At 35.8% G+C, this 69697-nt stretch overlaps 9 protein-coding genes across 12 annotated transcripts in view; 4 read left to right on the forward strand and 5 right to left on the reverse strand.

Annotated features, from left to right (window-relative positions):
- Positions 1 to 1133: 1133 nt before the first annotated feature.
- Positions 1134 to 3366, reverse strand: LOC132063994 (uncharacterized). Its single transcript, XM_059456828.1, has 3 exons — positions 2608 to 3366; positions 2201 to 2327; positions 1134 to 1862 (listed from the first exon to the last, which is right to left on the reverse strand). The coding sequence occupies exons 1-3, from the start codon at positions 3268 to 3270 to the stop codon at positions 1393 to 1395; spliced, it is 1260 nt and encodes a 419-aa protein (XP_059312811.1). The 5' UTR covers positions 3271 to 3366; the 3' UTR covers positions 1134 to 1392.
- A 5972-nt stretch (positions 3367 to 9338) lies between these two features.
- Positions 9339 to 11775, reverse strand: LOC132062049 (uncharacterized). Its single transcript, XM_059454700.1, has 8 exons — positions 11514 to 11775; positions 11231 to 11253; positions 10826 to 11116; positions 10515 to 10583; positions 10229 to 10354; positions 9878 to 10152; positions 9557 to 9712; positions 9339 to 9474 (listed from the first exon to the last, which is right to left on the reverse strand). The coding sequence occupies exons 1-8, from the start codon at positions 11773 to 11775 to the stop codon at positions 9339 to 9341; spliced, it is 1338 nt and encodes a 445-aa protein (XP_059310683.1).
- An 8843-nt stretch (positions 11776 to 20618) lies between these two features.
- Positions 20619 to 26495, forward strand: LOC132063995 (flap endonuclease GEN-like 1). The gene is made up of 8 exons (XM_059456829.1): positions 20619 to 20932; positions 21799 to 21975; positions 22740 to 22910; positions 23808 to 23989; positions 24117 to 24363; positions 24492 to 24621; positions 25452 to 25918; positions 26023 to 26495. The coding sequence occupies exons 1-8, from the start codon at positions 20738 to 20740 to the stop codon at positions 26266 to 26268; spliced, it is 1815 nt and encodes a 604-aa protein (XP_059312812.1). The 5' UTR covers positions 20619 to 20737; the 3' UTR covers positions 26269 to 26495.
- A 2982-nt stretch (positions 26496 to 29477) lies between these two features.
- LOC132062050 (putative two-component response regulator ARR13) lies at positions 29478 to 31556 on the forward strand. Its single transcript, XM_059454701.1, has 3 exons — positions 29478 to 29862; positions 29984 to 30060; positions 30537 to 31556. The coding sequence occupies exons 1-3, from the start codon at positions 29478 to 29480 to the stop codon at positions 31554 to 31556; spliced, it is 1482 nt and encodes a 493-aa protein (XP_059310684.1).
- An 841-nt stretch (positions 31557 to 32397) lies between these two features.
- On the forward strand, positions 32398 to 34644 carry LOC132063998 (ribosomal RNA small subunit methyltransferase, chloroplastic-like). The gene is made up of 4 exons (XM_059456834.1): positions 32398 to 32651; positions 33204 to 33353; positions 34007 to 34108; positions 34277 to 34644. Exons 1-4 carry the CDS (start codon positions 32409 to 32411, stop codon positions 34406 to 34408), a joined length of 627 nt encoding a protein of 208 aa, XP_059312817.1. The 5' UTR covers positions 32398 to 32408; the 3' UTR covers positions 34409 to 34644.
- A 1218-nt stretch (positions 34645 to 35862) lies between these two features.
- Positions 35863 to 41607, reverse strand: LOC132063996 (putative F-box protein At1g49610). 2 transcript variants are annotated; one of them, XM_059456830.1, is made up of 4 exons: positions 41511 to 41607; positions 39650 to 40628; positions 37269 to 37487; positions 35863 to 36322 (listed from the first exon to the last, which is right to left on the reverse strand). In XM_059456830.1, exons 2-4 carry the CDS (start codon positions 40508 to 40510, stop codon positions 36020 to 36022), a joined length of 1383 nt encoding a protein of 460 aa, XP_059312813.1. In that variant the 5' UTR covers positions 40511 to 40628; positions 41511 to 41607; the 3' UTR covers positions 35863 to 36019. The 2 variants fall into 2 exon arrangements, with proteins under 2 accessions (XP_059312813.1, XP_059312814.1); XM_059456831.1 differs by lacking the exon at positions 41511 to 41607 and having other exon boundaries at positions 36243 to 36379; positions 39650 to 40954.
- A 10633-nt stretch (positions 41608 to 52240) lies between these two features.
- LOC132063997 (ribosomal RNA small subunit methyltransferase, chloroplastic-like) lies at positions 52241 to 58644 on the forward strand. Of its 2 annotated transcripts, XM_059456832.1 has the most exons (10): positions 52242 to 52477; positions 52989 to 53138; positions 53554 to 53610; positions 53782 to 53883; positions 54053 to 54148; positions 56537 to 56621; positions 57101 to 57153; positions 57645 to 57728; positions 57949 to 58059; positions 58172 to 58644. In XM_059456832.1, the coding sequence occupies exons 1-10, from the start codon at positions 52268 to 52270 to the stop codon at positions 58235 to 58237; spliced, it is 1014 nt and encodes a 337-aa protein (XP_059312815.1). In that variant the 5' UTR covers positions 52242 to 52267; the 3' UTR covers positions 58238 to 58644. The 2 variants fall into 2 exon arrangements, with proteins under 2 accessions (XP_059312816.1, XP_059312815.1); XM_059456833.1 differs by lacking the exon at positions 54053 to 54148 and having other exon boundaries at positions 52241 to 52477.
- Positions 58645 to 58752: 108 nt separating this feature from the next.
- On the reverse strand, positions 58753 to 59516 carry LOC132063999 (uncharacterized). The gene has a single exon (XM_059456835.1). The coding sequence runs from the start codon at positions 59410 to 59412 to the stop codon at positions 58891 to 58893; it is 522 nt and encodes a 173-aa protein (XP_059312818.1). The 5' UTR covers positions 59413 to 59516; the 3' UTR covers positions 58753 to 58890.
- Positions 59517 to 67774: 8258 nt separating this feature from the next.
- The window catches only part of LOC132064000 (protein-ribulosamine 3-kinase, chloroplastic), a 5320-nt gene continuing 3397 nt past the window's right edge, over positions 67775 to 69697 (reverse strand). Inside the window, exons 7-9 of one of the 2 annotated variants that reach the window (XM_059456837.1) lie at positions 69488 to 69628; positions 68340 to 68416; positions 67775 to 68079 (exon numbers count right to left, since the gene is read on the reverse strand). In XM_059456837.1, coding sequence (XP_059312820.1) covers positions 67933 to 68079; positions 68340 to 68416; positions 69488 to 69628 — 365 coding nt within the window. In that variant the 3' untranslated portion in view covers positions 67775 to 67932. Of the gene's footprint in view, positions 68080 to 68339; positions 68420 to 69487; positions 69629 to 69697 lie in introns of both variants that reach the window. The other variant, XM_059456836.1, reaches the window with a different exon arrangement.

Below are 69697 nucleotides of genomic sequence, written 5' to 3' on the forward strand. Positions count from 1 at the left end.
TAAATTTTGCCCCTCATATTTGTGGTCTTTAAGTTGTGCCCTTCGCTTGGAAAGGTGAGCGAATACATGAAGTTCGGGTTCGAACCCCGCTCAAGCATAAAATAAAATAAAAATTTCGCAAGGCAGGGGGGGAGTGTATGTCGGATCCGCATACAATCTTTAAGGAAAAGCTAAAGTTATGCCGGATCGTGCATAACTAAAAGTCCGCCCCCATAAGGCAGTAATTTTTCCTAAGACATAGTTTAGTTATGCCTTGTAGGCGTAATTTTAGTTAAGGCATAAAAAAATTATGCCCCATAAGGCAAGAACTTTTCCATAAGGCATAGACTTTGCCTTATAAGGCAAAGTTTAAGTTTATGCCTTAAGGAAAAGTTTCCGCCTTATGGGCATAATTTTAGTTATGTCTTTGGGCATACTTTTTAGTTAAGGCATAACTAAAAGTTTACCTTGAAAAGTAAAATATATATATATATATATATAAGGCAAAGTGCCCGTCCTCCGCTAGACTTTTAGTTAAACATAACTAAAAGTCCGTCGAGAGGGGCATAGCAAAATTTAAACTTTGCCTTATAAGACAAACTTTTAGTTATGCTTAAGGAAAACTTATGCCTTATGGGGCATACTTTTAGTTATGTTTTATGGGGCACACTTTTAGTTAAGGCATTACTAAAAGTTTACCTTGAAAAGTTAAAAAAATATATGTATATATGCTTCAAGGCAAAGTCTGCCCCCTCCGGCAGACTTTTAGTTAAACATAACTAAAAGTCTGCCGGAGGGGGCATAGCGAAATTTAAACTCTGCTTTGCAAATTTTTTTAAAATTTTTGACTGAGCGGGGGTTCGAACCCGGAACCTATGGGTTTTAGCCGAAGGGCAAAATTTAAAGACCACAAATATGAGGGGCAAAATTTAAATACCACCCCAAAGAAGGGCAATTCTCAGTGAATCGCCCAATGACTTTAAGTTTTACGGCAGCCCAAACACTCAAAAAATCAAAACAAATTTTATAAGCAACTTATAAGCCAATCCAAACGAGCTCTTAGCCCCCTTTTGCAACTCTTCTTTTTAGTGTCAATAAAATCGTGACTCTGTTTGATTGAAAAAAAAAAAACTGAAACTTTGATTATGTACAAATTAAAAGCAACCAAAACAAGAAAACAAGAAGTTCCATTACTGTTATACTTACTCCTCTTTCGTTGATCGGAAGGGAAACATAATTTGTTGTCTACGAATTTTGAAAAATACTGGGCTTTATAACTAGTACTATACATAAGTCGTAGAAAATAGTGTCTAACCGGTCTATAATTCACTTGTATATATATCATGTTCTAAACATGTTAATATACATGGAATTCTTTCGAAATTCTTTGTTCGAATTCTATTAAAATATGATCTAACAATTACGAGAAAAAACATCTTCCAAGACTTCACGGATCAAATCATTAAACACTTCAAACTCCAAGTCCAAGGTTAACTCTTGTTTTTCCTCTTCAAACTTGTTCCACTTTGCCACTCTTTCCATGTCCTTTATGTAGGCGTCTCTTTTATCCTCAATCTCCCATTCAAATTCTCCATTGTAATCACCATTGATCCGAGATTTTACTTCTTTCATTAGCTTTTCATCATGAACATTGTTTTGGACCTTTCTACTTGTAATCAATTCATTCCAAAAGAAATCAAAGAGAAGCTGATCATCATCCATATGGTTAGCTTCATAATCTTCCATCTCTTTAAAATTGATCAACAATTGCTTTGCCTTTTCTTCAATTTCTTGAATTTCTTCATCTTCTTCTTTAAAGCTGGTTTTTTCTTCTGCAAGACTCTCAAATTGTTGAATTCTTTCCATGAGCATGCTTTTCCTTTCTGTAATGTAATGAGAAAAAATTATTGTTAGATTCATGTGATAGTCAATTATTCCGTCAATTAGAAAGCAAAGTCATATACACACAACTGGTAATAACAAGTTATTACTTTATTTTTACCTTATTAGGCTTGTTAAAAGTTACCTTTAATGTGCAGAGCTTATAGCACTCAAGTAAAATAAAAACTTTCCAAATTAACAATACGTGATATTTATTACTCGCAGACTAATTGTAAACTATTATATGTGGTAATGTTGTTGCCCAATCTTTCTATACCATATAACAAAATAAAGGTAATTAATTAGAGGTAAATTAAGGTAATTGGAGATTGAGACTTACTGTCTAAATTAGCAAGGTTTCGGTGGAAAGAGAAGGCCATAATTCCTTCTTCATCATCTTGTTGAAATGGAGATTCAAGAACTGAAACTGGGCTGTGCTGCTCATTCTCATCAAAGCATAACTCTTCCTGTTAAAAAAGAAATACAATCGTTAAAATCTTTTCTAAGTTAAAAAACAAATAAACATGCAAATTTAACTTTATTTTATTGGGTTATGATATTATTGTTAACCTAATTATATTAAAGTAATTAATAATTCAAGTTTAGTCAAAGTTCATTATTGAGACCATGTCAGCCTGGCCTCTAGACAAGGCTATACCAAAAAACGACAAAATTAGAGTACTAAATTTAAATATTTCTATAGGTATCCAAAGTTTCATGCAAGATTATGATAATAAAATAATTTACCTTATTGATTGATTTTGTGGTTCCCATGCAATACCCACCGACAGTGCTACTTTCCTCGAGTATATCCTTTCTACCAACCTTGTTCATCCCATCTTCTAATTCACCCAAAAATTCACCATTTTCACCCCACCATGACGGTAAATCCTCCGCAGTAAAATCACTATCACACCAACTTGTTCTCTTGCTACTTGTAGTGCTGGTGCTGGTGGTAGTGGTTGTTGTAGCGCACCTATATGGTGAATAAGAAGAATCTAACGGTGTAGATTTCTCCTCTACCAAGTCTCTAAATGATTTCCATCGTAGGATGTCTTTGACTTTGACTGGGACCGAGACATTTTGGTCAATGTTATTACTAGGTTTTTGACTTTTCTTGTAGTTATTAGTCTTCCTTGATAGTTTTCTTGAAATGCTTCTGGGTAAAATGGAAGGAGATTTCACAGAGGCAAAGGGTAAGAACTTAACAATGTTGATGACCTTGTTAATAGCGGAAATTGTAGCAGTAGCAGCTCTAGACGATCGACTTCTAAGTAATTGAGCATTTTTTGACCTAAAATCATTAGGTGAAGAAGAATATTGATCGTCTTGAAGAAGAAATTCTTTAAGCAATTTTGGTCTACGCTCAAGTGACAATCTTGCAAGTGGACTAAGAGCTGAAGAAGCCATGGCTGAGACTCTTGTCAAAGAGTATGATTTCTCTCTGTTTGTTTGTTTCTTTCTTTCTTTGGCTTTGGTGGGGTTGAGTTGAATGGAAGAGTGAAGTTGAGAGGGTATATATAAGAGGAGAGAGAGTGAGATGGAGAGGGATGTCAAATGGGCGAAAAGTTACTAGACTGAAATAGACTAACAAACGGGCTCGTCATAACTCATAACTCACCTTGCTCAATTGTTAACAAGTTATAATTTTTTTATTTTTAAAAAAATTATTTAGGTTCGTAATAAAACTTATTTTTTTCGTTATTATGATTGTATATAATATATCAAACAAGATAAATATTTTGATGAAAAAATATTATGGGTCAATTTGAACTATATATCAACTCCAACATTTGGATGGATTCAATTGAGTGAGCCAAAGTAAGCTGAATTAATAATTGAGCTGATTAACGAAAAAGGTGTTCGTGAACTCACGATCTTTCACCGCTTGTAACTTCACCCCTATTTGGTAGGCAACATTTTACTCTTTTAATTATCAAAAGGTATATTTATGAAATGATGAAAATTTCTCTACTCCTTTATTAACCAGATTTTATAATTAAGATTGAAATCTGTAAATGAAAACCTCTCGATAAGAAAGCATTTGATTTATTTAATAGATTTATTCGATGCGAATTTAGATTAATTAAGTTAGTAATTTTCAAAATACTGAATATTAATTATAGCCAAAAAAAAAAAAAAAAAAAGAGTTATGAAAGGGAGAAAGAGAGAGGTAGGTTCCAAAAGTGAGAGAACCGATGCAATGGATCAAGACAAAGAAGACAAAGCACACGTAGAAGCATGGATGCTTCTAACTAGTTCTTGTTTATTGAAGATGCATTGATAAGATCATAATTTAGTAATAGTAAAAATTTAGGAAGACAGATTTAATGTGGTACTATAGTAGTATATATTTGGTGGTTGAGGGATGTCGGAGAAGAGCCAAAAGAAGCCGAGTTTTTGACTGACAAATTTGTAATTACTTACAGACCATTTCTGCATAGCTGGACTTGTCTCCTACCTTTCTATCACATGCAAATACCCACCGCAACTCCTACGTGCCTGCACTATCTATCTACACTAATATTAACGAATATCATTAATTAATTAAGATACTCCAGACTCTCAACCTTTATAAATTACATATAAACTAAAGGAGTTTAAAACTTTAAATACATATATACCTTTGTTCAAACCGGATAACGCAGTTCTAGCTATGATGATGGAATAGTATACTGAGTGATTATACGTGGACATACGTACATTGATTTAAAATAAAAGTTAAATGTTCTTTTAAATGTTTTCAAACGTGATATTTTAATAAAAGTAGTTTTATTTTCTGATAAAATTGCATTGCCAAAGCCCTAAGATTGGAACAGATCAATAAGTATTCCGTTCAGTCGTCCATATATCAATCTTTTAAGAGTTTTACAGAACTCCCCTAAAAAAAAATCTAATATCATTAGTAATATGAATATTTGCCTTGGTATCATTTATATTCTATTAAGCGTCTCAATAATTTACTTTAGAAATTGGAACAGTAAGGATAAATTTGAAGAAAAAAAAAATGATTTCTTGAATGTTAAATATTTAACACAAATTCAATTTGTCAAAATGACTACTTAGGATCATTGGAGGCTGTATAATTATTTTGAAGATATGTTGGGAAAAACTCAAAAGGAAACGTCATGTTTATACAATTTTAATCTTTTGTTAATTAATTAGAACAAAACTATTCGTACTTCAAATAATCTGTATCTTCCACTTTCAAATACTTATATCTTGAAAGAATAATTCGTCATAATTAATCAAAAAAAGAAAAAAGAAAAAGAGAGACCATTCAAACACAGTTTAATTTTATAAATGTCGATATATATAGAGTAATGCAGTATTATTATGTGTTTTTAAGTTTATTCAAAATAACAAGTAATACCCTATACGTTCTTTTTATAGGTCCACATAACTCTTTGTACACAATGGGGTGGTGTGAACAGTGAACAGACATTACGCCATTTTTATGCATAAATTGAACTCATTTGAATGTATTTAGACATAAGGAACTTAATGATATGGAGAACCTTCAATTTGTCTAAAATATATGTCTGTTTGTTAAGTTAGTACACGACATTTCTTGACATGTTAATAACAAATCTTTGCATAGCATGCATGATTTTATTCGCAATTTTACTAATTAATCTGCTATTACTAATTATAATTTGTTTCAAGATGTGAAAAATGTGCCACCCCATAAACAAGGATGACTTGTTTGACTCTGTTAACTTTCATGCGTGATACTTTGTCGTTTAGCACAAAATTAAAAGGAACAAAACAAAAGGTAGTGATAGTTGAGAAAATGTGAAGAAGTATGGAGAGCCTTGCCTTCGTGTTGGATGGAAAAATAGTTAAAAGAGCATGCAGCACGCATGGACTGAAACAATTTTTTATTTTGTATTATTATCGTTTGCAAATCAATTGGAGGGCGAAAAATTGATTTTTGCATCAAACTTGTCTCCTTTTACTCCTACAAATAATGGAGATTTCACTAAGTGGCAAAATCCTTAGTATTTTGGTTCCTGGTTCTCTGCACCAATTAAGGTATCCAATGTTGCAGGTATTACCATAGCCCCTACGCTGTTGATTTTCTATTCTTCGTTCAAGGGGTAAAAACTTCACATATTCATATATATATTCTCTTAAATCAAAATTTTCGGTATGATGCTCCTATTTATTTCCCTTGTTTTGTACTTTCTATGTCTCAATTTATATGGGACTTTTACTTTTTGAGATCCAAACTATTTGTGAACTTTAATTACTAATATTCTAAAATGTCTTTTTTCCATCATAATGACATGAGAAAATCGCAACTTATAGTACATATCGTATAGTTTATGATTATCTAAATCTTAATTTTAAAATACTTTGAGTTTTAATTTAATTAACTTCAAGATTAGTTAAATTGACTTTCGAGAAGCGAAAAGTGTCACATAAAATGAACAATGCTTGATATATATATATATAAATAGTCCTATTGCTAATCGCTAAGCGGCGTCTGTTTTGAAATTAATTTATCTAAGGATTAATAATGTAGGAATTGTACTGCCAGAATTAATAACTTTGGGAGTTTATTTTTATTATTTTAATAATTCATTACTAATATCTGCATTCTTATTCCACGATATTATATCGTGTATAAAATAATACATACATAAATTCCAGCACAACTTATACATGTATTAGTTATACAGAAAAGAAAACATGAACCAACATTATATTAACAAATCCTATGTTTTTTTTTTTTTTTTTGAACTTAAGCTAACAATTGAACGGCGTTACTTTTTCTTTTATCCTATATATACTTGTAATCGTGTAGTTGTATTCAATAATATTAGTAATTTTTTTTTTTTGGATGTGTTTATGGGGTTGTAGCCGAATTATAATGCTGCTCCATATAGCAACAAATATGAAACAATGATCACTATAACCAATAGAAATTGGTTTTGTTTTGTATTGTCCATCTCATAACAAGGTTATATTCATGAATCTCCCAATATAGAGGTCAAAATTAGACTTGTCTATCCCCGTGGCCTGTTCATTTTTTTGCACGGATTGCCCTTCTTTTGGGGGTGGTCTTTAAATTTTGCCCTTCATAGTTGGGTTCTTTAAGTTTTGCCCTTCGTTTGGATACTTGAGGTTCTGGGTTCAAATCCCCGCTCAGGCATAAAATAAAAAAATAATTTCGCAAGGCTAGGCTGGGGGGAGTGTATGCCGGCTCCCAGATATAATCCTTAAGGAAAATCTAAAGTTATAGGGTATAACTTTTCGCCGAGCGTAGTTTAGGCACTTTTGCCTTCGAGACATATATTTTATTTTTTTTTATTTTTCAAGGCAAACTTTTAGTTATGCCTTAAGGAAAAGTTCCGCCTTAATAACTAAAAAAGTATGCGAAACTTTTCCATAAGGCGGAACTTTTCCTCAAGGCATAACTAAAAGTTTGCCTTATAAGGCAAAAGTCTATACTTTAAGGAAAGCTTCCATTTTAGCGCATACTTTTAAGCTATGCCTTAATTAAAAGTCGCCCCATAAGGCATAGCTTCCTTAGGAAAAGCTTTTGCCCTATACAAGATAACTAAACTATGTTCTGAGGAAAAGTTATACCTCTCCCAAGATAACTTTAGTTTTTCTTAAGGACTTTATGCCGGATCCAAGCATACACTCCCCCCCCCCCGCCTTGCGAAATTATTTTTTTATTTTATGCCTCGAAGCGGTTCGAACCGTAATCTCGCATCCCAAAAAAAAGCAAAAACTTAAAGACTACAAATACGAAAAAGAAATTTTAAAGACCTCCCAAAACAAGGGCAATTTGCATTTGCAACCGTAAAATTTGCCTTCACCAATGTGGCGCCAGACGACCATATATAATGCTTTTTTTTTTTGGTCACCTTCCCAATATCAATATGTTTTGTCTTTTGTTGTCAGTTATTTGCTTTTCCTTTCGCGATTTTGTACGACTTGAAAGATATTATAATAATAATAATAATAATAATAACAATAATAAAACAACAATAACAATAACAATAACAATTTGTACAAATATGCAAACACTACTAAAAAATAAGCATTTTCGACCAGAAAATTTAGACCTCACTTTTGGTCGGAAAAAAATCGAACTCTTGAGGTCGAAATTTCCATAATTTAATTTTTTATTTTTTTTAATAGGATTTCGACCTCACTAGGTCGACTTTTTAACGGGAAAATATAATTTCGACCTCATGAGATCGAAATTATTTTTTGTACAAATAATAAATGGATAAAAATTATTTTATACAAAATTAAGCTATATAAATATAAAATAATTAATTAAAAATAAATAAAAACTTCAAATTTCGACCTCGTGAGGTCGAAAAAATTAAGTCAAAATTGGTCAAATTAAGTAAAAAATTAGATCCAGACCATGAAAACCCCATTTTTTTACTAGATCTAAAAACTTCCTCTCTTTCTTAATTTCATCTCCCCCAAAATTCCCACCCCCACACCACCGCACCTGCGGCCACCCTTACCACCGACGTTCCTCATGTCAAGGTCGCCGCCCCCTTACCCCACCGGAGTAGCCACCCCTCACCGCTGCCTGCACAGTGAGGTTAGTGATTTTTTTTTTTCAATCTCATTTTATCATTATTAGTTGCATTACTTTGTATAGTCGTAGTTTAATTAGTATATATTTGCTAACTTTATTTATTGTTCAATGTTTGTTTTAGGGTTTAGAATGTTAACTTTATTTTAGGGTTTTGAATTGAAATTGAGTGTTGTTGTTGTAGTATTGAAATTTCAATTAATTTGGTTTAAAGATGGCATTTGTGTTTAAAGATTGCATTTGTAGCTTTTTGGTAAAATTTTACTAAGCGTAAATTGAAATTGAAATTTTACTAATAAAATTGTCGTTTTTTTTCTTGCTTGAATTTTGTGACTAGAATCGATGAATGCTCAGGTTTTTTAAATTAAATATTCAATACTCCCTTGCACCATCATAATAGTTGGCCAAGCACTAAAGAAAGACCAATCCATCTGCCATAGGCTAATCTAATGTTTTTTTTTTTTTTTTTTTTTATATATATATATATATATGGTTTACTTGGTTGATGTTGCTAACTGATTGGAGTGACCTTTCTTTTGGAGAAGTAAATTGTGTTAGCGCGGAAACAATAAAAATACAATAATTAACGTGGTTCGGATCGATGTGATCCTAGTTCACGGAGAACGGCTGGCGCTTTAATTAATATCAAAGGAGAAAGTAAGTTACAAGATTGAATACTCTTAGGTTCTATGTTATATCCTAATAAATCCTAGCTAGCATGTATTTATACTACTAGGTCTAATCCTTTCCTAGAAAGGATCTAAATCCCAATTACACTCGAAAACCAACAAAGAAAAAAAGTTTCCTTTTATTTATTTCCTCTTTTGAGTAGGAATTGGCTTGAATATCTTCTCAACTTCACAATCTCCACCCTGACATGAATTTCGAGCTTCCATATGAACGTCATTCAGTCCAATGTTTCTAAGACTACGTGAGCTAACTCCGTGTAGGAAATAAGAGACACTAACGGAAACATTGTACATACTAGTAGCCCTACCTTGCCCTGCCATTCTCCATCCTGACGCATCAGTTGATGCGAACTCCTGCCAAATTCATACAATGACTGAACTTAACAAGAGAACCGCCTTGGTTAGCATATCCGTTGCGTTGTCCTTTGTGTCAAACCTCTGAACGACCTTCTCAATATACTCTTTCTGTGAGAGATGTACCTCACCATTCTTCCTGTGAATCTCCATTCCAAGGATTTTCTTTGCTTCACCTAAATCTTCCATTTCAAACTCCTTACTTAGCAGTTTCTTCAAATCATTTATCTCTGTCATACTATTACAGCAATAAGCATATCATCAACATATAACAAATAAATATTTGAATTACCAGATACTGTCATGTGATACACGCAGCTATCAAATGCTCTTCTCGAGAAACCTTTAGTAATAATGAAGGCATCAAATCTCTTGTACCAAGCCGTGGTGACTCGCTTTAAACCATAAAAAGATTTCTTCAATTGACAAACTCGGTCCTTTTTCCTTCAATAATGAAACCTTCGGCCGATTCATAAAGATCGCCTCTTCAAGTTCACCATGTAAGAATGCAGTCTTGACATCAAGCTGATGAAGCTTCAAGTCATCATGGGCAACCAAATCTAGTAACAAACGAATTGAGCTATGCTTCACGACTGGTGAGAAAAATCTCATTGTAGTCGATTCCCTCCTTCTGAAAAAAGCCCTTAGCAACCATTCTCGCTTTGTATCTAGCATCTTCTACACCCAGAATGCCATCCTTTTTCCTGAAGACCTATTTGCAACCAAAAGTTCTCTTCCCCTTTGGTAGACTCACCAAATTCCATATCTGGTTCTTGTGCATAGACTCCATCTCTTCGGTCATGGATAAATGCCATTGATCAGCTTCACCACACATAGTAGCTTCTGTATAGTTTGAGAGTTCCAGATCCTTTATTTTCTCCTAGACAGTAGCTAATGCATAAGCCACAAGATTAGCTTGCGAAGGCTGAGGATAATATTTTGGATTAGGTTGAGGAATTCGTTTGTCTCTTCCAGTAGATATACTGTATGGTTCACCTTCAGGTACTATTGTGTGAGTTTTTTTCATTATCTGACTCCACCTGAGTCACTTGATCCTCCTGCTCAGTGAGTTTCACTTTTTCCTCCACCGTTTCTGTTGTAAGAACTTTCTATCCTGCAAACTCAATAGACCAGGATCAAGCATAGAGGCCTCATCAAAAGTAACATCTCTACTGATTACAAACTTAAGAGGATCTAAACTCCATATTTTATATCTTTTTACCCCTTCAACATATTCCATAAATAAACCTTTTCGAGCTTTACGTTCTAGTTTTTCATCACTTACATGATAATATGCGGGACATCCAAAGATTCTTAAGTACGGGTAATCAGACGGTTTACCTGACCATACCTCCTTTGGAGTTTTGAAGTCAATCGCCGACGCTGGAAAATGATTAACAACATAACAAATAATATTTACTGCTTCCGCCCAAAACTCCTTAGGCACCTTGGCATTAGAGAGCATACATCGTGCTTTCTCAAGAAGAGTGCGGTTCATCCTTTCAGCTACTCCATTCTGTTGTGGTGTATGCCTAATAGTTCTATGTCTCAATACACCATGAATCTTGCAGAAATTGTCAAACTCTTTATTGCAAAACTCCAAGCCATTATCTGTTCGAAGACACTTAATCTTTCTGTCACACTAATTTTCAATTAATGTCTTCCAGTTTTTGAAATTCTCAAAGACATCACTTTTAGCTTTAAGAAGTATACCCAAACCTTGCGTGAAAAATCATCAACGAAAGTAAGAAAATACCTCTTTCCACTCTTGGATGGAACCTGATATGGACCCCATAAATCTGAATGAATGTAGTCAAGTATCCCTTAGGTTTTATGCTTGCCCGTGCTAAAGGTGACCTATTTCTGCTTTCCAAGGACACAATGCTCACAAAAATCTAGTGTACTAATTTGCTCACCTTTCAAAAGGTTTCGGTTGCTCAAAATTGCCAACCCCCTCTCGCTCATGTGACCTAATCTCATATGCCACATTTTAGCCTTTTCATCATCTTATAACTGTTAGGTTGCAGCATTCGCAGTACCTAGAATGGTGCTGCCCATAAGTACATAAAGACCACCCTCCATTTTGTCCTTTAACATGACCAGAGAACGCTTGATCACCTTGCAGATTCCACCGTCACCGGTATGCTTATATTCAAGCTTATCAGGAGTACCAAGAGAGATCAGATTCTTTTTCATATCAGGAACATGTCGAATATTAGACAATGTTCTTATGATGCCATCATGACAATGAATACGGGGTGAACCAATGCATGCTATTTCACATACTACATCGTTACCCATAAGTACAGTCCCACTGGTCTGCTCGTAGCTAGTAAACCAATCTTTTCTGAAGCACATGTGAAAGGTAATCTAAAATCCACTTGTGTGTCTGAATGCCATCTGTTGAAGCAGTTAGCACATAATCTTCTCTAGATATATGAGCTACCTGAATCGTAGGTGCACTGGCTGTTGTTTTATCAATCTTCTTATTCGGGAAATCCCTCTCAAAGTGACCCTTTTGATGACAACCCCAACATTCAGCATCCTTCCTACTCACCCTTTTCCTAGACTTTGACCTAGCTACTGATTTGCCTCTCCCTCTTTGGCTCGAGCGACCTCTAACTGTCAAACCCTCACCATGGTCCTCTTTCTCACCATTGTTGATATAGTTTCTTAATTCACCTGAATTTAATGCATATCTTACCATCTGTAACGTGACCACCTCCTCACTGTACATCATTGAATTACTACCTAATGAAAATAGTAGGGTGCACGCTAGTTCTTCATCTCCCACTTTAATAGCAGCATGAGTAAGATCCATAGCCAATTTATTAAAAGTATCAAGATGATCCTGTAAAGTTGTACCTGTCTTCATCTTGAAGGTGTGTAAACGCTGCCTTAACAACATTCTAGTTGTTACTGATTTCTTCTGGTAGAGATCTTCAAGTTTTTCCATAAAGTCGCAGCTGTTTTCTCGGTATTGACTTCACATAACACGTTGTCTGATAAGGATAATTGCGCTAAACGCATCCATCTCAATCTTCTGCTTTTTGACCTCTTTCGTATTTTCGGGATACGAGTCATCCAAAGCGTAGACTGATCCTTCTCTCCGTAACAACGCCATGATCTTGATCTTCCAGATGTTAAAGTTATTACTTCGCCCATCAAAATTCGCTACCTCAAACTTCATAGATGCCATAGTCTCCTCATCTCCTAGATCTCACGACCTATAGGCTTCTGATACCAATTGTTAGCGCGAAAACGATAAAAACACAGTAATTAACGTGGTTCGGATCGATGTGATCCTAGTCCACGGAGAACGGCCGACACTTTTATTAATATCAAGGGAGAAAGTAAGTTACAAGATTGAATACTCTTAGGTTCTATGTTCTGTCCTAATAAATCCTAGCTAGCATGTATTTATACTACTAAGTCTAATCCTTTCCTAAAAAGGATCTAAATCCCAATCACACTCAAAAACCAACAAAGAAAAAAAGTTTCCTTTTATTTCTTTCCTTTTTTGAGTAGGAATTGGCTTGAATATCTTCTCAACTTCACACATTGTTTAGTTTGTTTCTGATTCAATGAAAATAAGCAGAACATTTTAAAGAAATCCACGGTGGTCTGTTAGCAAAATATAGGAGTGTCAAATTAAATCTAAAGTACTTCAAATTGATACTAAATTCTTTTTATTGCTACTAGCTAGAATTCATTAATATATGCATTTGAGCAACTGCTACAACATAATAGTTAGCTATGGATATATATAATTAAGCTATGGATATTCAATTAATTGAATTGAAATTGAAATTTCAATAAATAAAATAAGTTTAACAATTTCAAATTTTGTGTTATTTGTATAGATGGAATCTCGTAGTTGGATGTACAATAGAACTAATCCTGATCGATTTGGGTTGAGGGATGAATTTGTAGCCGGTGTCTATGCTTTTGTTGACTACACAAAGACACTTGAGGATTTTATGATTCATGGCGTGATTAGGTGTACTTGTGCTAAATGTGAATGTATGAATTACAAGAAACCAGATATTATTAGGCTTTAGCTATTTAACAAAGGTTTTAAAAGTGCTTATATAGTTTGGACTAGTCATGGTGAAACGGATAGTAATTTTGGTGGATTTAATAACTTTGTTTTTAGTAAAAGTAGTAGGGGGTGGAACCTAATGTCTAAAATTCTAGAATGCACGACATGGTTCAGGATGCTTATGGCATGCATTGCGGTTTTAAATCTGGTGGCCATGTTGAAGAACATCCCAATGAAGAGTTTCGTGCCACTCAGCCATCTGGCACGCCGATGACCCCAGAGACAGTAGAGCAGCAGTGGATGGAGAGTGTTGGTCATCCGACAAGGAATGGGACAGCTTATGGCATGGCTAATCAAGGCTTTCGTCGCATCCCCTCGGCCCTTTAAGGCATAGGTTTTAGTGATGAGGGGGCTATGGATCCTAAGGAGTACCAAGCGATGAAGCAACAAGTTACTTAACTAACAAGCACACTTAATGCCTCAGAGGCCAGGATGTTGGGTATGCAGGCTCAAATAGTAAACTTACTTAATTTGGGGGCATTTTTGATTCCCCCGTGTCCCAGGGATGCTCGTAGGTCACAACCCAATCCAACCCACCCCCCCACCCCCCGCCCACACCTTCCCAAGGTAGACGACGTAGGTCACGTACTAACGTAGATCATGCTCTGACTGATGAGTCTAGTGGGGAGGATATGGATCATGTCTCTAACTCCCAACGTTGACCTTTTTGATTCGTACACTTTTAGGTATAGTTTTGGATTCTAACTTTTCTATGTTTTGTTGGATATGTATATATTATTTAAGTTTATGATGTTTAAGTGTTTAAATGTAGTTTTAATTCGAATTAGAAGTACTTTGAAGTTGAATTTGATGTATTGTTGCAACTACTTTGAACCAATTTGTTGTAGAACGTAGTTTATGGTTGAAGTGGTTGTTATGTTGCACTGAAGAGGTTGAATTGGTTGTAGAAGGTAGAATTGGATATGAATTGGTTGTTTGGCAGGTGCGCTACTCTAAAAGCAGCCAAATTCTGGGAAAAAAGAACTATATTTTCGACCTCATGAGGTCGAAAATCGGCCCAGATGTTGCTAATTTTTTATCTCATGAGGTCAAAATTACACCGTAAATAAAAATTTCAACTTCATGAGGTCGAAATCTGGCAACATTATTACTAAATTTTGACCTCATGTGATCGAAATGCTGGCCTTTATTTTGAATTGCGACCTAATGAGGTCGAAATCTGGCAACAATATTGCTAAATTTCGACCTCATTAGGTCGAAATTCTGATAATATATTTTTTTATACCTTCATCTAGGTTTCCGACCTCACATTAAATAATATTTAAATAAAAAATATTGTTTTCGACCTCATGAGGTCGAAAACTGTATTTTCTTAATTTGGGTGGAAAACTTATTTCCGACCTGGCGCGATATGGGCTTGAGGTAAAAAAATTGACTTTTTTGACCTCATGAGGTCGAAATTCAGTGTTTTTTAGTAGTGAAACGACTGGTTAATTATATAAACTTTAAAATAATTTTATTATTATAGTGGATTAAGTTCAATTAATTATTAGTTGTGCTATTAGCATCTTTCTGGAAGAAGGGAGTAAATCTTAAATTAAAAGGACTCTTCTTGTAGACTCCCATATTTTCCTAATTTAAGCAAATGTCACCTTTCTAAGTTATTACTTAGACTAGTCTCTATGTGCGTGCATTGCACGAATATTCGTTGTTGATTATTGTAATATTTATGATAAAATAATGAACTGACTTACATGTGGTGTGGTCACTAGATATTTAAATTTAACATAATCAAATATTGTTAGAACCTTATAAGATAAATTCTCTGATTTTCTAATTATTGGATCTTATACTACAAGAAACATTTTTCTATGTTCTCTACTTTAGTAACTTGAAAAAAAGAAAAAATTAATGATTTGCTAGCAGATCATTTTTTGTTTGTTTAGTTATTTTACAAAGATTTTCCGACTTTTTGGTATGGTACTACCCGTTTGCATGATTTAATTAGTAACAAAATGTAAATATTTATATACCATTTGTTTCCTTGTAGTTGCTGCAAATGAATAGTTGTTAAATTGTGCCAGATAAAAGGATAGTTGTAACAAATAAAAATTTATTTAATGACCTGTCTTGATATTAGGGCAAAGTTAAATTATTCTTTTGTTACAGAAAACAATTTTAGTGACTTTCTATGTTACTTGAACAAACTTTTGTCATTATAAAAATTAATTTAGTGATTTCAGTGCAATAAAAGTGAAAGTTGAATGACCATATGAAATCCACCCCAAGATTTAGCCATTCTACTTCCTTCGCCCATGAAGTGGATTAATTATTTTGAAAATATCATGAGCATATCTCTTGTATTTTTCACTTACCTAAGACAAGACTCATTCTAATATTGAGTTTCAAAATATTGTGCAAATTATTTATAGGGAAAAGGTGCAAATATACCCCTCAATTTTGCGAGTTAGAGCAGATATACCTCTCGTTTAAAAAGTGGTGTATATATACCCCTGCCGTTACAAAATGTTACAAATATACCCTTTTTGCTGACGGAATTTTTTGTAAAAATCATTTAGCTTATATTTTAATTAAAAAAATGGCGCTAGACTTTAAAAAAAAAGTCTACCCATTTTTTTTAGTACACATATTTTTCTAAAGGCACATGGTAATTTTTTTTCCTGGTTGATCGGGTCTGGTTCGTTTAGAAAAATGGGTAGACTTATTTTGTTAAAGTCACGGGGATATTTTTTTAAATGAACCAGACCTGATACACTAGTAAAAAAAATTACCGTGTGGCTTTAGAAAAATATGTCTGCTAAAAAATATGCGTAGATTTTTTTATAAGCCACGTGATATTTTTTTTAATTAAAAAATAAGTTAAATGATATTTTTTTAAAAAAAAATCCATCAGGGAAATGGGTATATTTGCACCATTTGTGTAATGGCAGGGGTATATTTGCACCATTTGTGTAATGGCAAGGGTATATGTGAACTATTTTGTAATGGCAGAGGTATATATACACAACTTTTTTAACGAGGGGTATATCTGTTTTAAATAATAAAGTTGAGGGGTATATTTGTACCTTTGCCCTTATTTATAAATTAAACCAATTCTTAACTTGAAGACATCCACGAAATTGTGATTCCTTTGGAACATAATCTACTTAATGAAATAGAACCCAGTAGTGATAGGATTTAATGAAATAGTAGTAGTAGTAGTACGTAATAGGATTATTGATGTGCCGTGAAATTACGGCGCATTCGATGCCAATTGCTTAGTCTTTTGTTAATCCTCAAGTACTTTTGATGTCATTTGTCATGTTTTTGTGTTGATTTGTAGAATAACAAGTGTTGGAAGCAACATGAGGCAAAATGAAGCAAAAACAAGCTAAAGTGAACCAAAACACCACTTACGAGTCGCATGTATCGCATGCGAGTCGCGAGTCTTCAAAAGATTCGAGGACAGAGATACTCGGAACTCGAAGATAGTGGTGCAGCACATGGGAGCACTACATGCTAGTCGCATGTGAGTCGCACTCGATGCGCAAAGCCAGATGCCGCACCACGGTATTTGCCAAGATGCGGCAGACTGCGAGACTTTGGTGCAACCTGCGACTCGCAGGTTGCACATGCGACACCAAGTGCGATTCGCACTAGATGCGTAGGAGTATTTTTGTCTGGAATTTGTTCCCGTTTTGGAAAGTCTATAAATAGATTTCTAGGGTTTTGGACTCATTATTCTATAGATTTTAAAGTTATCTTTTTGTGGAGCTCATTTATTATTGGTTGGTGAAGCTTTTAAGAGATTCCTTTGCTTTTGTCATCTTATCCATTCAATACTTTTGTAAGCTTTATGAATACACTTTACATTATTGCTTTACTTTTAATGAATATTAGTAGCTAAACTCATTAGCTAAGGTTATGGGACCAAATGTGTTAGTTATGTGATTAGGTTTCATATTCATACTTCATTTATATGCTAATGGTGTTTCTATTAACTCTTCAAGCGTTAATATCTTGTGATGGTGTACAACATTACTTGTGCCTTAATACCATTACTTTGCTTGGAAAAGAAAGTAGAGGTTAGGAAAAGAGTTAATAGCAACAATTTGGGTCATTAAATCCATCTAATAGCTTGAGCTAGGAATAAGAAAGCTAGTTGAGACTAAATGGGTGTTCTCATATAAAACAATCTAGGGCTTGGAAAAGCCTAAAATGAAATTTGTTAATTTGGTTGGAAAACTTTTGGCAAGAATCACGTGACCCTTGCTTTAATACACCTAGGCATATGAATGAGTTGAAGTGATACCCAAGCGCATTACTTTCCATTGGGACCACAACCTTAGTTCAATTTCCAAATAGTTAAATCTCATACCCGCAACTTGTAGACATAATGGTCAAAGAACACAATCAAACATTATTATATTGCCCTTCCCTCGGAATATAGATTAAAAGTCAAGCGTTACACTTAACAAGTATATTTCTTCATTGTATTCTCTGTGGGATTCGACTCCAACCTAGTTGGGTTCTATATTTGACAACGATCGCTTACTCCTACTATTAAAGGTGTAATTTGGGCGTATCAAGTATGTTCCAAAAGAATGTTGCTAACGAGTGCTTTTTAGGTTTATAGTTTTAGATTTTTAGGCTTAAGAATTACATGTCCAAAAGAAATAGGATTAGAGATTATTAAGGGAATGAAAGTCGTTCAATATTTTGATTAATCAACATTTGTATTCATGCTTTTAAAATAATATATATATAGATATAGATTTTTTTATGCTTAAGAATTATGTAAATATAGCGCTTCATAAATTATCCTTTGAATAATGTTTGACTCAAGTTTAAATAGTATCTATTCATATATTGTTCAACTTTACAGATAAAATATTTGATTGTCGTCTAAACTTTGTAATAACTTACGAATTTTAGAATGTAATTTAGTGCTTTATCATAAGATTTTTAATTTACTCAAAATAGATCTTTATAATGTGGTTTAAAAGGTCCATACATTGCAAGAAAAATAAAAAAAAAACGAATCATTTACCAAACAATTATACCAAGAAGGGACAACCGGCAAAAAGTTCACTATTTTAATTTTCACTCTTAATGAATTACTGTACAAAATTCACGGGGCATATATTTGGTCGCTTCCAATTAAGTTGTACCCGTATTTTTAAAATTATTTTAACCTTTACCTAGTTTGAGTAAACATCAGACAAAAACATGTTGAAGTGTAGTTCTTCGACTTCTTCCTTCTTCTTCTTATTTTTAGTTGGTGTACAATAGTGTTTTCCGAATCTGTAGCAATTGAAGTATAATGTTTTGAAGAAGTGAGTTTCAAATGTCGAACGTGAAATGTGAGTTTAAAATTAAGAAGGTTGTTGGAATAGCTTGAAAACATTGACAAATCGCCATTGTTGCAAAATGGGTTTGTTAGATTTTTTTTTTTTTTTTTTTTTGACAAATTGATAATTATTGGGTTTGTTCTTATGATATTTGAAATTTACATTTCAAGTTCGAACTCATTCAGAGGTAGATATGAGTGTTGAATCATGTTTTGAATTGTTGAAATTCGAAGAATAGGTTGTTTCCGGGCAAACATATGGTCAGGCAAAAATTATTGAAGTTTGACCTATGTACCTAAAGTTCAAACAAAAACTAACTGAACTTTAAACATATATGTCTTAATTTCAGGCAAAAAATAGCTGAACTCAGACATATGCTAAGTTCATGCAAAATTGCTGAAATTTAGGCAAAAAACGATCAGGCATATGTGACTTAAGTTCCTGCAAAAAAAAAGCTTGAAGTTTGCTTACTTTCAAATGTCTAAATATCAGTGTTTGAAGTTGATTAAAAGCGATTAAACTTGCAAAATTTTAATAACTCCGGATGTAACTTAAATGGGGTCCAAAATTTTAATAAGGCTATCTTTTGGCACTTACTCCCGAATTCTTTGCGGCAATTCGCGAATTGCCCTTCTTTGGGGGGCGGTCTTTAAATTTTGTCCCTCTATTTGAAATCTTTAAATTTTGTCCTTTGGCTAAAACTCATGGGTTCCGGGTTTGAACCCCGGCTCAGTCAAAAATTTTAAAAAAATTCGCAAGGCAGAGTTTGAATTTCGCTATGCCCCCACTAGGCATACACTTGTTAAGGAATTACCAAAGTTATGGGACCGGCATACTTATGCCTTATGGGCGATTTGGCATACTTATGCCTTGTATAATGGTTATTCCTTGGCATAAGTATGCCGGGTCGTAACATAACTTTGGTTATTCCTTCACAAGTTTATCCGGTCCAAGATAGTTATTGGCAAACTTTATGGGCAAACTTTTAGTTAAGCCTTAACTAAAAGTCTTTTCCTAGTTATGCCTTATGAGACAGACTTTTAGTTAAGGCATAACTAAAAGTATGCCCCATAAGGCATAACTTTTCCTTAAGACATAGACTTTGTCTTATAAGACAAATTTTTAGTTATGCCTTAAGGAAAAATTTCGCCTTATGGGCATACTTTTAGTTATGCCTTATGGGGCATACTTTTAGTTGTGCCTTAACTAAAAGTCTGCTTCATAAGGCATAACTAGGAAAAGACTTTTAGTTAAGGCTTAACTAAAAGTTTGTCCATAAGTATGCCGGACCCGGCATAAACTTGTTAAGGAATTACCAAAGTTATGCCGGACCCGACATACTTATGCCAAGTCTGCCCACAAGGCATGAGTATGCCGGGTCCGACATAACTTTGGTAATTCCTTAACAAGTGTATCTTTGGGTCCAAGATACACGCGACCCAAACCTTGCAATTTTTTTTTTTTTTTTTTTTAATTTATGCTTGAGCGGGGTTCGAACCCAGAACCTCATGATTTCTGCGTGAACGCTCAGGGTTGCAATGCGAAGGGCAAAAATTAAAGACTAACAATATAAGAGGCATAATTTAAAGACCACAAATATGAGGGGCAAAATTTAAAGACCACCCAAAAGAAGGGCAATCCGCGCAAAAAAAAGAATTACTGCCAAATATTGGGCCGACCAAAAAATTGTTCACCATTGGGCTTATTACAAGAAAAAAGAGTCCAACCAACCTAAGCAATTTCACAACGGCTAAAATTCCCCTTCTTCCTCATGCGTTTTAAATTGCAACTCTCAAACAAACAAACCTTTCCAATTGTCTGAAAGTTAATTAATTCATGTGAGGATGAAATGGGTGTTGGTGGAAACTTCTGGGATTTGCTGAAACCTTACGCTCGAGCAGAAAACTTTGATTTCTTGAGAAACAAACGTGTTGCTGTTGACTTGTCTTATTGGATCGTTCAACAAGAAACTGCACTTAAGGGAAACATTCGAAATCCACATATCAGACTCACTTTTTTTCGTACCATTAATCTCTTCTCTAAGGTATGCTCTGGTTACACACACCCAACTAAGAATTTTAATTGTTTTTCTTGTTTTCGAGGGAAAACAAATTGTGGGGTTGTGTTCTTTTTTCTTCTTCTTTTTTTTTTTAATAGAAAAGAGCAGACTTGGTTGGTATAAAAGCAGGGAAAAAATCAATTTATTATGAATATTCACATTCTTCTCTAAGGTACACTGTATCCAATGACACCCAACTAAGAATTTGAATTCTTTTTTCTTATTTTTGAGGGAAAAATAATTGGTGGGGTTGTGTTTTTTTTTTTTTTTAATATAAAAGAGCAAACTTGGTTGGTATAAAAGCAGGGAAAAAATCAGTTTATTATGAATATTCACATTCTTCTCTAAGGTACACTGTATCCAATGACACCCAACTAAGAATTTGAATTCTTTTTCTTATTTTTAAGGGATAAACAATTGGTGTGGTTGTTCTTTTTTCTTTGTTTAATAGAAGAGCAAACTTGGCTGGTATCCTTGATATTTTTTTTTTTAATTGAGCTTGCTTAACAAATGTGTGCATGGCATCTTTGATCATCATTGTTAAGACAATGTCAATCAATTATGTCTCAATTCCATAGTAGTGGAAGTCAAATATTTGAATCATTTGTACCCATGTGGCTCTTTTCAACATTGTGTATTGATTTTCTTTAGACAATTTTTACAACAGGGATTGTATGTGTTTTGCAAAATTTAGATAGGTGGAGTTAGTGTAAAGACCTTTGAGCATAAGAAAAAATATTCATTATAAAGACTTCCTTTTTCTGTATTGGTTACTCAATGGGAGCAAATGCTTTGCTGCTCGGTGAACTTTAGTAGTTGATGGATGGAAGTGTTGTCTGATGTTTTTGTAGTTTGGGGCATTTCCTGTTTTTGTCACGGATGGTACTGCATCACCGCTTAAGTCTCAGGCAAGGATTGCACGATTTTTCCGGGCATCAGGAATTGATTTATCGAGTTTGCCAGCGGCTGACGAGGGCATTTCAATTGAAAGGAACAAGGCATTTCAGAAATGCGAAAAAGAATGTGTTGTGAGTTTGTATACCTTCACTATTTTTGTTCTTGACTCTCTTGTCAGCATGCTGCTTTGGAACCCAAATTTTCTCCTTTGCAGTTCAGTATGACACTTGCCTAGGGTTCTTTAATATTTCTTTGATATTATAGCAAGGATTGGGGCTATGATAATTTTTTGGATAATTTACCACCAAGAGATTGAGAAGTAGGATTAGGAAACTACTTTGGTTAAGGAGCTATACCGACTTTATTTTGAAGCTACAAGTAAGACAAGCCATCACATTCTTTTACAGTATTGTAAAATGCCGTAATATCTCATTTTTTTCTATGACCCAACATAGGTGAAATGGTGCAAATTTTAGTGTCTTTCATGTTGCTTTGACTGTTCTCCACGAAATGCAAAAGGTTATCAATTCAATATTTTCAGATGGAAGGAATAATATTACTACATAAAAGCTGAAGGAAACTGAGGGTGGTGTCATAATGGGAGAAATACAAGATTATGTATATATACACCTTGTATTAAAGGAGAAGAACTTAAAGATTGAATTTGGTTTAGCTTGTTCTTGAAAATGCGGCGATGTTTTGTCCTAATCTCCTTACTACAGGCAGCACAGTCTCTTATTGCTGACTTTATCAAACTTCCCTTTACTTTTGAACTCACCAGACACGGAAGTTCTTCTTTAGATGTTTAAGTGAGCTTGACCTTCCTCTCTTGCATGCTGCTAGCATGACATGTTTCAGGTTGTTAGCTAAAGTATAAATTATTATGTTCCATTAGGAGTTGCTTGAACTTCTTGGAGTCCCAGTTTTAAAAGCAGAAGGAGAGGCTGAAGCACTCTGTGCACAGTTGAATAGAGAAGGACTAGTTGATGCCTGTATTACTTCTGACAGTGATGCACTTCTCTTCGGAGCCAATTGTGTTATCAAAAATATGCAACCCAACTCCAATGTAAGTGCTCTTGGACTCTCCTTTCGCACGAGCTGATGGTTAAACTGGATGCTATTACTTGAACTCTTCTTTCGCATGAGGTCATGGTTAAACAAGATACTGTTACTAATGCTCCCAAGTATTTTTATGTGGTAGAGAACATATGAAAGATGTAAACTTTTTGTCAGTGTATATAAATATGTAGTACGAAACAAATGAAAGATGTAAGCTCTTATTTATTTTTCTTCTTTCATAAGGTTAGGTAACATTTCTTTTATTGTGTTTTTGAATCTCTTTTCCTTTCATTGTTGTTTTCTGCTTATGGGATATGGTGGATGCTCATTCTTACAATTAGTTCTCATACATGAGCAAATGCCTGTAACACAAGTTGAAACTAAATGAGTTATTGCTCTTACCAAAATTGTCAATAGAATAGATATATGATGCCTAACAAAATAGGTGTTAATAAATAAATATACTAGAGATAATGTCTTTAAATTTTCTTACCATAGAGTTTGTCTTCTTCGCTCTCTTTTTAATATTTGTTGTACTTTTACAAAAATGAAAGTTTATAACGTCAATTATAAGAAGAATGACGTGATTTAGGCTTTTTTGATTTCTATGTGAATATTTGTAATATTTTTCATATTTAACCATTTATGATAGTGATAAGTAACACTTCATATAACTATACAAGAGGGTAGTATTCTAGTGGTACTCTTTTGTTATTCTTTTAGTTTCTTAATTCATATTTGGTTTAGTACTTCTATAATTCTTACCTTTCTTGCATCACTAAATAGTCTCTATCAGAAGGGGATGTGGTAGCATAACTATACGAGCAATTTGACTGATATCACATGTCGTACATTGAGTCCAAATTCAATATTCCCAGAAGATGCATCTCATTTTTACGTGCAGGAACCATTTGAGTGCTATCACATGTCAGATATTGAGTCTGGTCTTGGGCTGAGGAGGAATCAGTTGATAGCAATTTCGCTTTTGGTGGGAAATGACCACAACTTAACTGGTGTACCTGGGATAGGGCTTGAAACAGCATATCGTTTTGTCAAATCTGTTAGTGATGATGAAATCTTGTATAGGTTTGTATTTCTTTTGGACTGAGTAAGCAGTTGGATTATGGGGCATAGAGAGTCAACGATGATATTTTTCAAATTTAAGTTGTTGCTATAAAAACAATGATTACTGGTTAACTGCCCACCAATGCAGGTTGCGGAAAATAGGTGGAGGTGATCCACAGGTGTTTCAGCGTGATGTCAACTTAGAGAGTAGTTCTGTACCCAGTTCAGATGAGAGCCCTCGGAAGACCAAAGCGCGACATTGTTCGTTCTGTGGCCATCCAGGGAGCAAGAAAGCTCACCTCAAGTTTGCTTGTCAGTATTGCAGTTCCACTGCCAATGAGGGTTGCATACAGAAACCGTTAGGCTTCAAGTGTAATTGCTCCTCATGTGATTTGGTACATATGAAACAACCTGCTTCATTGATCTTTTGTTGAAATGATGTGTTATCTTGTCAAGCTTCTTATTCAGGGAGTTTCTTTTGGTATCATACTTCATTAATGCTGGCTGTGGTATTATATGACAGGATAATAAAGAAAAAGAGCAGAAAAGAAATGAGAATTGGAAGATTAAAGTTTGCAAAATGATAGCCTCGGAGCAGAACTTCCCAAACAATGAGATCACAGAAATGTACTTGAACAAGCAACAGCAATATGGTGAGTGAACTAGCAATTATGATAAAAGAATTCATGGATATAGTCTGCCAATTTGTAGTGCTGTCTGCATGTTTAGAAAAAGCGACTTGAGAAAACCAGTTTGCATGTAAATAAAAGGTCCTTTTTTCTAGTTTGGTTTATTTAAGTTACTCAGTCACGATGACATCTAATTCATGAATTTGTTTATAAATGTGAACCCAGTGCTTTATCCAGAGGACTACTAAAATTCTGTTTTGGTGGTCACTCTTGTGTGCTGTTTACTCATTAGAGCCAAGTAGGATTTCGCACCACCCTCAGTCCTGCTTTTCTACATTTTTGGTCTTCATTTTCAGGTGTACTTGTATGATTTTCCTAGCCTCTTGTTAACAATTAGACCTTGTGCCTAATTCAACCGGGAAGCTAGCTCAGGTATGATGATATTGCCCAAGGCCATACAACAGAAGTACATCCATTCACTTAACTGGTGTGGCTTCTAACACCCTGCATGCCCATTTGGAGTGTGAAGATATAACATGGATGGCCCATCCTTGGTAGCTATAACATTACTTTTAGTTTGAGAGAATGTATTGAATGTTAGGAGAGTTAAGTCTTGTTATATGAATTTCTATGACTCGTGGAGTTTGTATCATCATATTTTGTTAATTTTCCTAATTTAATAACTTTCGCTATTTCATATTACCGGAAATTTATCTCATTTTAGTAGTCTGAACTCCTATATAAGGTGCCCTCTTGCATCTATTGTCTACGATTAACTCAAGACAAGTTCCTTTTTTTTTTTTCAATGTATATATTTCTATACCTTGTTCACTCTCTTGGCAATTTTGCGGCAGATGGTGATTATCATTTATCATGGGGAAGTCCAAAGATGGATATGCTAGTTGATTATCTGGCTTATTATCAGCACTGGGAGCCATCTTATATACGACAAAGAATGCTTCCCATGTTATCCACCATATTTCTAAGAGACGTGGCCTCAAATTCAAAAGATCAATTGTTATGCGGACAATATGAGTTTGATTCCATTCAGCGGGTGAAGACAAGATTCGGACATCAACTTTATGTAATCAATTGGAAGAAACCAACACGTGAAACGAGCAGTGAAATCTGCATACCTTCTGAAGACCATGATACTGAGCAGGAGCTGGGAATAGCTGATGAGTCTACAGATTTGCTCGATGAACCTGAGGCTCTGCAGATTCATATCAAGGACGGGTGCAGCTTTTTGTCAACTGAAGAAGATATGGTGCTTGTACAGAATGCTTTTCCAGAAAAGGTGTCCCAGTTCTTGAGAAACAAGGTAAAGAATGATGCATTTTTTTCTCTACCCTACTTCGCTCCCCCGCCCCATTCCATTCTGCAAGGATGTTTGTTTTGTTTAAATGTTCATTTGTGATACCCCAGGAACTAAAAGCATCAAAATCACGAAGAAAAAGACCAGTGAAGACTGAAAATTCAGAATCGCCTAAAGGTGTTCAACTCAGCATCACCAATTTCTATCGATCATCGAAAGTCCCTTGTCATGAGAAGCCAGGGGAGGGTGAAGCCGGATGTCCAAAGATTAGTAAGGATACTTCTGGAGAGAAGAGAGATAAAGAACCCATCCGAAACTACTCCAAGTCAGCTAGACGCAAGCTTTTGTTCGATTAGCCATGCAGCATTATCCCATACCTTTGCATCCTGTAAATTGACTGTCACAGTGATGTGCATATTAATCTTTTATTTTGGTTTCCCTCCCATTTGGTAAATGCAAGCTCACTTGTAAATGAGGTAAATATAGGTGAGTTTTTCTCTTGGGCAACAATTGTCAGAATGATGTGCATATGAATCTTTTATTTTGGTAAATGAGATACATGTAGATGAGTTCTTTGCAGCAATAGGGGTGAATTAGTGATTTATTTGTTGGAATAACAGCTTGTATCCTCTGTTTAATGCACATTTTTTTACTTAAAGGATAATGATGTTGGATGCTGCCACTTTATGCATATGAGGCCCCAAGTTACTCCTCATCTGATTTTTTGGGGGATATTTGTATTATGGTGTTTTGTACAGCTAGCTTGACTCTATGTGAAGAAAGTAAATTTACGTAGCTTGACTCTATGCGAAGAAAGTAAATTTACTCTTTTCGTTGGCTGACTTAAGAAAAAGGAACAAACATTTGATTTACTCTCTGCTTACAATGCCCCACACTCCCTTCCGCTAGAGCTGGGGGTAGATTTAGGATTTTAACTCAATTGGTTACAAAGTATTTGCTATGCCTTTATGACAATTTAATATAAATACATTTGTTTGAAAAATTGGTTAACTGCAAAACAAAGAAGAAATATGGTTGTAAAATATGGTTTCAGACTTACAGAGGGTTCAAGTAGTTGGTTCTTAGAAAATTGAAGGTTGAACACGTAAAGAATGACACTTTAGTGTCATTTGCATGTACTTCTTTTTTAAAATCCTACGAGGAAATATGCTGTAGCCCCGCTCTTAAAGTAGTTGTCGACTAATTTTTATTGCCGCTTGAGCTCCCAACCTACAAAATAAATGTGGTATTATCATATTCTTTCTATAACTTGAAACAAAATTAGTTATGAAAAAATAGTTTTTGTTTTGATAAGTTAGTTTTATTCTCTATACTAGACTCGTAGCGGAGTTAACGCCAAGTTGGAGGGTTGGAGATAAACTCTGGAGTCTAAAGGGTTCAAGTTGAGTAGGACCAAGATAGAATACTTGGAGTGTAAGTTCAGTGACGTGCCACATGAGGCTGACGTGAAAGTGAGGCTTGGTACCGAACCCATCCAAAAGAAAGGAAATTTCAAGTATCTTTGGTCTATTATATAAGGAAATGGGGCTATTGACGATGACATTACACATCGTATTGGTGCAGGGTGGATGAAATGGAGGTTCGCTTTAGGAGTGTTGTGTGAGAAGAAGGTGCCGCAAAAACTTAAAGGCAAGTTTTACAAAGTGGTGGTGAGACCGACTTTGTTGTATGGGGTAGAATGTTGGCCAGTCAAAAAAGATGAAAGTTGCGGAAATGAGAATGTTGCGATGGATGTGTGGGCACACTAGGAGAGATAAGATTAGGAATGAAGATATCCGGGATAAGGTGGGAGTGGCATCGGTGGCGGACAAGATGCGAGAAGTAAGACTGAGATGGTTTGGGCATGTGAAGAGGAGAGACACAGATGCCCCCAGTGCGAAGGTGCGAGAGGTTAGCTATGGACGGTTTCAGAAGAGATAGAGGTAGGCTGTGTCATTAATTGCGGCATGCGCACAGCCTGGGATTACCGAGGACATGACCTTAGACAGAGGTTTGTGAAGAACTCAAATTAGGGTAGAAGGCTAGTAGGCACTCCCGCTTATCCCTTCGTACTAGTAGTCGCAGTTTTGCTCTTTAGTTTATTGTCCTTTTGTTCCTACTATTATCTGTTGTTTATTCGATTATCTTATTTATGTGTGGTAGCTACTACTCTTTTCTTTCAGACTGCTTTGTCATGACTCTTTCGCTTCCGTTAGTTTCATTTTCATACTGCTTTAAACAGTTTGTCCTTATCTGACCTTTTTTCGTCATGTTTTCTCTTGAGCCGAGAATTTTTCGGAAACAACCTCCCTACCTTCCGAGGTAGAGATAAGCTCTTCTTACACTTTACCCTCCCGCACTCCACGTTGTGAGATTTAACTGGGTATGTTGTTGTAGTAGTAGTAGTTTTATTCTCTATACTGTGAAAGTGTATAACGCACACAGGTGTGTACACAAGAAAAGGTAAAACATTATGTGACGAACCATGTCCTAATTAGTTTAGGGAGTGCAATTATTACAAATATATATGGAAATCACAAAGTTTATGGCATACTTTTGTGCACTTACTGTGAAAACTAAGAACGTTAATCACCTCTTTAAGCCAATACAAAGAACCTACGTTCTTGAAAAATAATAATCTCATGCGGTGTTCGATACCTATTTTATGAGATTTCCTTGTTGTCTTATAAACTTACAGAAATGTTGCTTATCCCCAAACTTCCTCCCTTTACTTTCTCTTTCTTACCCTTTTTTTTTGTGTGCGTTGGGGGGACGGGGAGAGGGGGGAGGGGGTGCGTGGTGGGGTGGGGGAGGAGGGGTGTGACGGAGGGTGTAAGGAAAGTAGAAATAGTATAAAAGCAATTAATGGAAATAATTTCTGTTTCCCGTGCTCCTACAAAATACAACATCATATCCCTATTGCCACCTTAGCTCCAAATTAGACATCCTTTTTAACTTTTACATCTCTGTGAAAGAAAAAAAAAAAAACTTGGACATTCAGGGAGTTACCGCCAGTTCATCTGATATGGGAACTAAAAGACTGTGCATACTCCTAGTCCTTGATGATTCTACTTGTCATACTATTGTTTCTGATATGCTTCAAAACCAAACTTATGAAGGTATATATCTACTACTTATAAAGTTTCCTGTGGAAAAATTCATCTTACTCTGCTTCTCTTCAATGGATTCCATAAAAGTTTCTACATCTTTCTTGGAATATTGTTATCTTAGTTCAAAATAAAGTTAGTAACTTGAACTCTTATTTTTCTGTTTTATTAGTTTTGCATGTTGGAAAAACAATGGATACTTTAAATGCCATTTGGGAGAGAAAGAACATCCTCAATCTTGTTCTTACAAACATCCACAGGCTAAACACAAATGGGGTGGACATCCTTCAAATCATCAAGAACAAACTCAAATTTCCTACCATTTGTAAGTGTTTTCTGGTTTATTGTATCGTAGTAATATGTTTCTACCATCTTTTTCTTAGTTCAGAGTTTGTTGGTGTCTAGTTGTTTTTTTCCACCAAGATTTTATAAGGGGTTACTCATTCTTTTCCACAGTAATGTCACATGATGATACAAGATATGAAAATTACGTCCAAGATAGTAGTGTTGCAGCATATGTCGTGAATTTTTCAAACACAGATGAGATGAACAAGTTTTGGCAAATGGCATTAGAGAAGGAGAAAGGTGGAAAAGCAGCAGTCAATCAAGAAGAAAATGATGATGAAAATGCTTCAAGAATGCCTCAGAATGTAACTGCAGAGACAAGTACAGAAAACGCAGCATCTGCTGATACTGATGCAGCAATAAGGGCTCATGATCTGAAGGGCAAGCGAAAAGCTGACAGTCAAGAAAATGGAAACATCGAAAAGAAACGAAGGGTTATTTGGACTCCAAAGATGCATAAAAACTTCTTGCAAGCCATTCAGCAGTTAGGCCATGAAAGTAAAACATTTCCTACCCTTCTTTTCCCTGAGAGATAATTTGTTCTTGTTCTAAATTATGTTATTGACACTTGACACTTGACACTTGACACTGTTCTTTTTTTCTCTTAATTTATATCCAGAGGCTGTTCCTAAGAAAATAGTTGAAATTATGAATGAGCCTGGATTGACTAGAGAACATGTTGCCAGTCATTTGCAGGTGTGTTTTCATTTATATTATAATCTGAATCCCTTTGCTATTACTTGTATCAAATTTTCATCAGATATGCGTTCCTGTTAACTTTTCCTTTTTCTCCATTTTTCTTGCCACCTCCTCACTCAGGTGGAAAGCATATTTACTTTTTCTTTGATGATATTGCTTTTTTTTTTTTTTTTCCTCTTTTAGGAATTTTCCAAAATAAGGAAAATTTGAATCAGTAAAGCGTTATTACTACAACAGATCTCTGAGATTAATGCATGAATCTCCCGTTTTAGTAAAGCACATGATCAAAGAATTTAATATCTAGCAAAATCTGTGCCATTAAGAGCTAGAACCTAGCACTTGTCCCTTGATGCGTGTTATCACACAGATGTTGAATGTCTTTATTCTCATAATCATGACATATTAAATTCCTCCGATATACTATTATGGTTAAATTTTAATTGCTATTAAACAAAAAGAGTACTTATTTGCAGAAATATCGCATGTCCCTTAAAAGAGCTCAAGAAAGTTCAGGTGCTTCCATCTATGACCAAATCCCATCACATGATGCTAAAGAAAAATGCTTTCAAGTTCCACCATACCTATCTTCTCTAAATTTCAGTGCTTCGCAAAGATATTCTCATTCTATACAACAGCCATATCAGACACAGTTCCAGCAAGGAACTGGTGGCATGAACTTTCCAACTTCTGGCCAAATGGGCAGTTTCCAGCAGCAGAACAGTCTATTGGATTTTGCAAATTCGCAACAAGCAGATCATAGTGGCCTAATTGGACAGCATTCAACATTTTTGCCAAGAAAAGCTCATGGTAGTAACTTCAGGGTGTATGGTGACATGAGAAAGAACATACTTTTCAGCATCCAAAGTGGAAGGATAGGAGGAAATACAAACCACACAAACTCAAATTGTGGTTTGGATTTTATTGGTTTTAGATTGAGCAATGATGGGAAATCTGTCAACTTTGGTCACAAAGGTTCATCTTGTGCTGTAATCCCAAATAACGCATATTCTGGATTATGTTACTCAATTTCGGAGGACTACGTTCCCAAGCAGCAATATTCACCACCATTCCTGGAAACCCCTATTGAAAATAACTTAACTAAGTGCTCTTCAGTTCCACCTGAAAATCTCACATTCAATCATACTTGTAACAACATTTCAGAACAACAGCGTCTTCTACTATTCGATAATGCAGCGAATAAATTATTATGTCAAAGCACAGAAATGCCTGGCAGCTTCATAAACCAGGAACAGCTTTCAGCACAGCATCTTGAGAACTATTCTGCAATACTTTTTGGTGATGAAGTATCTGTGCCACCACTTGAGAATTATGGGAATTATGATTCTAGACAGCAACAATATTCTGTACCAGAGTTACCACAAGTAATGCTTGAAGTCAATAGCTTAGGTACTGAAATAGACATTAAGTCTCTGCTGGAAACAACAGAAGACAGAAGTTCTCAACTATTTTGGGAGGAGAATGAACTTCTTTAATCTTGCTGACTCAAGTTTTATCCATTCAAAGTTGTATAGGCTGCTGAAAATAGTAAACCTAAATGTTTAAATGTCTAAGGTTCATATGTTTGGTGTTATCCATATGACTGTTGGGAAATCTAGGGGCATGTATGAGGTTCATAGAGTATGTGTGAAACTATTTAGTAGTTTTATATCTAGAATTATCCTTTAGCACCTATACAAACCCAAACCTCATTATAATGTTATCATATAAGTGTGGAGTTTTTCTCATAATAAGAAGTGAGCTTAACGTCAATTTCCCTCTTCTATCCTCTTTGTGCCCTATGAATAAAGGATCCGCCTTATATTTCCAAAATCCTGGCCTCTAGATCCACCCCTGGTTCGAGCCAGCGGTTTGGAGTCTCTTGTGGTAGGGAGCGCCACCCAAAGATGGGACTTTTTGGTGCAAATTCAAATTAGTCAAATTCCAAAACAGGTATTGAACACTGAATAATCCTCATTTGATTCTCAGACTAAATTATCATAAAATTATAATTTTAAAATTATAATCCTTAGACTAATTTATCCCAAGTGATGTGAAAAAATAATCCCAATGGGAACCGTCAATCAAACATAATATAATTTTATCTCATACTTTATTCTGGAATATCCCATCTTATCAAATGACCCCGACATGCGATAAATTAGCAGGGTGGTTAAAACCAACTGTTTACGAGGCTAATTTATAAGTCTATTTTGCCCTTGAAAAGTTAAACGAGACGGCGACAAGTTCATTTTTTGCAAAGGGTAATCTTGTCTTTTCGTGAAAATCCCCATGGATAATAAACCCATGAATGAATTAAACAGAGGAATAACCAGAAAAAACTACTAATGCATTCTTTGCTACATTCACTGCTGCCACTCTCTTCAACGCCAAAGGCGCCTCTACTCTTGGCGTACGATGGACCCTTTGTTGCTAATAGCCGAAAAACCAAATCCCTTCATACAATAACTGCAATATCTAAAACTAAAAGCGAAACAAGAATCGATAACAAGGCTGATGAGGATGACTATTATGCCACTCTCAAAGCTCTCAATTCTAAAGGTCGTTTTCCAAGAAAATCACTTGGCCAGGTATTACTGCTTTTTAGGAGCTAATTCCATGATATTTCACTCTTTTAATTGATGGGTATTGTTCATTGGGACATTTCATCGAACAGACAACTGGGTATGATTGGGTGAGCTGGTGTGTGTTGGTTTTCAATTCCATACAGCCTGTTTGGCCAACCTTTTAGGAGGCCAAAATGCTTTTTTTTTAAAAAAAAAAAAAATTTAAAAAAGGTGAGTTGTTTAGTCAAACTTTTGAAAGACAATAAGTGCTTCCTACAAATAGTAAACGCTTTTTCGGAAGTTTAAAAAATAATTTTTCCCAAAAACATTTTTCTTGAAAAGTATTTTTGAGAAAATACACTTAGAATCACTTTTTTAAAAGTTTGGCCAAACATTAATTGATGTTCTAAAGTATTTTTTAAATTAATTAGCTAAACACGAACTGCTTCAAAGCAAAAACATTTTTCTAAAAAGCACTTTTTAAAATATCTGATTTTAGAAGCTTGACCAAACAGGTAGAGTGTGTTTGATGTTCTATGTTTTTTTTTTTTTTTTCAATTCTATTGTGAAGTGTAGCATTACATGCTGAATTCGTCGGTAAATGAGGAACTAGTTGCTGCTGCTAATGTGCAAGAAGGAGATTTGGTGGTTGAAATTGGGCCTGGTACAGGTTCCCTTACAAATGTTCTTGTCAATTCTGGTGCCACTGTCCTTGCTATTGAAAAGGTTTGTTCTTTTTCACTATCAGTATACTTCTGATTGTTTTTCTTTTTGGCCCACGCATAGAGTTAATGTTAGGATTCTTTTAGTCTGGTTAGAAGGGTCTTGTATGTCCCTAAGATAAGTTTGAGATTTAAAGACAAAATTAATTATTATTGGAATGACATGGTTTAAATAGCACGGAATGGCTACAACCGACTAGCTTGGGATTAAAGCATAGCGAGTGTATGCCCACAGTGTGTGTGTGTGTGTGTGTGTGTGTTTGTGTAATAGAATCATATAACATTGAAAATGTTAAGACTTAACAAACTTTGAGGATATATATCATTGCATGAACAGTTATGAGGGGAAAAAGGCTTTTCTATCTTCTGTGTTCCATCTTGTTCCTTTTTATTGTTGACTCAATTGTTCTCTTTTTCAATGATTTAAGGATCCCTACATGGCAGCCCTTGTAACGGAGAGATTTTCTAGTTTGGACTGGTGTAAAGGTAACAAATTTAGCTCAGTTCTCTCCACTTTGAGTGCAGGATTGAAAGTTAATATTTGAGAATATAGTTCCTTACCCAATAAATGTACTTGGTTACGGCGTTACACCACGCTTCAGTGGTTTCTATTGCAAAGAAAATAGAAATGTGATAATATGACCACTGCATCTATAGGTTTTGCAAGAAGATTTCACAAAATGTCATATACGCTCCCATTTGTCCACAGTTTCGCAAAGTGCAAGAAATTCTTCAGGTGTGAAACCGCAATATGCAAAGGTGAGAATCTGCATTCATTTCTCAAGTTCTCCTTTGAATCTAGGTGTAGGCATCTGTTGGTACTATTCTTCACACTTTTGTGCCCTTAAGAAATGTGTTTAAAGTGCAAATTACCAATGTCTTCAATATCATGCTAACAGGAGATGTACATCCCTTTCCTTTTCGCAGGTAGTCTCCAATTTACCTTTTAACATAAGTACAGAAGTAACTAAGCAACTTCTTCCCATGGGTGATATCTTCTCAGAAGTAGTTTTGTTACTCCAGGTTTGTATTGTCAGTTTAAATATGCTTCCACATTAATTGATCACTAATGCCAAAAGTAGGTAGTAGGAATTATTTGTGGATATTGGCAACGGTGGTACAGTTCTCTTTTTTTTCTTTTTTTTTCTTTTTCAACCGGACAACTAATGTTGTGCACAAAGACTGTTGGTTGTTCCCCTCCTCGATCTGGATTAGAATTCACCGATCAGATGTACAAGATTATCGGCTGAAGCAATAAGACTTAGGTCAGAAAGGTTCATCTTGTGCTGTAATCCCCAAATAACGCGTATTCTGGATTATGTTACTCAATTTCGGAGGACTACATTCACAAGCAGCAATCTTCACCACCATTCTTGGAAACCCCTATTGAAAATAACTTAACTAAGTGCTCTTCAGTTCCACCTGAAAATCTCACATTCAATCATCCTTCTAACAACATTCCAGAACAACAGAGTCTTCTACTCTTCGATAATGCAGCGAATAAAATATTATGTCAAAGCACAGAAATGCCTGGCAGCTTCATACCCCAAGAACAGCTTTCAGCACAGCATCTTGAGGAATATTCTACAATACTTTTTGGTGATGAAGTATCTGTGCCACCACTTGAGAATTATGGGAATTATGATACTAGACAGCAACAATATTCTGTACCAGAGTTACCACAAGTAATGCTTGAAGTCAATACTTTAGGTACTGAAATAGACATTAAGTCTCTGCTGGAAACAACGGAAGACAGAAGTTCACAACTATTTTGGGAGGAAATGAACTTCTTTAATATTGCTGACTCAAAGTTTATCCATTCAAAGTTGTATAGGTTGTTGAAAATAGTAAACTTAAATGTTAAATATTAACTTCTAGGTTCATATGTTTGGTGTTATCCATATGACTATTATGAAATCTAGGGGCATGGTTTTGATGATTTCAATGTGGAAGTTCATAGCATGTGTGTGATATTTAGTAGTTCTATTCTAGAATTATCCTTTAGCACCTATATAAACCCCCTTATAATGTTATTATGTAAGAGTGGAGTTTTTCTCATGATATGAAGTGAGCTTTATGTCTGTCTCCCTCTTCTATCCTCTTTGTGCCCTATGATATTATAAAGGTCCGCCTTATATTTCCAAAATCCTGGCCTCTAGATCCAACCCTAGTTCGAGCCTAGGGTATGCAGTCTCCTGTGGTAGGGAGCGCTTAACTCCCAAAAATGGGACTTTTTGGCGCGAATTCAAATTAGTCAAATCCCAAAACAGGTACCGAACATCGAATAGAAAATTAAAAAAGCAAAATCTCAACCAACTTACATAGAAAATCAACCATTAATCTGCCATCACACATTCGACCAGCTAAATCATGATTGAAGGTGTGCACTTTTGGAAGCTGTCCGATCATTCCACAAAATTGAGGCAAGTGTCTATCTATGTGTTTTGCCGTAAATATTTACTTGAGGCAACATAATATATAATCACAAGAAGACGAGAAGCATCTTAGCAATATTTCAACAAAAGCAACATTTACCTTCACGAAGTTGCAAAAGTTCATCTTACAATAGCATGTTTGAACCATTCAATATGTCTGACCTTGCAGAAATAAAACGCAATCCATACAGCCGATGTATATAATTCAATCAGAGTACTAAATGACTTAACGTTGTCAGTTGAGGAGCGTAACGACTGCCTGGGAAGAAGCCCTAGGCAGACTTAGTAACCTCTGAGCTACTTTTAGCAAGGACTCTGGTGAATTTGCATCTACCCCCCTTTTAGCTATGATTACGAGATTCTCTAGTACCCTCCCGTTCTTCAAAATGAACTCCAGAAATGGAAACACGGAGTGTTGTGCCACAAATTGGGTAATCTTGACTGTCTTCAAATGATTCAGTAAACATTTGATGTGCTTTGCTTGTGATACTAAGTAGTTTGCGCCATTAGAATTGCTCAAGTCTTCCGTGCCGATTGGCTAGATAGAAAAACATTTCCAAGATAAAGTTTACTTACATGTAGATAGAACCAGAAACTGATAATACAAATGATCTCCAGAAGTCAGTAAGAGGATCAGATCAATGGATGTATAATTAATCTCATTTTATGTTAATGAAAGCATGGATTACTTCTCTGACAAGAAGAGGAAAATGGTTATGTTTTGGGGTAAATCGAATTTCAACTCAAGAAAATGTAATGAGTGCAGTGTTTATTTTGTCACCTGAATCTAAATTTCCATAAAGTTATAAACTAGTATCATTTTTCTTCACAAAGACACTGTTGGAAACTGTAAACAAAATGTTAGACATGATTAAGCGTCCAAGTTCATTTCTATTTGAGTTGTCCTATGTGTTAAGTTGAATGTGTGTGTTGTGAAAATTATAATCAAAGTGTGTTCTCGAGTTGTTATAGATGGTTCATGTAAGTAGGAGTTCACGGACTGACGTAGTAGCTATACATACATATGGGAGTCTAGTACTGTGTCCTTTTGTAAGATTGGAGCTGTTGAAAATGTTATTAAGTGCGCTTTGTGGTTATCTTCCTCTTTGATCCTTTTTAAGCCTTGCAAAAAGTAAGTATCGCTTGAAATTTGTGTTGTTCTCTTCTTCCATTTATAACATAGTGGTAGCAAGAGCCTAGTTCAAAACCGGCGTTCGATAAATAAACTGAACTCATCCCAAGCAAATGAATTTTCTTAGTTCGTGTATTAGAAGATTAATGTAAGAATGCATAAATTGATTTGTTCATGTATTTGAGAGAAAAGGGAAATATAGAATTAAACTATGAGCATGTTAGAATTATTTTCTTAGTCAAGGGAATTAGATTGACAGAGAGTGCTCTTCTCCCCAAATTTCTAACAAATACTCTGGGCAGAATATGTCAGATAAGAAATAGAGAACACGAAAAGTTTAGGAAATGTGTACCTCTTCCCATAATAGCATTAGCCTCTGTAGGTCTGATGAAGCTTTTAGCAGGCTAAGGTTAGATCCCATGTCTATTATTAGCATCTGTAGGCCTGGTGAACCTTTTAGCAGGTTAACTATCCCCAAAAGATGGTCTTCCTTCATAGGTATACTTAATGTGACACATTTGTGAGTTGAAATCTGAGATGGAATCCGTCTCTTCTCCCTTAGTGCTAGAACCTTGTACAATCAAAATCACAGATCCAGACGAAAAAAGGTAGATATTTCAGTACAGTAGGAGAAGCAAGTCTGATTTGAATTTCATGACAAAGAAAGTGTATAATGTGCAGTCAAAATATAAACACACAGCCAAGTAATTAATTTTTAAACCTAGCCGTATACTAGAACATCAGTAAACATGATAAACTTCTGGCTTGCTTCCGATAGGATCTATACCAAACAATGTGCATCGCTGCATTCCGTATATACAGATCACAGGAGCAATCAAACAATTTATGAGCATTAAGATTGATTTACTTCTTCAAATTTTATCAGTCATTCAGCTTCCTTATCTTTTTTTTTTTTGATGAGATAAATGATTTCATTGCAGGCATCAAGCAGATGCATAGTAGTTACAAAAGTAGAATAGCAAAAGGGCCAGCTCTCCGTTATATAGCTAGTTAAGGGACAGGGAGCTAACAAAGTTTAACAGGGGAATCTAATGGAGATAAATAAACCCAGCTATACAAAAACATGAGGCATTTAGCTTTTAAAGATTGGTAGGTAGTTGATATCCCATCAGCATCTTCTATTCCTTTCATTCCAGATACTCCAACAGATGGCTGCAGGTATCATCTTCCAGATTCTCTTGATGGCACTATCAACTCTCCAGCAACTCCAGCTTACAAAAACATCCCTGATACTCTGAGGCATGACCCATTTGAGTCCAAAAAGTACTAAAAACATATTCCATAAATTTGCAGCTATTGGACACTGTAGAAATAAGTGGTTGTGAGTTTCTGCTTCCTTCATGCACATATAACATCTGTTAGCCATCTGAAACGTCCTTCTAGCTAGATTGTCTTGAGTCAAGCAAGCTTCATGAAGTGCAGTCCAGCTAAAGCAGCTGAAACAGTTTGATCTTCCATGTAAGCTTCCAAGGCCAATGAGCTGTAATTTCATTCTGTGGGCCTAGAAGTTTGTATGCTGCTTTAACTGAGAACTTTCCGTTCCTTGTTTCTCCCCAATTGAGTTGGTCTGGTGTTTCACTATTTATTGCAACACTATGAAGTGCTGCTAGTAAGCTTACTCCTCCATTTCCCAATCTTGTATGTTCCTTCTAAGGATGATGTTCCATGAATTCCTTTCTCTGTGTTGTTGAACTGTAGAGTTTGGTTCCCTTGATAACTGAAACATGTTGGGATAAGCAGCCAACTGAAACAGCTTCCTTATCTTCATGGTACATTCTATTTTTTGCAGCCTCTTCTTCATGTTCGAGTTGAACAGAACCTTTATTCATTGAGAATGATAATTAATTTTGTAGAAGAAGAAACATTAAATGACGAACTCTGTCACATATTGCACATAGTTGCCACAAATTATATAAACATAAGATAAAGTGGCTCTTCCATGGTAGGAAGTAAAAAGCTTTTGGCAAGAAAACCAGTGTGGATCGAGCTGTCCCTGGAAGAAAAATATTCTGCCTCTCTGGTGGCTGGTGAGTTTGTCAAGAAACTTTCTTGACTTAGCTTTTTCCAGTTTCATTGTTGAAAATTCTTGAAGTGACAAGGGACAAAGTTCCTTTGCCAGAACAACTTTGTTCAAATTTTCATTTTCATCCATTTCTCATTCACACCTCTTAAAAGCCCAAGATTTCCAAGGCCAATGGTGAATGGAATCAGAAACTCGGTGGATAATGGGCCGCCTTCTACTCTTTTCCACTTAAATACGAGGCTTTGGTCTATGGCATTGACATGCGCCTGACCCATACAACATGTTTGCACTCTTACCACTAGATGAAAGCCCCGGCAGCTTTGGAATGAATACTGTTTTGTTCCATAGAAAAATTAGAATAACACCATCTCTTGAAGTGATTAGATTTTGGAAAGTAACCTAATGCTCAACAATTGGATGATCCTATGTAAGATCTCTCTCATGTGTTTGGTTGAGTACCAAGTTTTTACCAATGTGTTTGATGTATAAATAATCATGCCTAGAAAGAAAAATATCAATCCGAGAACTAAAAGCAGCTACATTAATTAATTACTTCACCCTGCTCCAAAGGTTAAGACACCCAATATGTATATTGATCAAAAGATACCCAATTTATACCTCACAAAGAAAAAAAGAAAAACAACTCTCAAAGAAACACTAGATACAAATGACTTGTTCAGAAAACTAACCTCAACGCACCAAGTGCCCAAAGTTAAGCTCTCAACATGTTTAAGGCTCCTAACTAACTCCATTAGGTTTTCCTGCTGCCATTTCAAGTTCTTTTGTGTATCGGAATAAGTTAATGGACGGAAATTGAGGGTGGCATGAACAACGGATGGCACATTCATCAAAACGCACTTTTTATAAAAAGCTCCTGACAGGTGCAGAGACTGCACATTGGGGGCTGAAATTGTCATGACGGGACCAAGTTCATACTCATCTGGTTCAGCCTCATGTACATCCAGCACTCTTAAAGAAGGAGAATCAAAATTCAGATCATCATAGCTACAGCACGCATACAACTCAAAGAATTCCAGTTTTGGAGCACCCGCCATAATCTTAGCAATGGTTTCATCACACAACACCGAGACCCGGAGGGTTAACTGTGTCAACAAGTTCCAGCTTATCTGCTTATCACGTATAAACCAGCAGCTATGCATCCTCAATGTCTTGAGCGACGAATTGCAATACACACACTCACGTGGCGACCATGTGCAACCGCCTGAATCAAAATCTAGAAAGAGCTCTTCGACATTATTCTTAGCAGCATACATAATCCATCCATCATAGTCTTTATGAGAGCTAGCATCCAAAAAGAGACGAATTCTAAGTCTTCTGATCTTAGAAGTGCCACGAGAAAGTAAGGTCCGATTCACGAAGTACACAAAATTCTGATAGGAACCGTCAAGACTAAAATCAAGCTCCTGGATAATAGTCCACAGGTGCCGCCAGCGTTTGGAGAGAATGGCTGTTCTGACAACATCTTTCATGGTCAGGAATGAAAGGATGTGAAGCAGTATCCATTCAGGCAGCTCACTAAGTCGATCCATAAGGGAAAACAATGAACTTTGAGGACAAGATCACTAATTTATTATTGCAAAATCCTCTTCACTCCATGTAGTTATCTTGATTGCTTCAGGAATATGGTCAACAGGCGAGTTTATTCCACTGAAGGATTAGATTGTCCAGAAATGATAAAAGGAGAAAGTTTTAATCTTTACCAACAAACAAAGAAAAATAAACAGTGATTACAGCAGACTAACAAGAGACAAATCACATCATATTAAGCTAAAATCAAACAATGTCAAGCTATGAACACATTCTTAAAACACCAACACGATTATATCAACTACAGTACTCCCTTCAGTTCAAAAAGAGTGTCCACTTAGCCTTTATTTTTTGGTTCAAAAGAGTGTCCACTTACCAAATCAAAAAAGAATTAACCTTATTTTTTCAGATTTTTCCTTATTAAGTGTTAAGTGACCAAATCCCAATGTCCTATTTAATTAGGGGTAGTTTTGTCAAATTACTTACTTTTGCCTAGTGAAAGATGCAAATGACAAGTGGAACACTCTTTTAACCTGGATGAAAGATAACTTAACACTCAAGAATCTGCAACCCCAAAAGTTTTAATCTTTATCAACAAACAAAAAGAAGAAGAAGAATAGATGGTGATTACAGAAGACTAATAGGAGATAAATCCCATCACATTCAGCTAAAATCAAGCTATGAAGTATAAACACATTCTTAAAACATCAAAACACGATTATATCAATTACAGTACAAATTAGCAACGGTCAAGAATCTGCAACCCCCAAAGTTTTGATCTTTATCAACAAACAATAAAAGAAAGAAAATAGATGGTCATTACAGCAGACTAGTAAGAGATAAATCACATCATATTCAGCTAAATCAAACAAATTTCAAGCTATATGAACACATTCTTAATACAAAAAATCTCAAGTATATCAAGTACAGTACAAATTAGTAATATTCAAGAATCAACAACCCCAAAAGTCAAGATGAAAGGATCAATGTCAGCAAGTAGACCTTTTTCTTATGACTTGGGATTCTTGAAAAAAGCATATGAAAATCAAATCAGAAACGCCATAGCTACTGCAGTTATTAAAGGAAAAGCAGAAGAATAATTTACTTGAAGCTGTCAGTAGAGTGGAGCAAACTAGTGGTACCCAAAAGGCCAAAATATTTTTTTTTTCTCTTCTTCTTCTTTACTTAATGGCCAGCGTGGAAAATAGATCCTTCTATTTCTTTATTTAATAAAAAAATTAGTTGGTGGGTTTGGTATAGTCTTGGTTAAATTGTCAAATTGGCCAACTTATTCGAGTCCGGAACCAAAATGACTCAATAAAAAAGAATTGAACCAAAATACCTCAGAAAAAAATGGCACAAAAGTGCCTTTAACTCAGTAAAATACTGCGTTAAAGGACTTAACTGTAACGGCACGGTTAAGTCCTTTAACGCAGTACTTTATTGCGCTAAAGGATATTACCTCTCTCCTTTAAAGACCCCGACAAAAACCCATTGGTTTCCACTACTGGTCCCTCCCAAAAGTTAAAAAAGAAAAATTAAAAACGCCATTGAAGGAGAAAACTAGTAGGGCCCACTTCCAAAAAATGTCGTTTTCTATTCAAATTTCGTTAGAAAAGTCTAGATTTTCGGTAGATTCAAGTCAAGAAGCAAGATTCTAAGGTCAAATTTTGGAAAAAGCGACGTACAACTCGATTAAAACAATCCTACAACAAGCTTCGATCAAGGTATTCTACTATGAACTTTTTAATTATTTTGTTAAATATATTATAATCCGAAGCATGTTTAGCGTTTCATAGTCTCGAATTTCGGAAAATCATTGTTATTTTTGCATTTGTTGCTTGTTGGGATGCCCCTTTTTTGGACTTTTTTTTTTGTTGATTTATTAGTTATTAATTGATTATGAATTGTTAATTTGTTAATTGATTATGAATTGTTAATTTGTTAATTATTTATGAATTGTAATTTGTTAATTGTTTATGAATTGTTTAATTAGAAAAAATATAGTAATCTACTTTTATTTGTTAATTATGTCATTGTTAATTTATTAGTTGTTAATTGTTGATTATGAATTGTTATTTTGTTAATTGTTTATGAATTATGAATTATTGATTTTTTTAATTCTTTATTAATTGTTTATTAGAGAAAATATAGTAATCTCCTAATATTTGTTAATTACGGCATTGTTAATTTATTTATTTGTGAAATTGTTTATCCCATGTTAATAGTTAAATAAATTAGTTCGTTATTTCTTTAATTGTCGTTAGGAGAATAATTGTATTTAGATATAATTATTCAGAAAATATAATACAACATAATTCACATATTCATTATAAATGATTAATTAGTTAATATAATTTCACTTTAATTTCAAGGATAATGAATAATTTAGTTTCTTGCCCACATTTCTGACTTTTCATGGATCCGAATGTTCTTCCTCAAAATATGGGCTGGGGCCCAATGATTTCTACATAACTTTCTTTGCGAAAACAATCATAGGTCAAAGTTATTACTGGATTGGTGCTATAGGGATGCGAGTGGCTCGTCCCCGTATTTTGCTAACTAACATAGATTTTTTACACGAGCGCCCCCACACCCCCGCATCTTAGAGATATTGTTTCTGGTTTGGTATATATCATTGCGTGTTCGTTGGTTCAACCGGGCCTTTGATGGCCATGGTAAGACAAATGAAACAAGACAGCCACATACCTTCCATATATACCGGCGAGGCCACGATTACACTGTGATTGAGTTTTTGTACCCAGATGGAGAGCCTTAATTATCCACCTTGTAAGCCTCCTCCATATAGGACATGGGTGTCGGAATGATTTAGGCTCACCTCTTCGTGCCACTCTTCCGTATCTCGGGATAAGGAGTCGGTGCGACAGTGCACTCGCACTTATTTGCTAGCATAGCCTCCTATGACGATCGCTTGAACTTCTCGCAAACTGGCCGATCTCATGCCCGTCACAATCTACTCATTATATGCTAGATCTTGTTCCCAAACACATCGGGTGCTTAGTACCAACAACGATATTTGATCTTTTTGAGTATTACCATGGTGGGAGACTACAATTGTGGCGGTGCTATTTTGGCGTTCTCTCTCGATGCCTATGCCACCATTGTTATCAACATGTGTGTGGATTTTTTGCTCTTCTCTAGGTAATATTTTAAGTGTGTGTTCCTTTAATGTAAACAATTTACCAAGATTGTTGGGCTGCACTTAAATGGGTCGCATCTCATGCTAGTGACAAATCAACTTTAGTTAATAAAGACCCGTGGTTAACAAACCATGGTGACTTTGACGCGGATTGTTTACATTATTCTTCCATTCTGGGACTATAGTTTGATATGGCCATGAGAGCGCGAAAAACTATTTAACTTTCCCTATTAATTTAATTAAACTTGCTTTCTCCTTGGTTCTTGATCCACTAATTTGTATCCATATTGTACGTACAATATTTATATGACGCCAGACGTTGTTATTTTGATACGTTTCATGATTAATCCACTGGTGCCGAGAGGTCGCGTGTCCATTGATACACCTAGACATCGCTGAGGACCACATTTTTGCTGTATTGGAGAGAAAGATGATATATTCCAGAGAGACCCCCAATTCAATTCGTCGATGCTACGAAGGGATGATCGAGCGGCCATCGAGGAGCATTTTTGGTTAGAGTTCATTGAATTGAGAGGCGAAGGTCTTTGCGTCGTATGAATAATGCGACGGTTAAGGATTAGCTCAAAATTTGATCAAGCGTATTGCTTCTTTCATCCAACATAAGTGATTACACAAGTCCTGAAATATTAGAGCTCGTAAAGTAGTGTAATTAATAAGTCCTTGTTGGTAAGTTTGTCGAAATTAGTTTATTTAATTGTATTAATTATTACGTTTTAAAATAACTATTTTTTATTCTAATGAAAGAAACGCTCGTGGATATACTATTATTTTGAATCATTTAAGAGATCGATTAGGTACTGTGGACAAGCAAAAACGTCAAATCAACTACCTAACTTGATTCGACTAATATCTTTATGCTTCAATTATTGAATATCTGGCATCAACATGATCGTGATTAAAAATATAAAAAGAGAATAAATGGTACTAATAAGATTGGATTATGAAGATCTATAAATATATATAGAACAAAATTATGAGGTATAATTGATAACATTTTCACAAGATCATGCAAAACTCTACCTAAAACAACAAAAGCATGATAAAGTGGTTCGGAGTGCTTGAGGTTAACTTGTGCGGAGGACGAGGAGAGTTAAATTATTTTCAGCAATGATAATTCATAATTTTCCACCAACAATTCGACTAAAATATGACTTTCATGTCTCTCGTGTTTTTCCATCAAACAGATAATCAATCATGCTCAATTTTTTTTTTTTATTTATCATTTTTAATTTAGTATTTGAAATACTTATTTGATTATTTAAAGTTCTTATTTTAAATATATATGTTACTTATTATTTGTTATTTTTTTATATAATATATTGACGATGCCAAAAAAGGTCCACGGTAGCGATTATATAAAGTTTTCACGCAAAATCACGTCAAAAGTCTACACATAATAACCAAAACATGATGAAATTTTAGGGTTAAAATTAATTTTAATTGGTATAAGTGAATATTTAAAATACTTACGATTATTTAAATACTTATTTAAATATATATATGTTACTTATTATTTTGTAATTTTTCATATTTTAGGATTTGGGCTCAGTCCTTTAGTATCCATCGTTCCATAATATGAATTTCAAGACACTCGCTTTCTGCTACCAAACAGTTAGTGACCATGCTAAGTTTTTTTAATAATTTGTTTATTCAACATAAGCTCTCATTATAGTTTATCTTAATTTTTTTGACCTTTTATTTTCGAAACATCTCATTATTTTTGAAAGGACTTTCAGCATTCTCTCTTACTACCATGGCTTCTGACGAGGTAGTCAAAGAAGTGGACGACTACTAAAGTTTGATTATTTAACAAACGTTAATATATTCAATATAAATAACATGGATCCTCACGTTTTATATTCTTTCAGATTCATCCATCAAACAGTGTCTTTTCCAAAGATGTTACTATCTCACCCCACGTATCCGCCAGACTCTACCTACTAAGATTCCACCGATGCCGGGAAGATCCCAAGTGTATTATCCCGGTGGCACAAGGGGAGGGATGATCATCAGATCCCCTTCTTTACTTAAGAGGAAAAACCGGGATGGAGACTTCTGAGAAACGTCATTGTTGTTTCTGTAGCGCTTGGCCTAAGTTGATGTCCAACATTTACGAAGATTGTGGGACCCATCCACGATACACATATACAATAGTGTTGTACAGTTTAAGTAAATATTATATATTTTTTGCGTATCTATTTATATTTATAAATATTATCTTAGTCTTTATTATCGTTTATAGTGTCATGTCCTAAATTGATAATTAAAAAAAATGACATATTCGAAATAAAATTACGCATTAATTTAAAAATAACAGGAAACCCTAAAACATAAATAATATTAAAGCTAATGACTTATAAGTCTTGGGTTAAATTTGCGCCATTAGAGTCTGGACTTTATCAACCACTGAAAGTCCATTAATTAATGAAGTTCATCGTATATCAGGGCTTGTTGTTCAAGACTACTTTGTTAATCGGAAAAAAAGTAGAATTCTATATAGAAATTGGGGGTCGATTTGTTGAAGCGGTGATTAATATATGGCTAAAATACGTAAAAAGGTTTGAAAATGTAAAAGAAAAAGAGTTTAACCAAACAAATAATCCTGAATCTGAAGAAGCTAAAATGATGAGAGATAATATCCAGCTTTTGTCCATCGCCAATGATACCCAAAATTTGTTACGTCAAAGTGTACTTTTGTGACATTTTTTTATGGGGTATTTTGGTTCAAGTCTTTTTTTATTGAGTCATTTTGGTTCCGGACTCAATTTATTCAACTCTTTTCTATTTCCATCTATCCCAAGAAGGCTTGCATTAGTACTATATTTATTTATTTTTGTACCAAAAAGAATTAGTAGTGCTATTTTTTTCTAATGTTTTCTTAAATATATTCATTTTATATCAAAATAATAACATAAGTTGTCATCTAGATTTACACTGAACTAGGTCTACTTTATATATGATTTTTGTTTTTGCTTTCTTTATTCTCGTCCTCATTGGTTCTACACACCTGGATCTGGTCATCATAATAAGCCGTTGCTTCTTTAAATTCCCTTCCATAATTGAGATTGGTCACTTTTGACCATAAAAGTTAATACTCTCAAATAAATAGAGGTCAAGAGTATGGTTGATTAGTTAGAAAGTAACTGTGTTTATTTTACTTCCTAAAACCATACAGATTCCGGCTCAATATAGAGCTACTTTGCATATTATCTTCTAATTATTCTTTAAAAGATGAAAAATGATCAATATAATCCTTAACAATTTTACTAGAAAATAAGTTTGACATAAAATTTAAAATAAACCGTAATGATACAATATTTTGAAATTGTATAACCTTGAAAGGATCATTTGATTCGCAGACTAAATTATCCTAAAATTATAATCATTGGACTAATTTATCCCACCAGGGAGGTGAGACAAAATAATCTCAAATAGTCAAATTTAATGGAATAAGATGAGATTTCCGTCATAAAAATAAATTAATATTTTTCGGAAATTCTTGATAAGAAAGAAGGGGATGTATTTTGTTTTTTTCTATTTTAAGAAAACTCGTTCTTTTCCTATTTTTTTTTTTCTCCTCTTTCGTCTCATTTCAATAACCCCAATCCGTTAACCAAACACAATATAATTTAATTTCACACTTAATCCTGAAATATATCACCTGATCTAGGAGCCCGGAACTTTTGTAACCCAAAAATAAATTTTTGGAACCAAAATAACCCATTAAAAAAAAAAAAAAAAAACTTAAATACGCTTTACGCATAGATTATGTGCGTAAAAGGATCAAAGTGTACATTTACACTTCAGTCCTTTTACGCACAGATTCTGAGCGTAAAAGCCCTGAAATAAAACGTCCCCTTCCTTCTTCCCCACCCCTGGTCCCCCAATTCAAAAAAGAAAAAGAAAATCAGCCATTAAAGATCGCTTTCCGAGGTCCCACACGATCCAATCCGAAAGTCAATATTTTTGGTGATATCGTTTGAAAAGTTTTTCGCAAAAAAATGGTGTATAATTCAATTCAAAAACTCAAAATCAAAGCTTCAATCTAGGTATTTTACAACGATTTCTCTATTACATTATTAACCTAAGCATTATTATTGTGTATTATTTGCGGATATTGACAAAAAAAAAAAAAAACTTTTACGCACTTTTTTTGTCCGCAAAAGCCGTTTTTTCATTTTTTTAATTTTTTTTTTGTTCATTTGGTTAATTGTTTATTTATTAACCGCATTACTATTGTGTGAATATGGATGCACTTTTTTTTTGTCGTTTTTTGTTTATTTTTTTTATTTGTTTATTTGTTGTTAATTTGTTAATTGTTTATTTAGTATTTGTTAATTGTTAGATTAACGAGTTAAGTATTTGCAAATTGTTAGATTAGTTATTTCAATTGTTAGACTAGCTAATTATTTATTTAGTTTTTGTTAAGCCAATTGTTTATTTTTGTTAATAATAATTATTTGTTAAATTGTTTGATTAGTTAGTTAATTGTTTATTTATTAATTATATGCTAATTGTTTGCTAGCTAATTGTTAATTTTTTGATTTGTTAATTATTAATCTTTATATCTTTAATTGTTAATTTATTTATTTGCTAATTATAAATTGAAAATCCTTAGTTTAGGATTCGATCCTTTGTATAATTTCTCGATAAAAGATTACATAACTAATACTACGTATTAGAGATTAATTAAAAAAATAATGATTAATTTAAAATGCATAAAAAATATACCACTTTAATCCTTACTTCATGTATTAATAATTAATTTAAAATGCCTAAAATAGATAGGACACCTCCATGGAGCCGGGGCCCTTTGACAACAGACGGGTACTTTGTCTACAGCATGAGCATAGGTCCCAGTATGTATGGGATGCACCGCATCTCTATAGAGAGTGGTCCGTACATATTTGGGGGAGTCAGCATGGGATATTCTAGAGGCTATTCCCCCACATCCTCGTGTCATAGATATACTACGTTGGGGCGGTATCTACCGGTGCATCGAGGTTGGTCGGTTTGTGCACGATAGGGCTCTAGTGATGGCCATGATTGAGCGCTGGCGACTGGAGGCCCATACATTTCATCTCCGCACCGGCGAGGCTACCATCACCCTGCGTAGTGTATAGAGGTGATTTATGGTCTACAGATTGATGGACAGGCATTGTATAGAGTGGAGCCTCACTTGTACCGTTATTTCGCCGAGAGTTCGACTAGGCACATCGGTTTCGTGCCTCAGCAGAGGGATATACGTGGACAGAGTCGGTTGTTGCAGTCCTCCCTCCATGCTCACTTGCGCCTCGTAGATCTGTAGCATCCGATTAACGAGGCGACGCCTCAGACTGATGTTGACCGACGTGCTCGCTTATATCTTCTCATCATATTCGGGGGCATCATGTTCTTGAACACGTCAGGTGCGGATATGAGTATGAGGTATCTGCTCTATATTGAGGATCTAGACCAGTTGGGATGTTACAGTTAGGGCGCCGCTGTCCTGGCTTACATGTACAGAGGATTTGATCGAGCCTCTATGGGCTAGAGGCTTGAGGTCGCTGCATTTAGCCCTGTTATTCAGGTAATATATTTAAGTGTGTGTAATAAAACACTAAGTATATTTTTTCAAAACGACGATTGATAAATAATTTTTTTGATGACTATGACAGATATGGGTGTGGACTAGGTTGAGACCTTTTCAGCCCATAGCTGCTCACCCTCCCGATGACTATGTTGATGAGGATATGCCATACGCGCGCGGAGATGGTCGCGAGGCCGTACCGAGGGTGTGAGAGACGCACCATGTCATTCTCCCGTTTAGGGATCAGTTAGACTGCATGACGGCGCCTGAGGTAAGTTTTTTTAATTTAACATTAGTTTGTTATTTTTGTTAGTCTTTTATTGTTAACTAGTTGGATTCTTTTTATAGGCTTTCATATGGACGCCGTATGATCGATTTTTAGGTCGGCTAACGGCGTTTTGTGGAAATTTTGGTGAGCACATGTGGATGGCACAGTGTCCATTGATCCATATGGACATCGTTGAGCATCACGCGTCTGACCGCGTATTATGGCAGTTTGGGCATGTACAGAACATACCCGCGGCTACGCGTTAAGAGCACGCCCACTGTACCAGGGATGAGCGTTCGATCGGCAATGCGGCATGGCGAGAGCGTATGCACCAGGAAGTCGATGCGTGGAACGTGAGGATGACGACTCTAGCGGCGATCGGACATGACACTCCGGTCCACGAGCACATGACATGGTACATGCATATCACTCACACCTTGATTGCCAACCCCTCGACGCCTCGTCCTGATGGCCGAGGATATGCATCACTCTCAGGAGCGTATGAGGCGCTGGTAAGTTTTATTAGTCTTATACTTAATCCATCGTCTTATTATGTATTACTTTACGAATTTATTCAATTCTTAAAATTTGCAAATATATGCAGCTACGGATGATTCTGATGATATGCCATGAGAGAATTCCCCTTACGGAGTCCCCCGAGCCTGGGATAGCGGCATATGCAGCACGGATAGTTCAGCTTACCGACACTGGTATGACACGGGCACAGGAATGGCATCCTATCGATGAGGATGTTCCAGAGCCTTCTCCAAAGCACATGCCGAGGGGGCGTTCCGGAGGGGGGGGTGGTAGGGGGCCCGGTGGTCGGGCGAGAGGTGGTCGGTGGCGGCGAGGTCTAGTAAATGAGCTTGACGATATAGCCCGTCAGTCGTCGGCCGGGCTACGTATATCCCGTCGACTTCTTCTTCCAGGTCGTCGACTTCACAGAGACCTGGATATACGCCAGAGATGTTCGCACATTATGATCCTTAGTCATCATTTCCATAGATGCCAGTTAGTGATCTACATATGGGAGACGGACATGAGGACTTAGAGTTGGGGATTATTTTCGATGAGTACTTTCTTCGTCCTGCAGCCAGGCCTACGGCACCATCTGCATCTCGGCCGCGGGCCGCTCGGAGCCCTGCTCACATGCCATCTCTCGGGAGCTCCGTCGATACACAAAGGTTTTTTTTTTTACAATAAAATAATGTATTAATTAATTATTTTATTAATCTAAACTAAATTATTTACATGTATTATAGGTTCATTTTTTCTTTCGCGTGGACCCGTCTCTTCTTGTTGATTGATCCATCTCCACCTCCCGCCTATAGCTCGGGGTAGCGCTCGGGGAGACGGTTGAGGAGCCGGGTTAAGAGCCCCGATCGGTATCTCGAGGCCGTCGACACAGGTTTGTTTTTTTACAATGAAATAATTTATTGTTTATATGTTATTTCATGTTTAGTTTATGATAAATCTAAATTAAATTGTTTATATGTTATTTCAGGTTCATTATCCCGCTCCTGTGGTCCAGTCTCCTTCGATTGAGTCATCTCCTGAGGCATCTAATGAGGCTACTAAGATTTCGACCGCCGCCGTCTCCCACAGGAATCATATTTTTATCGTGGGCCTAAAGAAGGGAAGAAAGGATGATCATGATATAAATCATCCTGTCATTAAGAGGAGGAGAGAGGATCCTGATGATAGTGAGGGTGGTGGGGTTGGCCTTAGGCCTTAGGAAATTGTGTATTTGTAAATAAAATGTACATTTTATGTTAATATTATATATATTTTTGGGTATTTTTTTTAATGATAATTAGTTATTTTAGTATTTATTGTCGATTAATAATAACTCGTGCGACGTCCTATATTAATTAGAACCCTATAAAATATGACAATTAAACTTAAAGATAACAAGTTTCCAAACTTACTTCGGAGCACTTTACAACCCCTAAAACGACGATCCAAATGTATATGTATACTTAATGTAATGAGCCGATATTATTATACGCTAAAAACAATATTAAGTTATATATATATAAAATATTTGTATTTCGACGTTTTGAAACGTGACTAATCTTCGGTCAAAGTACGGAAAAAAACTTAAAGATAACAAGTTTTCAAACTTACTTCGGAGCACTTTATAACCCCTAAAACGATGATCCAAACATATATGTATACCTGATGTAATGAGCCGACATTATTGTACGCTAAAAAAGATATTAAGTTCTATATAAATTTATATTCTGGAGTTTAGAAACGTGACTAATCTTCGGTCAAAGTATGAAAAAAAACTTAATTTTGAGTGATTTTCAAAGAACAAAGGCTGGAAGAAGGAAGGGGACGTTTTATTTCAGGGCTTTTATGCACAAAATCTGTGCGTAAAAGAACTTAAGTGTAAATATACATTTTGGTCCTTTTACGGACAGATTCTGTGCTGAAGCCTATTTTTTTTTTTTTTTTTTTTTTTAATAAATTATTTTGATTCTAAAATTTTATTTTTGGGTTACAAAAGTTCCGGACCCCTTATGCCGCTATCAACCGTCCCGACATGTGATAAAATAGCAGGGTGGGTAAAACCAACTGTTTAGAAAGTTAAATATAAAGTCTATTTTGCCCTTGCAAAGTTAAACAAGATGACCCACGAGTTCATTTAAGAAAAGGGTAAACTTGTCTGTTCATGAACATTTCCATGGATAAACCCATGGAAATTAATAGACCAATAACCAGAAAAAAAACTACCGATGCATTCTTTGCTGCCACGCTCTTCAACACCAAAACCTCTACTCTACGATGGACCCTTTGCTGCCAGTAGTCGAAGACCCAAATGCCTTAATACAATAACAGCAATATCTAAAGCCAAAAGCGAAAACAAGGCTGATGAGGATGACTATTATGCCACTCTCAAAGCTCTCAACTCTAAAGGTCGTTTTCCAAGAAAATCACTTGGCCAGGTATTTACTGCTTTTTAGGAGCGATATGAAAGTCTTTTTATTGATGGGTATTGTTCATTGGGACCGTTCATCGAACACACAAGCTTGTGTGTGTTGTTTTTCAATTCCATAGCCTGTTTGGCCAAGCTTTTGGGAGGCCAAAAGTGCTTGTTTAAAAAAAAGAGTTGTTTGGCCAAATTTTTGGAAGAAAATAAATGCCTCTGGGTGTAGCAGAAGTTATTTTTCGGAAGCTAAAAATAGCTTATGCCCAAAAGCATTTTTCTTGAAAAGTACTTTTGAGACTTTTGAGAAAATACATTTAGAAGCACTTTTTAAAAGCTTGTCTAAACACTAATTGTTGTTTAAAAGTGTTTTTTAAATAAATTAGTCAAACACAAATTGCTTTTGGCTAAAAATATTTTTTTGAGAAGCACTTTTCAAAATAAGCTGATTTTAGAAGCTTGGCCAAATAAGCTAGAGTGTGTTTGATGCTCTATGTTTTTTTTAATCTCAATTCTATTGTGAATTGTAGCACTACATGCTGAATTCGTCGGTAAATGAGGAACTAGTTGCTGCTGCTGATGTGCAAGAAGGAGATTTGGTGGTTGAAATTGGGCCTGGTACAGGTTCCCTTACAAATGTTCTTGTCAATTCTGGTGCCACTGTCCTTGCTATTGAAAAGGTTTGTTCTTTTTCACTATCAGTATACTTCTGATTGTTTTTCTTTTTGGCCCACGCATAGACTTAATGTTAGGATTCTTTTAGTCTGGTTAGAAGAGTCTTGTATGTCCCTAAGATAAGTTTGAGATTTAAAGACAAATTAATTATTATTGGAATGACATGGTTTAAATAACACGGAATGGCTACAACCGACTAGCTTGGGATTAAAGCATAGCAAGTGTATGCCCACAGTGTGTGTGTGTGTGTGTATGTGTAATAGAATCATATAACATTGAAAATGTTAAGACTTAACAAACTTTGAGGATATATATCATTGCATGAACAGTCATGAGGGGAAAAACGCTTTTCTATCTTCTGTGTTCCATCTTGTTCCTTTTTATTGTTGACTCAATTGTTCTCTTTTTCAATGATTTAAGGATCCCTACATGGCAGCCCTTGTAACGGAGAGATTTTCTAGTTTGGACTGTGTAAAGGTAACAAATTTAGCTCAGTTCTCTCCACTTTGAGTGCAGGATTGAAAGTTAATATTTGAGAATATAGTTCCTTACCCAATAAATGTACTTGGTTACGGCGTTACACCACGCTTCAGTGGCTTCTATTGCAAAGAAAATAGAAATGTGATAATATGACCATTGCATCTATAGGTTTTGCAAGAAGATTTCACAAAATGTCATATACGCTCCCATTTGTCCACAGTTTCGCAAAGTGCAAGAAATTCTTCAGGTGTGAAACCGCAATATGCAAAGGTGAGAATCTGCATTCATTTCTCAAGTTCTTCCTTTGAATCTAGGTATAGACATCTGTTGGTACTATTCTTCACACTTTTGTGCCCTTAAGTAATGTGTCTAAAGTGCAAATTACCAATGTCTTCAATATCATGCTAACAGGAGATGTACATCCCTTTCCTTTTCGCAGGTAGTCTCCAATTTACCTTTTAACATAAGTACAGAAGTAATTAAGCAACTTCTTCCCATGGGTGATATCTTCTCAGAAGTAGTTTTGTTACTCCAGGTTTGTATTGTCAGTTTAAATATGCTTCCACATTAATTGATCACTAATGCCAAAAGTAGGTAGTAGGAATTATTTGTGGATATTGGCAATGGTGGTACAGTTCTCTTTTTTGTCTATTTTTCTTATTCAACCGGACAACTCATGTTGTGCACAGAGACTGTTGGTTGTTCTCCTCCTCGGTCTGGATTAGAATTCACCGATCAGATGTAAAAGATTATCGGCTGAAGCAATAAGACTAAAATTTCTTTGACTCTGTCCAAGCTTTTGCATTAGAATTCACAGAACTAAGCAAACTTCTTTGTAATGCCTGTGCATGTTTAGAGTGAGTAGTGTTGGTTGCCCTAGGGTTGCCTTGGGTCTTGTCATTTTTTCTTCTGCACCATCCATTTTAGTATTGTGTAAGTTTTCTTGATTTCTTTTTCTTTTTATATGCCAAATTTTTTATTACTGAACACCAAGTTAGTGTCAAAAATATGTCCAGGCTGTTATGTGACAACCCAAGCCATCCAGGTACCTATGAAGTTTGTGAATCCTCTATATAACATGATATTCTCTCTTTGCACCAATAATACAAGTGAAATAAAAGGATATTTTCATGCTTTTCACATCATTCTCACTGTTTTGAAACTATGTTCAATTTCTTCCATTCCATAAGCACCAAAAGAGACATAGTGGTGACATTTCGAGGCTACCTTCCTTTCACTGCTATCCTCTGTACTCAAGGTTGCTTCCTTTATAGTTCGTGGTAACACACGCGATATGTTAAACGACGAGAATACAAGAGTCCTCTATCTTGAAGCTAACCTGAACGCAAGTAGAGATGATTAGGATCCTCTCCAGATTCTTTTGTCATGCAACACCGACTCACAAATATTCTCCTTCTCTTTCTCAAATCGCACGCGGTCAGGAATGCATCACGTGCTGCACACCAAACAAAGAAAGCAACTATTTTTGGAGTCTAAGATAGGGCTTTGACTTCTGTCATAGTCTAGTTATGCATTGGCATCCTGAACCAGTTGCTAATTTCACTTAGTTAAGTTTCTTGCTTAAACCTATGTGGTAGTTACTTTTGATGGTCATCGAAACCTAACAAGCACCTCGTGAGGTTTTTGTATGTTTATGGTCAGATCTATGACATGCTAGTTTTGGCAAAATATAGTGGTTTCTTGGGACATAATGTAGGAGGTCATTTTCACAAAGTATGCGACTCTGTGGCATAGAGGAAAGAGAAATTACATAAAATCCTCCCCCCCCCCCCCCCCCCCCTCTGTCCACTTAACTTAGTTTGGCCCTTTAACTTTATGGGCGATTATGTACCCCCCCTATTCTAGTCTGAAGTGAAATTAATATCCCATTCCCAAACAATCCCAGATTAAGATTCAAGAGTGTTATAAATGCGCCCGACACGTGTTAACACTATTTTTTTAAAGGTTTTCCCTTATTCTTTCTTCTTTCCCTACTTTCTTTTCTTTCCCCATATTCATGGCAAAAAAAACTTTAAGTTATAAGATTCGCAACCCAACCCCCCCCCCCCCCCTCCCCCCGCGTAATTCAAAGGGCTTCTCAACAGGATAGTTTATTGATGAGATCGATAGACATCTTACAGAGGAAAGTAAGGTCACCGGAATTTGATTTTTCTGGTGAAGGTGGGACGATATTAGTCTCTACTTTTGGATCTTGGATTTCGACTTGTAAAGGTTAAGGTTAAGGTTAAGATCTGAGAAAAGTGTATTAATCGATGTTTTAGAAAGGAAACATAAACGCGGTCAACTTTATCGGCAAAAATGGCAACGGTGAATCAAATCCATATCTAATCTAAGAAATAAACTGATCTTTCTTTTATGATGTGTAATATTAAACTCATTAACTAAATTTATTTACAAAGAAGCAAAAATGAAAAAGAGAATGGCGTGGAGGATAGAGGGAGGCGTGGGAAAAAACTGGAGAAAGAAAGAAAGAGGAAAGGGAGAGAAAAGAAAAAGAAAACCTAAAAGGAAAAAATATATATTAAGAAAGTATAATTAGTACAATAAACTGTCGTTCAATCAGCAGATGACATATGTATTGTGTGGACCAGTTTTAGTGTTATTCCTTCTCACGCGCTTTCCAAAAGCTGATAACATTTTCTTTACCACGTCACCTGTTAAGTGATTAATTTCACTTCATACTAGAGTGGGGGGATATGTGTGTGTGTGTTGTGGGTGGGGGGGGGGGGGGGTTACATAAACGTCCTAAAGTTAAAGTGCTAAACCAAGTGGACAAACTGGGGGGGACTTCATGTATTTTCCCTAGAGGAAACAGTTTGATGGATTTCACCTGCTACTAAATCCCACCAAGCTGTTCCAGTTGTTGAGTGGGCTACTGACAGTTGATTGTATGGAATTTCAGGAGGAAGCTGCTGTGCGCATGGTGGATTCATCCTTAAGGTCCTCTGAGTATCGACCCATTAATATTTTCATCAACTTCTATTCAGGTACTTGAGAAGTCTTGTGAGGGGCACTTTATATATATATATATATGAAGTAAATTTTCTGTGTACGAAAGGGGACAAGTGCGCGCAAACCTCTTACTTTTCCAAGTTTTATTTGGTTTCCAGCTATTGTTACATCAGGTCATAGATACGTCATACATGTTTGGCTACCTGGTCCCGTGAGACAAAAATAAACATTCTTCTTCTAAATTCCAAAAATTGCACTTCTAATTATCTAGTATTTCAACTCCTATTTGCAGTGGATTTGCCATCTTTTATATCTAATCCTTAGTACCTCAAATTTGTGTTTAGTTGAATGCTAGCAGTCCATATTCTCTGAGCCTCAAAGATATGCTCTACTGATCAAAATACATCTTTAGTATCAACGACATTTTCACATCTTTATAAACCAATAGCTCCAAATCTGTTTGCATGTATTAATCAATAATCTCAAGCTTTTGCTTTTACATTTATCTCTGCAGATCCCGAATACAAATTTAAGGTGCCAAGGACAAATTTCTTCCCACAACCTAAAGTAAGTATCCCCCTTTATATTTTCCTGTTTGAACACCTGTACGGAACCAAGAAAGGATTATACAAAACTATTTATTTAACTTAAACATTAGCAGTTTAGGATTGACAGACTCTTCTAGGCACGGACACTGTGACTTTCAGTAAATTGAACATACACCCCTAGACAGCTTCAAGATGTGATGCTCTGTCCAATATCAAATACTTTGAACTATGGTAGAATGAAACTTTACTTTAACGTCTAAACGTGTTTCCTTCATTAAAAAATATCTTCTAGGCCTGTTTCCTTTAAAATATCTTCTAGGCCTGTTTCCTTTAATACCTTGCTTGATCTCTTTGACGAATAGTATTATTTGAAGAATACAGTTCCCAAATCATGCACAGGATCTTTGCTGGTGGTTATAGCTTTTCCATGTCCATATGATGGTGTAATAGGTAATTGTTATGATTATTCAATTGAGCAAAGTGAAATTGTTGTTTCTTGTTCTTCTTCAGGTTGATGCAGCTGTAGTTTCCTTCAGACTGAAGCAACCTGTTGATTATCCTCCCGTTTCTTCAGCCAAAAGCTTCTTCTCAATGGTTCTCACAGCCTACCGTTGTACTTTCCTTTTTGTTTTTCCCATGTGTTCATGTGTAATATAACAATTGGAAGCATAGCACTATTTAATATACTAAATATAACAGCATCTGCAATCCGTGGTTATAAAACAAATTTGGGAATATAGGGTTAACTATGATGAATAGTTTATCTTTCTCATTTTCCATAGCTGACATATTCTATTCCTCATTAATGGTTTAGGTCAACTGTGCGTTTAATGGAAAACGTAAGATGTTACGGAAGACACTACAACATATATGCCCTTCTCTTGAGATTGAAGAAGCTCTTGTTAGTGCTGGTCTTCCATCCACGGTATTACTGATGTTGTTTCTCATACATCCAGTCAATGAAGTACTCCCGCAACTCTTCTATCTAAATCATTTCTTCTCGCGTTTGAGTTTTCCCTTCATTTCCTTTTTTTCAGTCAAGGCCGGAGGAGCTTGCACTAGATGATTTTGTGAGGCTGCATAATTCGATTGTTAAAGCCTAGGATTTTCTGGTGTCACTTGGTGCTGAGCTTTCTGAGGATACTTGATAGTAGAGGCTGCACCGTTCTTGTTAGCTTTGATATCTTAAGCTTCACTGGTATCAGAATCTGGAATAGGGAGTCAACAAGCCTGGAGCAATATCAGCAGCTAGAAATTCAAACAGCTACAGTTGACAGCAAAAAGAGCAACCCCACAACACTTGATTTGAGCCTCTCTTGCTACTGTTGTCATATTCTTCAAAGCCTTAATCCATTCAATGCAGCACAAAGTACTGAGAGAATTGTCAAGCTTCAGATCTGAGTGTAAATATTTTAAGCACATCGTACTTCTTTTACACTAATTAGTAGAGTACTAATTACAAACGAATAATGTATTCGGGTATATGTATAAAAGATAATCTTTTGCATCAGATCACCCTCTATTATTAATGAACACTGAGAATTCATATGCTGACTTCTCAAAAAAAAAAAAAAAAAATCATATAACTAAGAAGCATAAAATCAACTCATAATCCAAATGGTGGAAAATGGCTTAGAATATTTCAATAGAGATTATGAAAATACATTAGGTAATAACCAATAATTTATCCACCCCAATAAGTAGCTATAACTCAAAACAAAAAAGAATCCAATTCTCTACAGTGTACACAGTTTATTCAAGAATGGAACTGATAAATAAGCTCCAAGGACCTCAATTTAGTCCCATGAGGATCAAATTCCAGGACAGGGAAGTCATTCTCGTAGCTCTGTCTCTGCTCAGCCGCAGCTGACCCCGGGGAAAGAGGTCTTTTGGGTCTCTTGTTCCGAATGAAACAATCCCGCAACTTCTCCTCAACTCTGTCAACACTACTCTTGGAATTCTGCTCAGTTCCATTCACATCATCATCATCATCATCTTCTTGCATAGGCTCACCGCCTACAGCAGAGGAGACAGAATTCTCAAGAACCGGAGACGGTGTAGGGAGGAGATGAGGTTGTTGGGGTGGTGGATGATGGTGGTGGGATTGGGATAGGAAGAGGGAGAGATGGTGGTGAGCAGAATGAAGAGAAGAGTAAATTTGGAGGAGTTGGGAAGAATCAGAAGTGGTAGGGAGTTGTTTAGCCATTAGGGTTGCTTGGTCAAGTGCTTGTATCAGCTCACCTATGCCTCCTCTTTCAGGCACTATCTCCATCTCCATTTTCTTTTCGAAAGTACACAATCTTGTTACTCGTGCGTCTCTCTGTCTCTGCGCTTTCTAGGGGTGTGAATTCCTTTGCCTTTTTTGTACTTGTGTTAAGTTGATGGATACATCTTATACCTTGGCTCCTTTACCCTCACTTACTACTATCTCCTATTCCTTTTACTATTTGCTCTGTATAATATTAATTACGGAAAAGGGCCAAATATACCCTTATACTATAGGAAAAGAGCCAGATATACCCCTTGTTATACTTTAAGTTCAAATATACTCTTATTGTTATATTTTAGATTCAAATATATCCTGTCATTATACTTTGACACACATATACCCCTCATTTTAACGGAAGAACACGTGTCATCATTCTATTGACCTATTTTAAATTAATCCCTGATTAATTAAAATTCAACCATTAAAACATCCATACCCATATCCGAAAAATTCAAGACAAGCTTCAATAAACTTCTTCAATGGCTGCTTCTTTCACTGAAGAAGAAGCAGTGAAATATTTCTCGGTGGAAGATGCAATTCTTAGTGGATATATTTAGGTAAAAATAAAAATAAGTTGCTATCTGTTAAGAGTGTTACAGAGGATTTGATTAACATTTCTTTATGGGGTGTCCTTTATTGCCAATTATTAAAGGGAGTCCGAGCAGGGATATCGTTTTGATGAATTTCTTGAAAGCCAAGAATTATGGCCTGTACGATTCGTTCAAGATGTTGCGAAAAACGTTGAGATGGAGGAGGGAGTTTAGAGTCTTCGAAATTGTTGATAAGAAATTTAGTCCTTAGCTTGGGAATTTGTGGTATACAGATAATGGGAAGGACAAGGAAGGTGGGATTTTGTGTTATAATGTGTTTAGGAATATCAAGAATAAAGAATTGGAAATTTGGGGCACGCATAATCACCATCATGAAGAACAGCCATTGAAGAAGCTCATTGAAGCTTGTCTTCAATTTTTTGGATATGGGTATGGGTCTTTTAATTGGAGGGGGTCCGGAACCAAAATGTCCAAAAAAAAAAATATTTTCAACCAAAATACTTCAACAAAAAAAATGTTACGAAAATACTTTTAGCGCAGTAATTTACTGCGCTAAATAGTTAATGGAGACGGTTCCATTAACTACTATAGCGCAGTAAATTACTGCGCTATAGTGTTCGTCTTTTTTTTTTTTCCGGCTCTTTTGGTTAACCCTTCTTTCGTTACACTTTTTAACGTACTTTGACTATAGATTAATCATGCTTCGAGACCCCGAAACTTCAATATTTTATATAGAACCCTACTTATTTTTGTGCGATTAATAAGGTAGGATCAACACATCAAGGATACACAAAAGTTCGGATGGCCGTTTTAGAGGTTGAAAAGTGCTCGAGCGCCATTTTCGTTTCAAGGCTCGGTGACATTAGCTTGAAGTTCTTTACGAATACTTAAACTTGTTCATTAATAATTAATCAAAAGTTAGTCAAAATGGCGACATTCATACAAAAAAAAAAAAAAACTTAATTAAATTGCATCATCATAACCTTGAGTAGATGAAAATACTTAACATACTAATTCATTAATAAGAAACCCAAACTTTTAAAAATACAATCATCAAAGTAAGAAAAAAACTTAAAAAACATTCATCAATTAATGCCCTTGAGTTGATCTTCCGCCACCACCGCGAGATGTGCCACCACCGCGCAGAGAGGTACTTCCACCACTAAAGTTTCCTCCACCACGAGAGGTACTTCCACCGCGAGATGTAGTTTGACCACCATGCCGTAAGGGACACTTGCACTTATCATGACCAACATAATTGCAAAATGAGCATTTTCGAGTGTATCTCCCCGGTGCAACATCCATTTCATTATGAATACGCGAGTATGCATTCTTTTACGAATTTACGGATAAATGTTTTATTTGCAACCATTGAAAATGGATCCGGTGGCCAATAACTCTCACTACCAAGTGAGTAGAACCTTCCAGCATACGTTCTTTTATAATTTTCAACCGTATATTCCTCAGCCATGTACGAGGATGCGTTCTTTCCCATTGTGATAAAACACTTGAAGGCATGAGAACATGGCATGTGATATGATTGACACTTGCCGCATGTGCATGTTCTTGGAATCTCACAAATTGTGTGAACGTTACCTCATTTACCTTGGTGCACACTTGTTGTGAGTTCAAATATGCGCTCTGCAGGGTTGTACTCCATCCGGTCATGTTTATGAGCCTTACATTCGTGGTACTCGAACAGTTTTAACGGTTTTGGCATCCATCTTAGACCTCTCCGCTCGTACGTGCTTTGGCCTCTTTTGATCCATCGACGAACCGCTCCACAACTCGCTTAAATGTCATTCTCACCATTGCGGTGACGGGTAGTCCCCTGCGGATTTCAACAAGCCATTGAATGACTCGGTATTTTTTGTTGTCGCATACCCCATCGCCTACCTTCATCCGGTGTAATGTCCATTTGTCTTTATCAATTGCATTTAACCGGTGGAAGGCTTCCTCATTCGCCCGCCTAATAATGTCCATACGCAGTTAAACTTCTTCTCCCCGATGCTCGCGGCCGCCCGCCCACATCCAATTGCAAAGTCTTTCGGGATTCGATATGTCTTTTGGAAGTTTGCCTTCAAATGCCTTAAACAATAACGATGGTAGGCAAAGGGTGGTGCCACCCCCGCAAATTGAACATATTGTGCAATATGCCGCACGTCGTCGATATCACACATATTCTCATGCGATCCTTAATAACGTGTTGCCTTAAGTAGTCCAAAAACATACCCCACGTACTAATGCTCTCATTAGCTGCAATTGCAAAAGCTAAAGGGAATATAGCTCCATTTGCATCCATTCCAACCGCTATTAGACTTTATGTCATACTTCCCGTACACGTGTGTTCCATCTATTGATATTACAGCCGACAATGAGCAAACCCATCAATGCATGGTTTGAAGGCCCAAAATACAAAATCAAAAATATTACCGGGCACACCAGGCTTCGATTTGAGCTTCCATTCAACAACAGTACCATGATTGACGTGTTGTAGAGCCGCCATGTATCTCGGTAACGTCTTGAAAGAGCCCTCCCAATTGCCGAAGACTATTTCATATGCACGCCTACGCCCAAGATACACCTTCCTCCTAGTAACAGTTTTGTTATATACTTTCAGGACAGCTCTAATACAATCTTTAATAGGGTACCTGAAAAAGTTGAAATATCAGCATATAACAACAAGTAACATTCTATTAACACCAAAAATAAAATAAACTTAGGCGAAGGGGATACCTTGGGTTTTCTCTAATGTTGCCAACTAATACACGCGCAATCAAATTAGTATCTAGATTGCAATGATCATCTGGGAGGTCACCCATATCACAAGTGTGCTTTGTGTAGAACTTTGAAATAGTCCACATCTTTTCAGCAGTTTCCTTACCACGGAGCATCCATTGGCAGCCTTGATACTTTCGCTTGCAGACCAATCGCCAAAGTTTTCGTGTGGAAGCGTCAACTTTAAACTCCCTCATCCCCTGGATGCAATAAATCTTAAAAGCCCTTTGCAATGATTTTTTCGAGCTGAAAATCATCCCTTTTTCAATATGCGCCTTTTGTTTTACCAGATCCACTGGCTCTTTCCACAAACTTCGCCGAATATGATCATCATCCTTAGTAAAGACAAAGGCATCTGGGCGATCTTGAAGATGATCAAGATAGGGGATCTCATCGGAATACCACCGAATCGGGTCGACTCTTCCGTTGAAATTGGCTTTGGGTGACCGAACCGAGTCGACCGTCTTTGTTCAAATGGTTCTTCTGTGAATTCAGTTCCTCCTCGTGTGCCGGACTGTTCATCATGTCTTGCAACAGTTCTACTTGATGTTGAGGATTAGTTCCAACCTCAATCTCATCGTCACTTTCCTCCGCATTAGGTATTTCCTCACTATCGCTGGATGATGTCACTATATAATTCGGATAATCCGGACCATCCATAGCACGCCTTTGCCTATAATTTGGTGCAACCACCACATTCTCCCTACACAAGAAATTAGGGTGTTTTAACTACTACACATCAAATAACACTATTGATGTTAAAAAAAATAGACGTACCGATAGTAATCAACTGCACCGAAACTTGAGGAAGGACCATCGCTTTGAGTTGTTGGATAGGCTGAGGATGTTCCAACCTGATTCATCTATCCCGATTGAGGAGACCGTCCGATATGATCCATATCAGGTGTATAACCCCTAAATAATATAATCAACATCATTAGTAGCATTCAAGTGCCACTACACATAATAATAATAATGATGATGATGATGATGATGATGATGATGTAAAAAATGAATATTTACTACTGCCCGTCAAATTGCTGACTTAAACTATCCAGAGGCATTTGGCTAGTCAAAATGCTTTCATAGGTACTCATGTCAGGGTAATTGTGTTAATAAGTAGGTTCCGCTTGAGTGACTTCGGCCTGAATTATAGACGGGGCTTCCCGACGAGGTCTATTTCGGGCTTCCCGAGGAGACGTAGCCATGAATTCAAGTCGATTAATGGGGACCTTCTCTATATACCTTTCAAGGACGTTTAAAGTTATGAATTTCCTATAATCATAAGGCACCTTCAAAAAATCAGTCAACGAATCATCGTCTTGAATGTATCACTGTCCATAACTAGTTACACCTTGCGGCGTAAATGACGTTGGATATTTTTCAATTATATTTAGATCAAAATCACTTCTACTAACTTGTAGTCTATTATACAAGGCTTGGAGTAGTTTTGAGAATTTTAAGTCAAGTAGAAACTTAACATGGTATTTTGGGGAAGAATCATAGCGCAAATTATTTTCCTCGAATATAATTTGTCCGTCTCAGAATAAAGAAACTTTAATTCTTGGAACATCTGCCATATTTTGAATAATTTAGGAGGAATACAAAACGCAAAAACTAGATGAAACTTTGAATTTTTTGCTTTTTTTGCGTTATACGAACTCGGTATTTATAAGATTTGAAGTTTGAATATAGAACCAACGCATGCATGCAATTACAGTGTCTTGCAGTGTTACGTCAAATCAAATTAAGTGCGGAGAGTTGCATAACGCATGAAATAAATGCGTTATAGTAGATTCCAGCAGTATAGCGCAGTAAATAACTGCGTTAATGCACTCAGATAGAGTATAACGCAGTAATTTAATGCGTTATACTGGCATAACGCATTATTTTACTGCGCTATACCACTGCACCATATTGTCACCTCAACTGTCAAACAGAAAAACGTCATGATTCGAATCAAACTTTATATAACGTAATTTGACGAATAGTTGTTACCAACCACACAACATTGAGCTACTATGTCATTTTTTTACCAATTTAGAGATATTAGTCGTGTTCTATCGTTCACTCCAGCAAACATATTTGAAGTAATGGGTAGGACCTGGGAACTAGATGATGATGATTTTCATTACTCAAATAACCCTAATGATAGATTCAATCGAGAATACAATAATAAAATGACAGAGGAGTGGGATTGGCGTGTTAGGGAGGCCGGCAGATCTTTGGAGCACAAGTTAGCGTCGATGGGGCTTAAACACCCAAAAAACGTGCTATGTCAATGCCTCGCGGAACTCCACAAGAGTTTAATTTGGCTCTTAATCGTTTTCGCGAAGAGAACAATCGGATGCAAATACGTTACCATAGGGTAGAATATGGTATACATGGTAGCACAAGATTTAGATCCAAGTGGGATTCGGACTGTGAAATGTCCGATGAAGATTAATATTTTTCTTACAATAAGGTAAGTAGGTTGGGTCATAAAGACCCTCCCCCTCCCCCCCCCCCCCCCCCCAGGGTACTTGGGGGCTTGCAACTATATAAGTAGCCCTTTCTTTGTTATTAGACTACACCATATTCAATGTCGAGTAGTAGAAACTCAGCTTGGGCTTTATTCCTTCCAAAAGAACCAAATAGTAGTGATGATGAGAGTTCAAATCATAGCAGTTTTTCGAGCGATACCAGTGATTTCGAACTACATGAGCTAAATCCCCACCTTTTTATAGAGCGTAATGATGATTTGCAGTGTGAAATATTCAGATCCGCGGGAATATTATTGCGGTTTACGCCGAGAATGGTCACATCGGCTTGCCGAATCAGAACGTCTTGTTCGTGACTTGGAAAATCTCAACGCTCCAATCCCAACAAGGTACTCCTTAACCATGCCTCAAGTAGGTCCAGAAACTTGCGAGCTTGCCGTGCAAAGGATTAGAAAAGAAAACAACAGGATGCTGGCAAGACGATGTAGATTTTACATGCTAAAGTTGGCCGAAGAACAAGCATCATCAACCGGTAGAGAACTAACTGCTACCGAAAAAAGATGTGTCTTAAGAAACCGCCAATATTTTTCTGAGGACGATATTGAGGACTTGTACTATGATGATGATTAAGAATGTTGTGATTTTAGTTTTAAGTTTAATATATCATTATGCTGTTATTTTGAAGAATATTAGTATGTTAAGTATTTTCATCTACTCAAGGTTATGAATGATGCAATTTAATTAATTTTTTTTTTTTTTTGTATGAATGCTGCCATTTTGACTAACTTTTGATTAATTATTAATGAACAAGTTTAAGTATTCGTAAAGAACTTCAAGCTAATGTCACCGAGACTTGAAACGAAAATGGCGTTCGAGCACTTTTCAACCTCTAAAACGGCCATCCGAACTTTTGTGTATCCTTGATGTGTTGATCCTACCTTATTAATCGCACAAAAATAAGTAGGGTTCTATATAAAATATTGAAGTTTCGGGGTCCCGAAGCATGATTAATCTATGGTCAAAGTACGTTAAAAAGTGTAACGAAAGAAGGGTTAACCAAAAGAGCCGGAAAAAAAAAAAAAAAAAAAAGACGAACACTATAGCGCAGTAATTTACTGCGCTATAGCAGTTAACGGAACCGTCTCCGTTAACTCTTTAGCGCAGTAAATTCAAGCATCGCGCTAAAGGTATTTTCGTAACATTTTTTTTTGTTGGGTATTTTGGTTGAAAATGTTTTTTTTTGGGGTCATTTTGGTTCCGGAGCCTTTAATTGGATATTGGGGAGTTGAATTTTAATTAATTAGGGATTAGTTTAAACTAGGCCAATAGGATGATGACACGTGTCCCTTCGTTAAAATGAGGGGTATATTTGTGCCAAAGTATAACAGCAGAGGTATATTTGAACCCAAAGTATAACAATAAGGGTATATTTGGACCTAAAGTATAACGAGGGGTATATTTGGCCCTTTTCCGATAGTACAGGGTATATTTGGCCCTTTTTCGTATTAATTATCCACATTATTAAAATTAGCCATCCCAAAATATTTGTCCATTCATAAAATCAAGATAAAATTAATTGATTTTTTGCTATTTTGACCTTGACATTAATTATTTTTTAAAGTAATCAATATTGATTAGAGTGTAATTTATTTGAGAGAGATAAGGGTAATATAGTAAAAGTACACTTTTATTTATGATTTCTTAAAGGGCATGTAAAGAGAAAAATTGACAAGCAATATGGGACGGAGGGAGTAGATATTTGTCATTTGAAATGCCTATTTCCATTGCGCAAAAAAAAGCAAAAAAATTAGTCAAATATGATTAATGCAATCAAATGATTCTTTAATGGGTGTATCAAAGTCTTTAATGATACTAGTACTGGATTAAAATACGGGGGGTAAAAAGTAACTCATTTTATAATGTAAAAAATTGCATGCAGTAACTTATTTTGGATACCGTTATTCAACCTGTACCCAATTTTTTAAAAAATATTTCAAATACTACAGATCAGGGGTAGAAATACAAAAAATTATAAATTTAAGACATAACTTAAACAATGACGCCACCAGTAGGTATAACTGCACTTTTCCCTTTTACAACGGTGTCACGAATGTTTACCCTTGATTCTTAAAGAGTACTTTGATCCGATAGGCTAACCATCCGCCAGTTTCAAGTTTCATCCTCATGTTTAGTGTAGATATTTATCTAGTTAGCTTTTATATTTAATTGCATAAACTTTACATTAGTAAACAAAACATGAAGTTCATTGTAAGTGAGGTTATTTTAGTGTTTTAGAGAATTTTCTCCCTTTCACGGAAGAGAATGATACATCAAGAAATAGGAAAAACAGAAAAAGGAAGTAAGAAATGATGTCTTGGTTACCCCATAGTATATCAAGAAATAGGAAAAAACAGGAAAAGGAAGTAAGAAATGATATCTTGGTTACCCCATAGTATATAAACCAATAATTATTATATCATGGATAAAACAGAGTTCGCCTCACTCGAAATAGATGAAAAATGTTGGCTTCTGTACAAGGAACTCTACATTGTGAAGCTTACATAATGCCATTGCTAGGAGCTTCAAATTGATTATACAAGAACATATTTTGGAGTAGCACAGTTACAACATATACAAACGGCTCTTCAAAATGGCCACAGCTAGAGAACGGCAAAGCTTTTACATGTACAAGATAATTAAGTGAATGAAAAAACTAGCATCTAGACATTGAGCAGCCGTAGATAGTCATCAATTATGGACATTGCAGAAGACCGATAACCCGATCCAAACAAGTTATAGTGATTGAGGTAGTGATACAGCATGTATAAATCTCTCCTTTGATCAAAACCAGGTTGTTCGGGCATCACCTGAACATAAAAAAGAAAAACACACAGAAACAAATGAGAGTAAATACCAAGGATATGCCCCGGTTAACAAGCCAATATGGTGGATCATTAAATTCACATTGATGCTAAAACTTAATTTGTTAGTAGAGATTACTGATTATCTATTAAAGAACAGCGAGCAAAAAAGGGGGTTTCTTTTTCCTTCAGAATGTCCTTGCAGATTAAATGTCGAAGACAAGAGAAACAAATGTGAATTCTGGAAATGTAATTAATTACAGCACCTCAAAGTAAGCCTTGTAAAAATCTCCTCCAAATCCAGCACACCATGACATTCCAAATTCTGCCTCATTATGTCCATCTACCAAAAAAAAAGAATTCATAATATTAGTGCATCTGGAGTCATTAATTCGTCTACCAAAAAATCAAGCACTAATATGAATATTACACTGAGATCGTTCAACTTACATATATTTCCTTATCCCTCTGGATTGCAATGTGTAGATGATATTGGCACAAAGAATAATGAAGGAGAAAGAAATTTGAGCCATATTACCATAGGCGTTAACAAGAATCACATAAATCAGGCTGTATATCTGGAAGTAAATCAAACCCAATGTCCAACTATTCAAGAGGCTACCAGAGGATGATGCTACCAATTTATATGAGGCTGGCCGTAAGTGAAGAGGCAATATCATTTTTACGTATCAACCTTTCATTAGACAGTAATCCTTATTCCAAACTGGATGTTTACGAGTATAGAGGCGATGCATCCAATAGAGATAAGATGGCACAATATGGAAACTTATCAACTTTATGTATTCTGGACTTTGGTTAAATGCATTTATAGACAATTTAAGCCATTTGAGAACTTTTAAAGTTATTTCACTATTTCTCATATAGTTTATCATTTTAGCCATTTCACCATAACAGTTTCAGAAATTGTCTTAAATGGGTTGATCAAAATGCCCAGTTTGACCTTTGAAAGTCAAAATTTAGGCATTTAGGATGGTTGGAGTATTCATATTGGTCTTCCTCTGAAAAGCAGAAAAAGAAGCAAATATTTACCTTATTAGTAGCGTCCTACATTTCAATGTTTGCTTGTCTGGTTGTCGTTAGTATCATTGCAGACATATTGTAAAACTTATCAGGATCCTGGTAATATACATTAATTGTCTGATCTTCCATCTCATAGTATATTGTATCAATCTTTATTTCTATTCCTTATATATGTTAATGGCTCTGATAAGAAAGAAGGTAGTTAAAGTAAAATGAGCTATAAGGAGTTCCTGTAGTTATATAAACTGCACTGAACAAGCTTGCCTCAGATAATACAATGCCAGGTGCTTCTGAAGGAGATATATTTCATACACGAAGTAGTGAATTCCTGAAGCAAAAATAACAATATGGAAATCGATAACCTAAGACTTACAGTAACATGCAGGGTCAAGAATCACTGGTTCACCATTCTTGTCATATGTGATATTCCCGCTCCATAAGTCTCCGTGCAACAAGCATGGCTCTATCACAACATTTTTGAATAAAGGTCCCAGGTTCTTTGCTAATCTTTGTCCTAAGAATAGAACAATTTTGATAAAACATGTCAGATATTGAATGACCAAGTAAACACCCTTAAGCTGTT

This window comes from Lycium ferocissimum, chromosome 7 (genome assembly GCF_029784015.1).
Source record: "Lycium ferocissimum isolate CSIRO_LF1 chromosome 7, AGI_CSIRO_Lferr_CH_V1, whole genome shotgun sequence".
Classification (NCBI taxonomy): domain Eukaryota; kingdom Viridiplantae; phylum Streptophyta; class Magnoliopsida; order Solanales; family Solanaceae; genus Lycium; species Lycium ferocissimum.

Coding starts and splice junctions, on each gene's coding strand:
- LOC132063995 (XM_059456829.1), top strand. CDS start 20,738: ATGGGTGTTGGTGGAAACTTCTGGGATTTGCTGAAACCTTACGCTCGA. Junction 24,622..25,451: donor GAACAAGCAACAGCAATATG/GTGAGTGAACTA, acceptor ATTTTGCGGCAG/ATGGTGATTATCATTTATCA. Junction 25,919..26,022: donor CCCAGTTCTTGAGAAACAAG/GTAAAGAATGAT, acceptor GTGATACCCCAG/GAACTAAAAGCATCAAAATC.
- LOC132063998 (XM_059456834.1), top strand. CDS start 32,409: ATGCATTCTTTGCTACATTCACTGCTGCCACTCTCTTCAACGCCAAAG. Junction 33,354..34,006: donor CTGTCCTTGCTATTGAAAAG/GTTTGTTCTTTT, acceptor CTGCATCTATAG/GTTTTGCAAGAAGATTTCAC. Junction 34,109..34,276: donor TGAAACCGCAATATGCAAAG/GTGAGAATCTGC, acceptor TCCTTTTCGCAG/GTAGTCTCCAATTTACCTTT.
- LOC132063997 (XM_059456832.1), top strand. CDS start 52,268: ATGCATTCTTTGCTGCCACGCTCTTCAACACCAAAACCTCTACTCTAC. Junction 53,139..53,553: donor CTGTCCTTGCTATTGAAAAG/GTTTGTTCTTTT, acceptor CAATGATTTAAG/GATCCCTACATGGCAGCCCT. Junction 58,060..58,171: donor GTGCTGGTCTTCCATCCACG/GTATTACTGATG, acceptor CCTTTTTTTCAG/TCAAGGCCGGAGGAGCTTGC.
- LOC132063999 (XM_059456835.1), bottom strand. CDS start 59,412: ATGGAGATGGAGATAGTGCCTGAAAGAGGAGGCATAGGTGAGCTGATA.
- LOC132062050 (XM_059454701.1), top strand. CDS start 29,478: ATGTCACATGATGATACAAGATATGAAAATTACGTCCAAGATAGTAGT. Junction 29,863..29,983: donor TCAGCAGTTAGGCCATGAAA/GTAAAACATTTC, acceptor ATTTATATCCAG/AGGCTGTTCCTAAGAAAATA. Junction 30,061..30,536: donor ATGTTGCCAGTCATTTGCAG/GTGTGTTTTCAT, acceptor ACTTATTTGCAG/AAATATCGCATGTCCCTTAA.
- LOC132063994 (XM_059456828.1), bottom strand. CDS start 3,270: ATGGCTTCTTCAGCTCTTAGTCCACTTGCAAGATTGTCACTTGAGCGT. Junction 2,328..2,607: donor CCACAAAATCAATCAATAAG/GTAAATTATTTT, acceptor CTTTTTTAACAG/GAAGAGTTATGCTTTGATGA. Junction 1,863..2,200: donor AAACCTTGCTAATTTAGACA/GTAAGTCTCAAT, acceptor ATTACATTACAG/AAAGGAAAAGCATGCTCATG.
- LOC132062049 (XM_059454700.1), bottom strand. CDS start 11,775: ATGGGTAACGATGTAGTATGTGAAATAGCATGCATTGGTTCACCCCGT. Junction 11,117..11,230: donor CCATCCAAGAGTGGAAAGAG/GTATTTTCTTAC, acceptor ATTGAAAATTAG/TGTGACAGAAAGATTAAGTG. Junction 10,355..10,514: donor AGGAGGATCAAGTGACTCAG/GTGGAGTCAGAT, acceptor GCTACTGTCTAG/GAGAAAATAAAGGATCTGGA.
- LOC132063996 (XM_059456830.1), bottom strand. CDS start 40,510: ATGGATCGACTTAGTGAGCTGCCTGAATGGATACTGCTTCACATCCTT. Junction 37,488..39,649: donor TGGGCACTTGGTGCGTTGAG/GTTAGTTTTCTG, acceptor TGATTGTACAAG/GTTCTAGCACTAAGGGAGAA. Junction 36,323..37,268: donor TAATGCTATTATGGGAAGAG/GTACACATTTCC, acceptor TTTTCTATCTAG/CCAATCGGCACGGAAGACTT.